A 72,089-nucleotide genomic window follows, 5' to 3' on the forward strand; every position below is an offset into this window, starting at 1 on the left:
CAATAATGGTCCAAGTACTTCTGAACCTCAAATAAATATATTTGAATCGAGTTGGTACAACCAATTGAACAAAAGATAAATATCATTCAACCATAGCCAATATAATTTCAAGAGAACAAAATAATAACAAGACCAAAATTCTTAATGGCCGAGATCAACATTCACAGTTTAAATTAACCGTTTATACGATATGGACTCATTTTAAGGGGAAAAAAAGAAAGAACTAGATATGTTCTAAAAACAAATAAATAAATAAGCGTAACGTATATTCAATATAAAGACCCGCATTAAGGTTACTTACCTCAAATTTTGATTCCGACCGTATATACACAGAACTAGAACAAACTTAGTCGTGCGCGCCCCAAAACCACGGCCGGAACATGACACAAACTGGAACTGAAACTGGGAGTGTACCGGGTTAGCTGGAGCCGGGTTGGTCTGGGTGGATCTGACCGAACCAAACCAGGTGGACTGGGCCGGACTGAACTGAACCGGACATTTTTCTTCTTCCGCGAACAATCTGCATCGTTTAGAGAAAAGTCTTCAGGGATGAAACGGACGCTCTTTCTCCTCTCCCGTAACAGAGATTAGATTCTCTCTGTACCCTACCGATTACAAATATATCAAATCATGGCATCAGCATCCGCATATATATTATTATTATAGAATATAACTATTTTTTTTTATCATGGGATTTGCTTAGATCTTTTTGTGTTTGTTAAATTTTTTTTCTTTCTTTTTTTAGATATATTGGATTAAGCCAAAATCAAAAAACAGGGAAGAAACAAAATATATTATATATATGTAATTGTCACTTGACCAAAACAATCAATACGATGCTATGTTATGTTTATGATTGGTATAGAACAGATTCAATTCTTATCGATTTGATTCTAGGAAAAATTTAAAAAAATAAATTTAGGAGAAAACACAACTTATCTGATTTGACGATGACGACTCCAACGTATTTGATAGCAACCCAAAAGAAAAAAAATCAAAATTCATTGCCACAGGGTAGAACTCTTGTCTGATAACGTGTTTTAAGGATATTTAGGAGAAGAGGAAGAGTATGAGAAACGGTAAGAGGAATCTTATTGATAGCAAGAATAACCATATTACATAGCATAGTATGTTTTATATACAAGTAGGAAGAGAACCCTAGATACTTAGGCAAGATAAAGAGCGGCCAGGATTCATTTTTGGGAAAACTAAATCTACGGCTGTAAGATGATCAGTTTAATTAACTTTCAATAATAAATGTTCTATTAGTATTTCATAATAAATGTTTGTTTAATAATCAAATAAATACACTTTCATTAATACAATACATAATAAATTTAGTATATTAAATCAGTAGACATCAATGGTGGTTGTGATGGTGGGCAGGGGTGGTGGATCAACGGTGGGGATAATGGTGGTGGGTGTTGGTGAGAATGGTGGAGTGATGACGTTAATGATGATGGTGGTGGAAGAATTAGTGGTAGTGGGATGAGAAAGGTGTCCTAAGGTAGATAAATTACTTAGTTATCATTAGTTTTCTTATTAATTTGATATTAGTTTTTAAATTTGTTTTTATTTTATTTTATTTTATTTTATTTTTATTTTATTTATTTTATTTAAAATAATGCTTTTTCATTAATACAATACATAAAAAATTTATCTTATATTAAATCAGTAGACATTGACAGTGGTTGTGATGGTGGGCGGGGGCGGTAGATCTGCATTGGGGATAATGGTGGTGGGTGTTTGTGAGAATGGTGGAGTGATGACGTTAATGGTGGTGGTGGTGGAAGAAGTAGTGGTAGCGGGATGAAAAAGGTGTCCTAAGGTAAATAAATTACTTAGTTACCCTTGGTTTATTTTTTTTATTTGATATTCGTTTTTCTTTTATTTTTTTTTAATTTTATTAAATTAAAATAAATATTATAGGTCAAATTTTTGTCGGGGCGGGACATGAAGGAAGATGAATGGTTGAGGACTATAGAGAAACCAAACTCATTTTGAAAGTTAGATACCAAACCAAGATAAAGAGCGGTTATAATTGAAGAAATTATTTTGCATAAAAAGATGTCTCAGAGGGCTTTATTAGAAAACAGAAGAGAAAACGTTACAATGAGTTGATTGGTAGCCGAGCGACAAGCTGGGTACCAACCCCTTTTTGGCATCTACAAAATTATTTACATCTAAACTGTAAATAATGTTTTATTTTGCATTGTAAAATTATTTTTTCTACGTATTAATCTAAATTTTGCATTTGAACAAGTTACGCAAGATAAAGACCGGATGAGATTTGTTCAGGGAAAAGATATATCAATAATTGTGGTTGTTTACATAACTATTGTATCATTAACTTCACATAATAAATATTTTACTAATCTCTCATTATAAATGTCTTAATAAATATATTTTCAGTAAATAATTAATAAATTTGTTAATAAACATTACGGATAACCAGGGTGGTCTTTGTGAGTGGTGGTGCATGGAGCCAGTCACGATAGTGCTGGTGGTGGAAAAGATAGTGGTAATGGGTGGTTTGGTGATGGTAGTGCAGATGCTCAGTGTGTTAGTGACAATGTTTATTCTATGTCGTTAGGACACAAGTAACCTTATTATGGAAGTTGTGGTTGATTTTTTTAATATAAAAATAAGATGTTTATGAATACAAAAGAAACAATTGTATAGGATGCCACAATTTTTTGCGGAAAACAACCTAGGAAAAACTCAACGATGATAGGGATAGTAAAGGTATTCAGTTGGTCTCATTACATGTTTCACCCGGTTGTTTTTTTGAGACAAATATTTAGGTCAACCTAGCAATTCTCATAAAGAAACATAACAATTAAAAAACATGAAAAATAATTGTCACTTTATATAGAGTCATCAAAAAATGATAAAGATTAAGGTTGACATAATTCTTTTTATTTACTACGGAGGTCGTGATGTTACAGCACGGGTAAAATTCTAGTGATAATATAAAAAGTAGTCGGTTGACAAAATTAAAAATAATAAAATCTAACATGAACGGAATTTATTGTATTTCTAAAATGAGCTTTGTAAAAGGAGGATCTAGTAAGCATAAAGAAATACCATGAAAGAAAGTTTACTACTTCACTTGATCCCCTGCTCCATGCACACATATAGTTATAAGCATAAAGGAATAGCAAGAAAGAAAGTTTAACTACTTTAGTTGATTCCAAGCTTCTTATTTGCATTGACACCGAACAGTATACGTTACATTTTGTTTTACTTAAGTTTGGTCAAACATTTTCACTTGGAATTAACTAATGTCTTTAGAATCAATAGGAAAAAATCAAAGAGAAAATGATGCGAAACAAAGAAGAGTACTTCAAATTTCGTAATTTACATTTAAGATAGGTGCACCAGCCACCAAGAGAATGATTTCATCTATTCCTCGGTACACATTTAAATTTCCCTTGCTTTAATGAGTTAAACAGGTTAGACATAACAAAGACGTAATAATAGCAAAACGGAAGGTAGGGACACATCATGCCACAAATGGGATACCAGCAATTGTCCGTATTTAATATTAGCATGAATCTTATGACCCCAAATCTTACTATAATAAAAAAAAGACCCCCTTTGGGTGGTTTGGGTGTAGCATGGCGGAATATCTATATTATCCCTCATGATTATAACATACAGAGGTAATAATCCTAAATTAGGAAAGTCATATCCGTAAAATAGACAACCAACGAATCCGCGATCCAACCCCACTGAACCCATTTTTGCAAACTTACATTTTTTTTTTCTTTGATCTCCTTCGATTTTAAATTTCCATCTTCTCCTCATCTTCGATCATACTTCTCTTTGACAGTAGTCGAAAGCCATACTCAAATTCTAAAAGAAGTGATACACAGTGTGATTTATGATCAAATCTTCTTTTCAAAGTATCTTTAATTTCAACAAGGAGAATCGATAGAGTTAGCATCTCAGCATCAAAGGGAAAATTGTAATCCAATTAATTAACATATTTTCCGTTGTGATATTGGTTTGATTTTGATTTGAAGGAGAAATCAAATCAAATCGAATTTGTGTAGGAATTATATTAAAGGCTACAGGTATTTTGATTCTTTGTAATTACGAAGTTTTCTGATTCTTTTAATCGTTTCAATTATTTCATTCAGTGTAAAATTCGGGTATGATTTTCAAATGTGTAAAGGACCTAAAGGTTTTGGTAATTTTGTTGTGTTTTGGATATATATGAGTTGAAGAGCTGATTGCAGGTATCACTTCCATTTCAGTTGAAACTTAGAAAATCAGATCCCTAATTTCAGTTTGGGGTTTCAATATTTTTCCATACTTCTGTCTGTTTGTTGAAATTCCTAATAGAAATTAACGTTAGTTATGCTTTAGTTCTTAAAGAAGTCACGAGTTCGTATAAAATCTAATGTCAAATTGTCAGTCGTGCTTTATGGTAGTTGGTAATGCAATATACGCAGGCTCAAGAAGTACAGCTTGCAAATTTTAGAAACACAACTCTAGATGGAGGCCTAGGTTAATCATATACCTATTTTGCATTTGAAGTTAACTGTCCAATATTTCTTTGTGTTTTTATCAGGTCTAACTAGGATCCATTGTTGTTGAATGGCCATACAAATGTGTTTAGGGTCCCCGCCTAAAATGATCAGTCTTAGTACATATTATTTGCTATTTACTACTGGATTTAAATATGATAGGTATTTAAGGGTATTTTATTTCCATGACAATTTGGAAAGTTTGTTGATTAGTTTCAGAATGGAGAAACAAATGAAAAAGTGTATTTCTTTGCCTTTTTATTTTGTGTTTATTGAATCTGCGGATATGAATTACTGAGCGTTTTTGTGGAGATAGTATTTTGCTAATATCCACATTTGAGTGCTTATTGGAAGCAGATAATGATGACACAGAGGGATTCTCCTACTTCTGCCTCATGTGTGATTTTGATTTTTGGTTGTTTGTTTTATTGAGTAGTTCGATTTTATCCACTAAGATTGCCTCGGTGATCCGTGTATGAATTGGTTTTCTTTCTTTTGAATGGGTAAGTTTATCGACAGTTATGTAGACGGTTTAAGGTTTTAATTTATGGGTGCAGATTGAATATAGACATCATCAACCTACTGTCAAGAAATGTAGTATACTGTCATGCAATCACCTTTACATTTATTCGCAAGTCTTGCTCTGTTCTTCTGATCCTTCCTTTATCATCTAGTAACTGCGTGGTATTGTCTTGATACTTTGCCAAATCACAACAATGCTGACCTTTAGGAGCCATTAGAAAAAGTACGTGTGAATAATGTTGTGAGGAGAAACTCTTAGGGGTCTTGATGCTGAACGAATGCTAAATGATGTAGTCTGTTTACTATTTTGATTGTCCGACATAAATATCTTGGAGTAATAGTAATTGATTTGATGCTAGGCAAACAATAATCCAAAATGTATGTGGCAGTCTTTATGTCGTATTATGTACCTTTTTTTTGAAATTCAGTTTTTTCTTTCGGTAGTTCTGAACGGCAGGCGCATCGCGCACGCGATTTTACTAGTTGGAAATTATGGATATCAAATACCAAATCAGTCACACAATTAAAATGTCGAATAATCAGAACAAATCAATAACTAAAATAATATGATATAGGAAGACATTGATTAGCAGAGTATATGATTACGGTTTATCGGAAAAAAAATAAGTTGTTATAATTTATTTTTCCATCATGTATGTACCTGAAGAATAAGATAGCAAAGATCCGAACATGAAAAATAAGATAGTAAAGAAGAAACTCAACTGCGTAACCTTGGTTGATTAATTGAGTTTTGATGGCGGCAGTGGTGAAGTCGTCGTTGAAGGACCCTAGTTTGGTTTCTTTTACGAAGAGATCGGTATGATGGAGTACAGAACGGAAAATAAATCAGGATGGAAAAGAAAGCAGAACGAAAAAGAAAGAATAAGAGGGTTTTGTTATCCTGTGCATCCATGCACAAGATAAGAGCTAATCATTGGCATTGAAAATGATAAAAAAACAATAAAAAAATATGAGAGATAATGTTTCTTGCATTGGAGAATGTAAAGTTTGCACTTGTATAGAGAAAAATTCAAAAAACCCATGAACATTTACCTTCTCCAATGCAAGAAAACATTCTCTCTCATATTTTTTAATTGTTTTTTATCATTTACAATTCCAATGATTGGATCTTATGTTGTGCATGAATGCACAAAATAACAAAATCCTATAAAATGTAATAGATTTTTGTTAAAGGGAGAACAAAATATGATCCGAGGAGAAAGAAAATTATAATCGACTCGCTAACTAGATCGATCCAATTAATATGGTTTACTCCGATCAAATTACCCTTAATTATATATGCTTTCCCTGCACACTCTCTACCTAAACACGTTCGTTAAACTAACCTAGAGAAAGTTGAGAAACCTTCGAGCTAGAAGGTTGCTGCAAAAGGCATGAAGAAAAAAATGTTAAAGAACGAAAATAAAACGAAAAAGAAATGCTAAAGAATGAAACTAAAACGAAAACGAAATAAGAAATGATGGGTTGTTCTTAGACAAAATGGTAAAAAAATCGTTCTCTGATTTGTGATCTGAATTATGTTCTGCTTTCTCCATAATCTAAAGAATTAAAAAGAAACAACGATATGGGAATCATATTAAAATGCCGAGGGCTTTCTATAAGTGATATTTTGCAGAGACATATTATTCAATAGAACAATAGCGTAACATATATAATACTCCATCTGTACCTATTATATAGGTAGAATTTTCATTTTTCCATGTACCAATATATAGGTGGAGTCCAATTTCCTAAGTAAATATTTTCAGACATATCCTTATTTATGGTACATAGATAATAGTGTTATGAATAAGACAAAAGGTAAAACATGAAAAAACATGAAAATTTATGAGTTCAAGGCACTTTTGTTAATGTACGAGAACTGACCCCCTCTACCTATATACGTGGTAGGAGGATTTGTTGATTCTTGGGCGACAGCAATTTCATAACTGTAGCAAACATGGATCAATTAACATATTCTTTTAGTCCGAGATTGATATTTCATCCGAATCCACGAACTATGAACAGAACGGATATATAAGAAAAGACAAAAAAAAAATAACAGAGAGAATACGAAATAATGCTCTATATATGGTACATAATTGTACTGGAGACACAAAATTTTAAAAATGAATGATCGGAAATTATTCAAATTCTAGTGGATCTTGTCGGAAATTATTAAAGTTTTAACATGGTAGGACCCAAAAAGGACGATTGCTAAATGTTTTACATGTTATGTGCAGGTTCGATGGAGATGGGTACGTGGCTACGTATATTTTATTTTTTATTTATTTTATTTTTTTGTGCAATTTCACTTTTAAGTTTTCAGTGGTGCTATTCAGCTCTCTATTCTTCACCTCCCTACTATGTTTCTTCTAATCTAAATCCCACATTTAGAAAATGGTAAACCCCATCAGTAACTGAATGTGATTTAAATTCTTGATATGTGGTGTAGATTGGAGGGAGCAGAGTAGAGAGGTGGAGATTAGGAAGGTGAATAGCATTTCCATTAAGTTTTAACCAAGAGTTCTGCATTCAGTACTAGCAGCACAAATACAAATACATCTTGCTATTCGACTTTGGTCAACAAAGTACTATTTTTGTTCAGTCTAGTCTCTACTGTGTACTTCCGTCCCAAACTAAAGCACTTGAGTAAAATTACTGTTCGTCGTGCATCGATGATGATTGAGGGATGTAGTTTGTGTGGAACCCGGCAGCTAATGTGGTCTATGAAATATTATCCACATTTTTCTGATCATCTACGATATTCTGCATTGCTGTCCCAAAACATTGTTTCAAATGTCCAAAGTACGGCAAAACGCATGCACTGCAAGCGGTAGATTCTTGTTGATATGAGTTATGCCATGCTACAGAATGCTTCATGGTTTGCGTATTAAAGATGGAAAAGCATCATATGTTTCGCGTTACGTAAGGACATCTCGTCTTAAACAGGAAGAATATTTTGGTGGAGCTAAATTTGTCAAGGTAATAAGGTATATATATCTGTAATAATCTATATATGCAAGTCATGTCTCTGCTCTGGTCTTTAATATACCAATCAACTCTCATAGTTTGTAATGCCACCTTGCAGATTGGAGATCTTGAGGGACTATTTGGATTGTCCATGGCTAGCATTCATTTTCTTCCATAGATATTTAAAGTATTGGATTTTTCCTATGGATGGTGTAGGTACACATTTCATCTTCCGCCACGTGCTCACAAAGACACACGTGGAGGACATGCGGTCAAGGGCATCAAGATATAATATCACGCGTGGACAGCCAAGAGCCATTTTATCCTATCCCTAGAAAGATCTAAGATCTACGGCTGGGGATAGTCAGACTGACGCAGACAAGACAGGGGCAGAGGACAGTTGTCTACCGCGGACAGACATCTCAACTACCCGCATTAAATACCCTCAAACATCGTACGTGTCAGTCAGCCTGTATTGGAAGCGCAGATAATACTGCGTATCCAGACAGAACACGCAGATGCAGCCGAGAACACGAAGACTTCTGCGTGAGTGACACAAAACACAAGAGGATAAGGTTATAACGGGCTTCAGAAGTGGACCCCACGTAACCTCCCTATAAATACCCCTCTCTCCCAAGTGAAGAGAGAGGCCGAAAAACATTGAGAGGAGAATAGGAGAGAGACAAAGAGATAGAGAAAGTGTAAGTGAAGTTCTTCCTGCTACGCAGGCTTATATTGGTCTCAAAGTCATTCGACTATTTCTGTAACCTTCATACATATAATGAAAAACCCAAACCCGTAGACAGAGATCTGAGTGATGAATCATATAAGTTAATCGTTTCATCTATATTCATGCATTTATACTTTATATATTCAATTCAATACTTATGGTATATCATGTTCGTACATTTTATATTTCATCCACTATTTATCTTATTGTATGAGCCAAGAACAATGATTGTAGTTGATGAGACGAGGAAGAGTATTAGAACTCTGAGTCAAGGATTCGACATAACCTATCCATTCCCTTCAGGCGCAGCTTATTTACTGTATTGTCATGAGTCTGCGCGCATTATTTGTGAGTACTCAGATGACACTAGATCTTTGTGTTCACAATCTGGCGCTAGAAACAGGTATCTTCATCCCGGTAAAAGATTTATCTTCTCATGTGACTTGTTTCAGGATTCGTTTTCTGAAAATAACGATGTATGGAACACTACGGTTTTTTCCGTTCATGATTTCAAAAACCAAAATTTTTAACAGATCCACATTTATCTAAGTAGATCTAATTCTTCATGCATTTTCTAAGTTTTCACGTCTTTGAAAATCAAAATTATGAACAGATCCGCGTTTATCTAAGTAAATCTGATTCTTCATGCATTTTCTAAGTTTTTAGGTCTTTGAAAATCAAAACTTCGAACAGATGGACGCCTTAAGTATTTTCAAGATTTTACACCTTTGAGGACTCAAAACGCTAATAGATATCACGTGGGGCCCATTGTCTTCGTGATTTTTTTCTCTCTCTTTCAGAAAAATATTAAAAGATGGAGAGAAGCAAAGATGTCGGGAAGGCTAAAGCTCCTTCAAAAGAGATGCCAAGGACAACCCCAGTGGTAAATAGGAGTAAGCAGAGAGGTGAAAAGCTAAAGGCAGCGGATAAGGCGCAGGATAATGCAGAAAGCATGCCCCCATCAATTCCTACATCATCGCAAGAAACGCAGTAAATGCCGCGGCAGCCAAAGCAGGAGCTTCAAGAGCTGGCGGATCCAAAGTTGCAGCTCCCAGAGTAACCAATGCTCAACTACAGGAACATCAGGAAGTCGTGGCAGAGTCAGGAATACAACAACCCCTCTATGGGATGCCCTTAACCAACGAACAGAACATACCCTTTCCAGCCAAGCAACCGCTTCTAATAGCAGGCCAACCCTCACAACAACCGTCGAGGTCCCAAGGTGCACAGTTAGACCCACCAGAACCAGTAATACAGATCGTGGATGAGGAACAAACCATAGCCGCTGATGAGAAATTGCGGGCAGGAACACCAAATCAAGGGTCAAATCATTCCGCTCAGATGATGGCCGAGCTGACAGAATTAAGGAAGAACCAGAAGGCATACGCAGATGTTGTGGCGATATTAGCACAAGAGAACCAAACACTAAAGGAAAGAAACATTCATAGCGCAGAGGTAGAAAACCAACGCGACGAAGCCAACTCCAAGTCTGTAGCACCTAATCAAGATAGAAGAATGGTGATCGCAAACAACCCACTTCTATTAAATCAAAGAGGAGCAAGGAGCAACCAAAGATCAGACCCTGATTACAATCTCGAGAACTCGGACTACTACGACGGTACCACCTTCGCGCATCCTGAGAGAGATCAAAGGGATGGACAACTTCGATTGGCCATGGTCCAAGGGAAAGCAACCTCCTAGATCAGAAAAATCCAAGGAATACTGTGAATACCACTGTTTCAACGGTCACCAAACAGAAAAGTGCAAAAATCTCAAGATAATGATTCAAAAACTAATCGACGCAGGAGACCTGAAGCAATATATACAGAAGATTGATAATGAAGATAGAACAAAGAGAGGCAAGAAGGTTCAATTACCAGAAGGAAACCGCACCCTCAACACGATTTCATGTTCATAGATTCAAGGACCATCCTTAACCGCCCAGATTGGGAAGAGATTGAGAAAACAATTCGAAGATTATTGTGAGCTTTATAAGATCTATGGGAAAGAGGTAAAAGAGCACGAACAATGGATGGACGCGCCCATGACTTTCGATGCAGACGATGTGGAAGAAGACATGGAAGACCATAATGATCCTCTAGTCCTCACACTCCCAATAGCAGGGTGCAATGTCAAGAAAATTCTCATCGATGGAGGAAGCTCAGTCAACGTCCTGTTCTATGAAACGTTCAAACGTATGGAACTCAACGACGAGCAACTGTTGTCATCTTACTACACCATCTACGGATTCAACGGAACAGCTACAAAGCCCCTAGGGGACATTGTCTTACAAGTAGACGCAGGTCCCATGAAAGTGGACACTCGATTCAGCATCGTAGATGCACCTTCACCTTACAACGCCATCATCGGAAGAAGATGGGTTCACAAGCTCAAGGGAGTAGCGGAAACCTACCATCAATATCTCAGATTCCCAACACCCCAGGGAGTCATGGAAATTAAAGGAGACCAAGTAACTGCGCGGGAATGTCAGACCTTACAGAATCAGATCAATAATGAGCGGGAAGAAAAGCACCAGTCCCGAAGAGCCAAAAATAAGGAGATAACCATAGATACATATCTGGAAGAAATCTCCGGAAAAATCCTTCTGAACGTAAGCACCACTGGCAGCGCAGAAGCAAGCACCTCTGCGACAAAAGAAGACGGAGAGCCCACCAAATAGCAATCAAAGAAAGTTCCTCTCTTGGGGGAACCAAAACCCACGTTTACACCTGTCGAAGCAGCTAAAGAAGTCAACATAGGTACTGAGGGAAACCCGAAGATTATCAGAATAGGCACCTTGATGGAGGAGAAAGAGAAGCCGCGCTAATCAAACTTCTAAAGGAATACGCGGACATCTTTGCTTGGAAATTGGGGGACATGCCGGGAATTGACCCAAATTAGTTCATCACGAACTTCGAATAAAACCAGGTACCCCCCCTTTTAGGCAGAAGGTGCGCAAAGTAGCTCCAGAATACCATCGAGCAGTTGAAGTGGAACTCCGCAAACTACTGGACGCAGGATTCATCAAAGAAGTTAAGTACCCAACATGGATCTCTAACATGGTCATCGTACCGAAGAAAAATGGCGGAGTAAGGATATGCATCGACTTCACCAACCTCAATAAGGCTTGCCCTAAAGATAGCTATCCACTGCCAAGCATTGACCAACTTGTCGAGGCAGTTGAAGGATACGAAGAAATGTCATTCATGGATGGATACTCTGGATACAATCAATTATTCCTAGCAGAAGAAGATCAGCAACATACAACATTCTATACACCACACGACCTCTATTGCTATGTAAGAATGCCCTTTGGACTGCGAAACGCAGGGGCAACCTACCAAAGAATGGTGGATGCAATTTTCAAACCATGGATTGGAAGTACGCTGGAAGTATATGTGGATGATATGCTCGTCAAAAGCAAGCTGCGCAAAGATCATCACCAAGACCTAAAAGATATTTTCCAAGCAATGAGAGTGCACAACATGAAGGTAAACCCAGAGAAGTGCACTTTTGGTGTCACTTCCGGAAAGTTCCTCGGATATTTGGTGACGAAGAGGGGCATTGAAGTCGATCCCGCTAAAATTGAAGCCATCGTAAGAATGCCATCCCCAAAGAATTTAAAAGAGGTTCAGAAACTCAATGGTTCGCTGGCTGCGCTGGGGAGGTTCATATCCAGGTCCTCGGATAGATGTAAGCACTTTTTTAACATTCTCAAAAAAGGAAGCAAATTCGAATGGACGGCAGAGTGCGAGGAAGCTTTTCGAAATATCAAAGAATACCTGGCTGAGATCCCTATATACAAAAACCAGACCCTGATGAAGTGTTGGCACTATACATAGCAGCAACAGAAGATGCAGTCAGCGCAGTATTGGTTAAAACCAACACGAAGATAGAGCAGCCCATCTATTACATCAGCAAGACTCTGAACGCAGCAGAAAGGAACTACACGAAGATCGAGCAGCTCATCTTGGCATTAGTATGGGCAACCCTGAAACTCAGAACTTACTTTTTGACTCACTACGTCCGTCCCATGCAAAGCTCCGCTAGAAGCAGTCCTTAAAAACGCAGGAAAGTAGGCAGAATTGCAAAATGGAATACTCACCTAGATCAATTCAATATCATCCATGAGCTACACACACTCTCAGAAGTCACAAGTATTAGCAGATTTCCTAGCAGACTTACCATTGGATAACTGCGAAGAAGTCATCATCGAAGGACGAAAGGCAGCAGGACTACCAGAAATGGACGAAGGTAAAGACCCTATAGACATCTTGGAACCAAAAAATCCTAGGCAATGGGAAGTCTTCGTAGATGGGTCGAAAAATAAAGAAGGGGCGGGGATAGGCATCGTAATCACCACCCCAACAGGAGACAGGATCATACATGCTTTCAGGTTAGAATTCAAGGGGCATACCAACAACATAGTTGAATATGAAGCAGTGGTGCATGCCCTTCAGTTGATAATAGAAATGGGCATAACTGACGTGCGTCTGACAAGCGATTCACAGCTGGTCATCCGACAAATAGGGTTGCAATATAATGTTTATGACAGAACATTGTCAGCATACATGGAATTGGTGCAAACACTGGCATCACAAATCCAAACATCAAATTCCGACACCTGGCAAGGAAGGAACTCAGGCACGCGGACGCCCTGGCCTACATATCATCGATGCTCAGAAACGAGGACGTCAAAGCAATCAAAGTAACCAGGATTTACGAGCCTTCAATTGATATTCAAGAACTCTGCGCTGCACAGCAAGGAACCACGCAGAAGAAGATATTGCAGATGATGACGTGGGAGAATTCATCGCGGATGATTTCCAAGAAGACGACATCATGGCTAAGGCAGATCAAGATGAAGACTTCAGCAAAGAAGAAGATTGGAGATCTGAGATTCATCTTTTCCTAAAAGAAAGAATACTACCCTCGGATCTAAAGCAAGCCAGAAAAATACAGTCAAAGGCAGGAAGATATGATCTGAGAAAAGAAATTTTGTACAAAAAATTTTCTCGGACCATTATTACGTTGCCTATCCAGATCCGAAGGACATTTGATTTTGAAAGACATACACCGCGGCGACGCAGGCAATCACAGCGGAATGAGATCCCTAGCAGATAAGAAAACTCAAGGATATTACTGGCCAACAATGATACGAGACGCTGCAAGAATGTCACGAAGATGCGAAGAATGCCAGCGTTTCGCCAAAAAAATCCACGCACCCGCAACAATGTTGAACCCAGTAGACAGCCCTTGGCCATTCTCAAAATGGGGCATAGACATCGTGGGTCCCCTAATCGAAGGATCAGGGAAGAGAAGATTTTTGATAGTGGCCACGGACTATTTCAGCAAATGGGTAGAGGCTAAAGCCCTGGCAAGGATCCGAGACGCAGATGTCTTCACATTCATTTTCAAAACATCATTTGCAGGTTTGGCATACCAGCTGAGATTGTATCTGACAATGGCAAGCAATTCCAGGGAAAAAACATCGACTTACTCTTCGATACTTTCAAAATTCGAAAGAACAAGTCAACACCAATTTACCCTCAAAAATGGTCAGGCAGAAGCCACAAACAAAACCCTCGCACTCATCCTCAAAAAGCAGTTGGACGAATACAAGAAGCGTTGGTGTGAGCAACTACACAACGTTTTGTGGGCTTATAGGACAACTCGAAGATCAGCCACGGGAGAATCCCCATTCTTACTCACCTATGGAGCCGAAGCTATTATCCCAACAGAAATAATCATGCCAACTACGAAGACTGAAGCATGGGAGAAGAACCTCACAGCGGACATGATGTTGGAAAGGTTGGATGATCTAGAAGAGAGGAGGGAGGCAGCACTACAAAAAATGGAAAACTATCAAAGGAAACTAGCAAGGGAGTATAATAGAGGGTTAAGCTTAGAAATTTCGTAGAAGGGCAGTATGTGCTGAGGACCATTCCCCAATACCAACGAGAAAAGAAGTGGGGAAATTAGCACCAACATGGGGGGACCCTTCGTCATACATGATGTTGCAGGAAATGGGTCTTATTATCTGCGCAACCTAAAAGGGGAGATCCTCAAACACCCATGGAATGCAAAATATCTCAAGCCATACTACCCGTAGAGGGAACGCAGACCTGCATCTGCGTGAAGAGCGCCAGAAGAAGAAAACGACGCTTGCGATCGACATGTTTCTATCTCTGAGAGAGGAATAGCAAACCTCAACCTATCAATCAAGCAAACTTTTGGCAAAAAATAGTCACAATACATGGAGCAACATAGTAACAAGACGACTGCGTGTAAACATAACCCTCACGAGAACCCTACACCTGTAAATACAGCCTCCGCGTCAATACTTCATCCTCCTGTTTTTCTATTTACTACCTCAGAGGTTCCATCAATGGAATTCTTCTAAATGTAACTCAACAAACTGAATAGACACTTTAACCCTCTTTCACCCGTGGACGTAGACACTCTGCTGTCGAACCACGTAAACACTGTGTTAATTGTTGTTCTATTTTACTTGGGGAAAGTAGTCACCTACAATCTCTCGGGACTCCCCTATCAGCGTCTATAAGTGTAGGACCATGGGGAAGGCATCCAGCAGAAAGAGATACCCAACCAATCTTATGGCAGCGGGTTGACGGAATGAACGTACATTCCAAACAACTCATATCCTAGAACGCTGCCCCGACCCCCACCGTCTGGGAATCCTCTGGCCCAGGATTAGCCAGCGGGGTGACAGGTCTCAAGACGTTCACGAAGATACACATATCTTCGGGTTCGCACTCAAACACTTCGCTATCCTGATTACATTCAGTTATATTCCAAATTAACCATAACAATATTAAAAAAAATCGGACAACACAGATAAAAATTAAAACAATGATCAATTCATTAAAAGTTGATTACAGGCTTGGCAATGATACGCGGAAACAAGAAAATACAAAAGGAATCTCACGAAGCCTCATAATCAACAAAGATCAACTCTCTAAAAATCTACTTGGATGGTTCAACCCCACCAGCAGGTTTAGCAATCTTCCCCTTCTGCGTTGAAGGTACGCTCCCACCCGAGGAAGGCCCTGAAGAACCAGATGTAGGGGCGGGGGTTTCTCACGGCGCGATAGCTCTTGATAAGGCCATGCTCGGTCTTAAGATCATACTCGATGCTATCCAGAATTTGTTAGTCTCTTCCACTAGTTGACACGAGCCTTGTACGCAATAACAGTATTCATCATCTCAGCCTTTGACAACAACGAGGAAAGGCGACTCACTTCCTTCGAAGCGGCTTGGGCAGCCTCGTCCCTTGCTGTAGCTAAACCTTTGATATAATTAATCTGGCTTTCCTGATGCACTAATTGATTGAGCCTCCGCAAGCTCTTCATTTGCAGTGCGAAGCTGTCCCTGGAGCTCTGCAAGGAAAAGAAAAATGCAGATGGTTAGGTCCAGGAAATTACAGAATCACACTCGATAATATAAGCATATACCTTCGACTCTCGCCGAAGCTATTTCATATTCGTTAACAACCATCACGGGCTTCATCAAGAAAATCATACTCATCTGACAACTTCTTATAATCCGCTTGAAGGGTTGAAAGGGCGTACTGACTCGCATCTAATTCTACCTGTTTCATTGAATCCAAGTGACGAAGATGGTTGACCTCATTGTTTAAACCCTCCAGACCCTTGTTGAGCCGATACATATTTACTTCAAGATTTCTCTCAGACTCAGCTTGGCGTACCACATCAGCCCTAGACGCAGCTAAAGCTTTGCTAAGAGCACCAGCCTCAGCCCTAGCGTCATCTCTCTCCCTAGCAAGACGCTGAATGTAATCTTTAACATCAGAAGACTGAGAAGAACGAGCTTGACGCAATTCTTCTTCCAAGAGATTGATTTTAGCTTCCAATGATGAGACCTGTTCTCGGGATTCACGAAGATTATCACGCGTCCACAACAACGTTCCATTAAACAAACGACGATCATTGTTATATTTGTTCTGCATATCAATCATTTGGACTCGTCTGACCCGCCACTCCTCTGCCAGAGCATTATGTTCATCGGCACGAGCATTCCACTTATCAGCCTCGCTCTTTATCTTCTCTACCAACTCTGCGATGCGAGATTTCTGACGTTGCCGCTCTTTCCGAAGCCATACTAACTCAGGAACTCCACCCACTGAAGATAGGGTGGGGGGGGAGACTCAGACAGAACACTAATTACAGTAAAGGACAACAACAAGGAAGAGAACAGATAATCAAACCTGTAACAGCCGAAGAATTCTTCTTGGCCTCTCCAACTCACTACGAGCCATAGCAAGATCCAAGCGAAGCTTCTCCTCCTCCTTGCCTTGTTGCTCCTTAGCCTTGAGGAGACTCTTCAACTCACATATCTCCCTATCCCTATCAGCAATGACAGTCTCAGCCGCAGTAAGCTCCTCTTCCCGAAGACGAAGCTTAGCCTCCAACTTAAGGGATTTGGCCTTAAAAAACTGGTACAACATGTGATTGCAATGCTCACTCCTCATCATCTGCGAATCAGAAATTAGAACACCCTGACTCTAAAAATTGCTAAAATTGATACAAGGCAAATGATAAGAGAACTCACCTCTAACATCCGCTGTTGGGGAAATCCATACTGATACCCATCAGCCAACCCATCATATCAGCAACAGTCGAGGGAGCGTCGACTACTAGAGCAGCCTCCAAGGCCCGAAGATTCTTATCCCACGCTTCTGCAACCTGGTCCTCGGGAGACAATTGCATCATCTTACGGGTATAGGCATCAGATTTCTTCTCACCCTCCACCACAGGAGTGGATTGGGTACGAACATCAAGTTCTTCTTTTTAAACCAAGCTAAGATGGCATCATCACCCTCAAGGATCAGTGACTGAGGAAAATCATCTCCAGAAGACCCAACCGAGGCCTTACCCATGTCCGTGAATTTAGCACCCGAAGAGTTCGAGGCTACTCCCCATCCAAATCTGGAAGGTCTCTAGCACCGCTCCCCTCTGGAACATCACTAGCATCCACGACTCCCTTGCCCTTTCCATCCGCCTTGCTAGAGTTACCAAGCACATCCCAATCATCGTTTGGGGAAAGCAGGTTGAACTCAGAAGCCAGGCCCAGGGCAGCGTTTATGTCAAAACTATCCTCCGCAGAATAAATCCGACCAAAGGAAAACTCCTGAGACATAGCAGGAATTTCACCACCAACACCCTCATCAACCCAAGGCCAGTGTTATCATCACCAGCACTGCAACCCGCAGGATTAGCTTCGGCACCAGTATCATGACAACCTGCGGGATTAATTTCCACCACCAATACCGCCGCCAGCGGTAGTATTCCCTTCAACAAATTCTCATCATCATGACCTGGAGGGATGTATCAGTACGCTCTTCCATATCAACATATCTTCATCCTCTCCAAGCTCAGTCACCGGACTGTTAACTTCTAAAACCTCCGCCTTCTCGATTGTTGCGGTGGTGGACTGCTTGGGATTTATTCCTCCTCTTCTCGTCGCCTAAAAGACAAGGCACAAGAATAAAAATCCCTGAATTTGAAAAGAATTAAAACTGCCTCAACTAAAGGACAAGGCATATGGAAATATACCTTGACAACCGCAACATTCTTCGCTGAAGATCAGCATCGGAACTCTCTTCGTCATCTCCATCAACAACATCGAGGGCATATTGGAAATTCATGCCCTCAAATTCAAATGCCAAGGACGGAAATTCCCATAACGAGCAGGAGGAGCCGCACGTATCTAGTTATCTGCGGTAGGACGCCATCCTTGCGGACCTGGAACCCACCCCCAAGCCCAGGGACCAACAACCTCAATAACAGTTGCGTGCCATTCATAGTCATGATCACGCTTGATCCGCTCACGAGTAGGAACCACCAGTTTGTTAGTAGAATTCTCTGTACCCGGGACGTACTTCACCTTAGAACCACTTACTTCACTCAGAAGGCGGATCTCACTACGAGGAGCGGCAATATTCCGAAGACTCACACTCCAAGGTTTACGATTCCTACTATTAACATAGTCACCGAAAGACTTGTTAAAATTCTCAGGCGTATACCACTCCCTTTCCTCAGGATTGGGAACATAAAGAGTCATCATTGTCTCTCATTTGCTCCGAAGATAACACTCCCTCAGTGCACGAAGATAATTCACATGAAGTTGGGAAATAGAGCAACATTGTGTGTTCTTCGAAGAACCCTCTCGACCAGCCAGCACATCATAATAAAAAGAATCCCCAGACTTGTACAAAGGCAACATAAGACCCGCTTCAAAGGCCCCCACCGTGGTCAGCAGATGAAATTCATCAAACTTATATGTCGATATCATCTCATAAGTAATATCATCATCAGCAGCGTAAAAACGAACATCGAATAGCTGAAGACCATGCTTTTCCTTGAAAACCTCCATATCAATATGTTTGAAGGTCACTTTCTTCTCCCCAACAGAGACGCTACGTATTTCCTGAGAAATATCTTCCTCCTCCACGGGATCAGGCACAAAACCCTTCGAAGGGTTTCTCTCGGAAGCTTTCCTCTTAGGATGAACCTTAGATACATCAGTCTTCGAAACCACTTCTTTCGAAGACCTCCCTTTGGGTTGAGACACTAGAGGGGAGGTAGAGGATGTTGATGAGACGCAGAAGGAGGCGTGATGTATTTTCAAATGTTGTTGTAGATAGTGGTTTTAAAACAGGGTTCTTTTCAGACTTGTGAAGATAGATTTTTTTTTAAACTTAGAAATGTAACAAAATTAAACAAAGTGATGTGAATTTTTTTTATGGAGAAAAATAGAGGTGAAGATTCCACCATTCAACAATATTTATGTAATGTTATTTAATTTTTAATTATGCAAATTAACAATTGATTTGATTTTTAATAATTGCCAAAAGCATATTTCCAAAATATCAAATGTTAGTCGCAAGCATAATGCATCAAGAGTATAAAACTAAGCATGCATTATCAAGAGAAAATACAATTGATTAATAAAAACCATTTAAATCATTTTTTTTCAATGCAATTAATCATATAAAAATATTGCAAAAATTAAATAAATAACAATTACCACATAAATATTGTGTGAATGGCTTCCTCCGTCACCCCTGGGATTGGGTTTAGCTCATCATGGTGTAATACATCTCAAAATATTTTATTAATGCTCAAAAGTTTATTACAAATTATGAAATAATAGGAAAATCGATTTAAGACCGTCCGTTGCGACACGCAGGAAGCGTCACGGAAGAACGGCACAACTGAAGTGCTGTAAGCGCTATTCCTAAGTCGCGAGAAAGGAATTGGAAATTGTCGCAATTAAGCGACACTTTTCAACGACTCTCCTGGATTGTACAACGTTCTTCGTGTTCTTGTCTTATCAGCAGCAGAACTTCTTCGCCTGTCGACCTCTTCTTTTGATTCTCTCGGCTCTAACTCTCTCCCAATGACTTCCTCTGCTCGACACTAGGGACCTATTTATACACAACTGGTCACTCCAATCCTTGTAATAACTCCAAGAATATCCGGCCATAAAAAGAATATTTTCCGAAATATTTTTTCTTTATTTCTCTGATTTGTTACGGATTGTTTCCTGGTTTATCTCTTTTACGCATCATCTCTTAGCTGTAGGAGAAGTTTCCAGCCAATAGAGTTAACCCATGCACGTCTCTTCCATCCAACAATTCCAAAAATAGAATATCTTCCCTATTTGAGAATATCTTCCCTGTTTTGATTCCCACCGATTATCTAACCAAATTTGACCGAATCCAACACCCATACCAGCTCTGTCTAGGCCCTAGGAACAAACCAATTTAATTTGGGCTGTTGAATCTCACTGGAACACCTTCAAATCCTCAACCCTAGTCACGGCAGTTCAAGAACAATTTTTCCCGCCAAAACTGTTCTTGATGTTTTCATCACCTGGTGATTATCCAGCCAATTTTGATCAAAACCAACACCCATACCATCTCTGTTAGGTCAATTAGAAGAAGCCCATTAAATTCCAGCGATTGAATCTCACTAGAACACCTTCAAATCTTCAACCCTAATTTTGTTACCATTTTTCCCTGCAAAATTTGAAATTCAAAAAGGTTGAAGATGATATGACCCTATCCTGAACTGGGGTGCGAATAGCAGATGCCTTGGGGTGACCTGGGGGTGCCCCTTAGGAATTAGGTTACCCCTTATCCAAAAGTGAGAGTCCGAATAACACTTGTCCTCCGGGTGCCAAAAATCAACTTTTCGAGCCGAATTTTCCAAAAATATTTATTTCCAAAAAATACCTACAAATACATAAAATAACAAAATTAGTACAAAATCGAGTGCCAACAATATATAGTATTGAGATCAACACAAAAATGTGTCTATCAAATACCCCCAAACTTATTATTTGCTAGTCCTCGAGCAAAATTTATTCTTGAAAAGTGACCGAGTTAATCTCAGGTGGGTTTATCAGAGGTGTACCCAGAAAAACCAATACTCCAGACCCTAGCTATCTACTCAAAACCTTGGAAACACTAAAGAACCTCCTTGGTTGGCATACAATTATTGACTCCAAGAGGAAGAACCCTGATGCGAAATTTCAATTGCTGTACACGAGTTTGCACTCAAGCATACTAAAATTCATATAAGTGACAGAGCTCTACTAAGATAGTTTCACGATGGACATCATACTCGGAGTCAGACTAATCACATGAAAAGATTAAGAAGATGGAAAAAGAAAAATGTAGATGGTTGAAAAGCGAACGGTGTTTCCCATATCTGTCTGAAGGCCTCTGCCAAGGTGAACCTAACCTAAATGACTGAGATACCGGTCTGACTAATATTAACACACTAGCATATACAAGGGAACCAGTGGTCAATAATCCGAACTCTAGGTCAACAAACTGGAAAATACAAGGGAACCAGCAGTTGACTACACATAACAATAACCATTTATTTTTTTTTTATTTTTTTTTTAACTTAACGGCATGAATAGACCTTTTTGATCCAAGTGAATGCTTCTTGTCAGCATATTACATGATAGTTCCCACGGGTCCTGCATTCCACGCTTGCTTAGGCGACGGAAACAGGGAGAACACACGCATATTGCTATCCAAGTGTTAATACTTATTCCGATTGGTCTAACTGGTCCGGTCATTTTTTTTTCTTCATTTTGTTATAGTTTTGAAAGTGGTAGTAAAAGTTCGTTGCTCGTACTTGTAAAGATTTAAAAATAAAAATATATACAAAAAATATTAACAATTTGGGCAAGAGGTACTGGGACTAATGATTCGGCCAATCTTCATAACATAAGGCTCAATGATTTATTCTCAACAATAATCGCTCAAAACTTATATGGACTCTTATTTTGCCAAAGTCGATTCTCAAAACATTGGTTGTAAATGTTAAGCATGGAGCATCAAATCACCTAAGCTAAGCATGACCCATCTAATCAAATAACACCCAATTTAATCAAATCATATTTCAATTAATTTTTAATGCAAAAGTCTTAAAAAGAATTAATAAAATTACCCATGCATGAAGCTCGGCCTCCTCCGTCGTCTCAGTGTTGGGGTTTAACTCATCATAGTAAAAATGCTCTTAGAATAATTTATTATGGCTCAAAAATGGTTTACAAATGATGAGAATATGAGAAATACAATAAAACCAAAGAACTACGACCCTCAGTGACAAAATAAGACTGCTGCTGTCCTGTCGCAAATGCTGTGGAAATAAGACTGCCTGATGTACGACCCACAGGTGTGAGTCTTTAACACTGTTGAACAACGACTGCTGTGGCTGGTCCGTTCTTCGTGTTCTTGGTGTTCTTCATCATCAGCAGCAGCAACAACAGAGTTTCATCAACTCTTGATTTTTGCTTCTCTGGACCTCCTCTCGACCCCAAACTCTCGACACTAGGGACCTATTTATACACAACAGGTCACTCCAATCCTTGTAATAACTCCAAGAATATCCGGCCATAAAAAGAATATTTTCCGAAATATTTTTTCTTTATTTCTATGATTAGTTACGGATTGTTTCCTGGTTTATCTCTTTCACGCATCATCTCTTAGCTGTAGGAGAAGTTTCCAGCCGATAGAGTTAACCCATGCACGTCTCTTCCATCCAACAATTCCAAAAATAGAATATCTTCCCTATTTGAGAATATCTTCCCTGTTTTGATTCCCACCGATTATATAACCAAATTTGACCGAATCCAACACCAATACCAGCTCTGTCTAGGCCCTAGGAACAAACCCATTTAATTTGGGACGTTGAATCTCACTGGAACACCTTCAAATCCTCAACCCTAGTCACGACAGTTCAAGAACAATATTTCCCGCCAAAACTGTTCTTGATGTTTTCATCACCTGGTGATTATCCAGCCAATTTTGATCAAAACCAACACCCATACCATCTCTGTTAGGTCAATTAGAAGAAGCCCATTAAATTCCAGCGATTGAATCTCACTGGAACACCTTCAAATCTTCAACCCTAATTTTGTTACCATTTTCCCCTCCAAAATTTGAAATTCAAAAAGGTTGAAGATGATATGCCCCTATCCTGAACTGGGGTGCGAATAGCAGATGCCTTGGGGTGACCTGGGGGTGCCCCTTAGGAATTAGGTTACCCCTTATCCAAAAGTGAGAGTCCGAATAACACTTGTCCTCCGGGTGCCAAAATCAACTTTTCGAGCCGAATTTTCAAAAATATTTATTTCCAAAAAATACCTACAAATACATAAAATAACAAAATTAGTACAAAATCGAGTGCCAACAATACATAGTATTGAGATCAAATTAGACAAAAAAATGTGTCTATCAAATACCCCCAAACTTATTATTTGCTAGTCCTCGAGCAAAATTTATTCTTGAAAAGTGACCGAGTTAATCTCGGGTGGGTTTATCAGAGGTGTACCCACAAAAACCAATACTCCAGACCCTAGCTATCTACGCAAAACCTTGGAAAGCACTAAAGAACCTCCTTGGTTGGCATACAATTATTGACTCCAAGAGGAAGAACCCTGATGCGAAATTCCAATTGTTGTACACGAGTTTGCACTCAAGCATACTAAAATTCATATAAGTGACAGAGCTCTACTAAGATAGTTTCACGATGGACATCATACTCGGAGTCAGACTAATCACATGAAAATATTAAGAAGATGGAAAAAGAAAAATGTAGATGGTTGAAAAGCGAACGGTGTTTCCCATATCTGTCTGAAGGCCTCTGCCAAGGTGAACCTAACCTAAATGACTGAGATACCGGTCTGACTAATATTAACACACTAGCATATACAAGGGAACCAGTGGTCAATAATCCGAACTCTAGGTCAACAAACTGGAAAATACAAGGGAACCAGCAGTTGACTACACATAACAATAACCATTTATTTATTTATTTATTTTTTTTTAACTTAACGGCATGAATAGACCTTTTTGATCCAAGCGAATGCTTCTTGTCAGCATATTACATGATAGTTCCCACGGGTCCTGCATTCCACGCTTGCTTAGGCGACGGAAACAGGGAGAACACACGCATATGGTTATCCAAGTGTCAATACTTATTCCGATTGGTCTAACTGGTCCGGTCATTTTTTTTTTTAGTAACTCAGTCACTCTAATTCACCTTAGCAATGGTAACAACTTGAATCGTGTGCCCCACCAAGTCACTTGAAATAAAAGAAAACTGAAAATAGAAAGTGAAAAGGACTCGACGAGATATGGCGAAACTATCATGTTATTTCTAACACCTGAGCTCTGTGATTTTATGAATAGACTCTATAGATGTTTTCATCTAGTCAGATTGGTTCCTCAACTCCTAAAACAAAAATGTTTCCATCCACTTAGATTGGTTAGTGTTATCTTTAATAGGCGTAAATTTCTAGGCTCTGGAGTTTATTTATTGCAATTTAAAACTAACAAAAAGTTTCTTCCCCACCCCCAAACTTAAATCTAACATTGTCCTCAATGTTCTAAAGATAAAATTAAAAGCATGAACAAGGAGAAACTGTTACCACTTGAAGAAAAAGAGTTAAGGAAAGATATTACCATGTTGCATGAGATTGGGTTACCTCCCAAGAAGTGCTAAGTTTAAAGTCTTCAGCCAGACATCAAATACCTCAAAAAGGATCTTCACCTTCCAAAGTCATATACCAATAGCCGAAAGAGTTGTGGGTCCATAATACCAAATAGAGCTAACACCAATATGAGACAACTGCACTGGTTCTGAAAAATGAACAGAAGGAGCACATCCTCATCTAAGGTTTCTTGCAAGACAACCGGATCTATCCAGAGCCTCCAGTTGGGCTTCATAAGAGTGTCTTGAAAAATAGATTCATCCGAAAAACGGGTTTCTAATATATGGATTTCCTCCTGAAAAGTATCAGGCGGATCAGGTTGTGGATTCTGAATAGACTCAAGCAATACCTCAGATGCACTAGGCTTGAGTCCCAAGTTAGGGACTTGGGGGATAATTGACAATCTTTACCCCCAAATTTAGGGTAATCACTATTCTCCGTAAGACCTTTAACTATGGCTTGAATTTCTTCTAGTTCACTACCCCCAAACTTAGAGCTTTGGATATCTCTACATAAACTAGTCACAATATTCCTAATTTCTAGACCATCCGGTTCCTGAAAAAGGTCAATTGCTTTCTATGAGCTATAATCAGGTGGTTCATCCTCTAAATTCTTTTGAGGTATACTAGCTATATGACTTATATGTTTTATATCCTCTATGGTCATCCCTAGGGTTTCCTTATTGTGTTGAAGCACGGTTACTGGCCTAATTTCATGATCACTATCCAAATCGGAAGTTATAGGCAAAATCTCAGATGGGCCTACAAATGCATAATTGGGGTCCAACTTAGGAGGATCTTTAGGCTCTTCGAAATAAGGGCTTAAGGTAGATTCGGTAGCTAGTAATGGTTCAAACCTAGATTTCCATCTATCGGTATCTAACATAGGAATAGAATCCAACAGAGCATTTACTTGTTCAATGTTGCTATCATCGTCGAAATCCATGCTAAAACGGGCTAGACAACTCTCTAATGGATCTTCCGATTCGGTGTTTGGTACAGACTTCGGAACTAAGGTTCCTATCATGTTGACCTCTTCAATGCACGTGTCATCTAGCTCAGAATGTAGCTTATTGACATTAAAAATATTCAACTCAATAGTCATATTACCAAAAGATAGATTCATAATACCATTTCGACAGTTTATGATCGCATTAGATGTGGCTAAAAACGGGCGACCTAAAATCACTGGTATTTGGTTCTCTGGGTCAGGGACAGGTTGGGTATCTAGGATAATAAAATCCACTGGATAAATAAACTTGTCAACCTCTATGAGAACATCCTCGATCACACCACGAGGAATTTTACGGACCTATCAGCTAACTGAAGTGTCATCTGGGTAGGTTTCATCTCACCAAGTCCTAGCTTAAGGTACACATGGTATGGCAGTAAGTTCACACTGGCTCCTAAGTCAAGCAATGCTTTCTCAACACGGTACTTACCTATTGTACAAGCAATGGTAGGGGACCCTGGGTCTTTATACTTAGGAGTAGTGGTATTCTGAATAATAGAACTCACGTGACTAGCTATGAAGGCTTTCTTCTGGACACTGAGCTTACGCTTTCGCGTACACAAGTCCTTAAGGAACTTGGCATAAGAGGGAATCTGCCTAATTGCATCTAATAATGGAAGGTTGATATTAACCTGCTTAAAAACCTCCAATATATCATTAAAGTTGGACTCCCTCTTAGTCGGAACTAGCAGTTGTGGGAATGGGGCTCTGGGAACAAAATCAGACTCAACATGACCCTCATTGGTCTCTTTAGAGACTCTATCAGTCTATTCATTCTCTGGTTCAGATGGGTGAACTACAGCATGTTCACTATCAGGCATGGCAACCTTGTTGTCTACTTTCTTTCCACTCCTAAGGGTTGTGACAGCATTCACATGATTGTACGATTTCTCCCCTTTGGGATTAGGTTCAGTATGACTAGGGAACTTTCCATCTTCTGTCTCACTTATAAACTTAGCTATTTTTCCTACTTGAAGTTTTAATTCGGCAAGACTTTGGGAAGTATTCTTCAATTCTTGCCTAGTTTCTTGTTGAAAGCTCATGTGGTTCTTTGATAACATTATGAGATTTTCCTCTAAGGCAGAGATGTTTTTCTCGGAAGTGTTCTGAAACTGAGTTTGACCCGAAGAGTTCTTAAAACCAAATCCTGGGGGAGGATGATAATTACTAGACTGGCCTTGATTCTGACCCTTAGACCAAGAAAAATTAGGATGGTTTCTCCAACCAGGATTGTAGGTCTCTGAGTATGGGTCAATCTTCTGACGGTTCTCAAACCTAGCATTGTTATAGACAGCATGAGCTTGCCCTTCACTAACCTGACCTTCCCAAAATGAATTATCGGGATCTATTCCACAACTAGAGACTTGAGAGGCTCTATTAGGTTCAACAAGGGACCTATTTTTAGACTTACCCATTTCCAAAGCCTCTAACCTTCTTGACAAAGCAGCAAACTTAACATCAGACGCAAAACTCGTATCTACCACATTGGTGCTACTTCTATTAACCAAGAGTCTTTTAGGGGGTTCAACACAAGATTCCCACTGTTGGGATTTTTCAGCGATAACTTCTAAGAAGGTAAAAGCATCATCAGCACTTTTACTAGTGAACTCACCAGCGCACATAGACTCAACCATGGCTTTGGTCGAATAGTCTAAACCATCATAAATAATATGTACGAGTTTCATCTTATCAAATCCATGGTGAGGACACTGAGATAGGATATCACTGAATCTCTCTAAGAATCTATAAAGAGACTCTCCCTCTTTTTGCACACTAGCACTAATTGTCTGCCTAACAACTGCAGTTTTATGCTTAGGGTAGAATTTCATATAGGAAGCGGCAATAAGTTCCTGCCATGTTTCAATGGATTCAGATGGTAGGTTGTTCATCTAGGTCTTGGCTTTATCTCTCAAGGAAAAGGGAAACATCTTAAGTTTCAAGACTTCATCAGTAAGGTCTTTTATTCTAATTGTCCCACAAATTTCCTCAAAGTCCCTAATATGGAAATAAGGGTTCTCATCATCTTTTCCTAAGAATATAGGTATCATTTATAGAATACTAGGTTTTATCTCGAAATTAGCCGTAGTGGCTGGCAATTTAATGCACGAAGCTCGGTTGGTCCTAGTTGGGAACATATAATCTTTCAAAGTTGCCATCGCTGGCACAACAGAAGTACTAGGGGTTATGAGATTTTCACGAAGAGACAGATTCTCAAAACTGAAGTTTCCAAAAACAGGGCTCTCAAAAGAACAATCTTCGAGCTCCCTGCTTAAATCAAAATAACTACTAGGTTTTTCGCTAATCAATCGACCTAAAGTATCTCTTTTCCAAGCCCTATTAACAAAATTGGGCATACACTAAAAAAAATCAAAAAGAAATAAAAATCCTAACAGGAAGGTTCTAGCAATCACACAGCAGGCTGACTCGACTTTACCACAGCAAACCTAAAGATTTCTAGCAAACAACAAGCATGATGGCTCACTTAGATTGTTTCTATACCAGCTTCTATCTCTCGAAGGGGAATTCGTTACAATTTAAGCAAACCCCTCTGGAATCAATCCGAGTCAAAGTAAGTTGAATCGAGGCGAGGGAAGCTTAGTGGAGCTTTGATACCCAAGGCCTCACCGCAGTACAAGGCGGCGCAGTCACGCATTCAACTCACAGAAACCGTCATGAACTTCGAAGTATGCTAAAATAATAACCAATATCCTTCGAAATTTTTTCCTAACAAGCTCGATACCCTATAGGTCTCTTTCTAATCAGATTTTAAAGCTTGGGTTCGCGTTAGGTTTTGTTCTCCTAAAGCGGGCAAGAAGGGAGCGGTGATGAAATCCGAACCCTTATCTTGTTTAGGCCAGGCCTTTCCCTTTACTATGAAAATAAAGACAGTCCGGTTCGTCCTCAAACAATTAGCACCTTAAGGAGTACAGTAACTCGCTTGCAGGGGATTCGCGAGTGTTTCGGTTGTACTTACCTCCCGTACCAGACGGGGGATGAACCGTTGTCGTCGACTCGGGCCACGACTCCTATGCCGTGTGCGAACCCGAGGGGCCGAGGTGATATTGTAATCACCGTCCTTCCCTGCACACAGTTTGTATTTAAGGGTACCCTTCCGTAGGGTTTAAAAAAATAAATAATAAAGTCCAAGAGTCCAGTCCAAAGTCCAAATAAAGTAAAGTGCAAAAGAAAAAGAAAAATAACCTAAAAAAATATATATATAAAAATCTCTCTTTTTTTTTCTCTCTTTTCTATATATAAAACAAAAAAAAATTCCTCTTTCGCTCCTTTCCCTTTAAGATTTTCCTTCCAAGGTCCTTAGTACTCCACTTCGAACCTGCAAATCAAAGACAAAAAGAAACGTAAAAAGGAAAAAAAATAATAAACCTAAAAAAAAAAAAAATTCTACCTAAGCACAGGTCCGCGTCGGCGGCGCCAAAAACTTGATGTATTTTCAAATGTTGTTGTAGATAGTGGTTTTAAAACAGGGTTCTTTTCAAACTTGTGAAGATAGATTTTTTTTTTAAACTTAGAAATGTAACAAAATTAAACAAAGTGATGTGAATTTTTTTTATGGAGAAAAATAGAGGTGAAGATTCCACCATTCAACAATATTTATGTAATGTTATTTAATTTTTAATTATGCAAATTAAACAATTGATTTGATTCTTAATATTTGCCAAAAGCAGATTTCCAAAATATCAAATGTTAGTCGCAAGCATGATGCATCAAGAGTATAAAACTAAGCATGCATTATCAAGAGAAAATACAATTGATTAATAAAAACCATTTAAATCATTTTTTTTCAATGCAATTAATCATATAAAAATATTGCAAAAATTAAATAAATAAAAATTACCACATAAATATTGTGTGAATGGCTTCCTCCGTCACCCCTGGGATTGGGTTTAGCTCATCATGGTGTAATACATCTCAAAAGATTTTATTAATTCTCAAAAGTTGATTACAAATTATGAAATAATAGGAAAATCGATTTAAGACCGTCCGTTGCGACACGCAGGAAGCGTCACGGAAGAACGGCACAACTGAAGTGCTGTAAGCGCTATTCCTAAGTCGCGAGAAAGGAATTGGAAATTGTCGCAATTAAGAGACACTTTTCAACGACTCTCCTGGACTGTACAACGTTCTTCGTGTTCTTGGCTGAGCAGCAGCAGAACTTCTTCGCCTGTCGACCTCTTCTTTTGATTCTCTCGGCTCTAACTCTCTCCCAATGACTTCCTCTGCTCGACACTAGGGACCTATTTATACACAACAGGTCACTCCAATCCTTGTAATAACTCCAAGAATATCCGGCCATAAAAAGAATATTTTCCGAAATATTTTTTCTTTATTTCTCTGATTTGTTACGGATTGTTTCCTGGTTTATCTCTTTCACGCATCATCTCTTAGATGTAGGAGAAGTTTCCAGCCAATAGAGTTAACCCATGCACGTCTCTTCCATCCAACAATTCCAAAAATAGAATATCTTCCCTATTTGAGAATATCTTCCCTGTTTTGATTCCCACCGATTATCTAACCAAATTTGACCGAATCCAACACCCATACCAGCTCTGTCTAGGCCCTAGGAACAAACCCATTTAATTTGGGCCGTTGAATCTCACTGGAACACCTTTAAATCCTCAACCCTAGTCACGGTAGTTCAAGAGCAATTTTTCCCGCCAAAACTGTTCTTGATGTTTTCATCACCTGGTGATTATCCAGCCAATTTTGATCAAAACCAACACCTATACCATCTCTGTTAGGTCAATTTAAATTCCAGCGATTGAATCTCACTGGAACACCTTCAAATCTTCAACCCTAATTTTGTTACCATTTTTCCCTCCAAAATTTGAAATTCAAAAAGGTTGAAGATGATATGCCCCTATCCTGAACTGGGGTGCGAATAGCAGATGCCTTGGGGTGACCTGGGGGTGCCCCTTAGGAATTAGGTTACGCCTTATCCAAAAGTGAGAGTCCGAATAACACTTGTCCTCCGGGTGCTAAAATCAACTTTTCGAGCCGAATTTTCCAAAAATATTTATTTCCAAAAAATACCTACAAATACATAAAATAACAAAATTAGTACAAAATCGAGTGCCAACAATATATAGTATTGAGATCAAATTAGACACAAAAATGTGTCTATCAAGGCGCCACTGACCGAAGAGGTAGGACATCCCGCGTTCTCTTAGGATCATCACGCGGATTAACTAAGGGACGAGAAACAGCATACCGGGAGCCAGGAGCCTCTTTTGGCCGGTCCCCCTTCTGCGTATTCCCTCTATGCGACTCACCCCTCTTAGAAGATAAGTGTCTCTGACCAGAAGAAGACGAAACCCTATGAATGCGGGCATCACCTTGGGAAGATTTAGACGAACCTCCACCAGGCGGAGAAACATCAGGATCCCTATGCGGAGGAGATCTACTCGGACTAGGCGGTGGAGTTTGATAAGAAACCCGCGGACGGTCAGCCATGTCTGCGTGGTACACAAACAAGTTTCAGATTTATGCGAAGACAAAACAGAAATCAAAAAACCCAATTTCATCCAGTTCTTCATAATCATGAACCAGATGGAAAATAAGAACAAACCCTAAATAAAATGGGAAATAACAAATAGGGGCAAACATATACGAAGGAAGAAATCATTACTGTTTGTAATAACGAACAGGGGAAATCATACACACACTTATATATATGTTCTTCATCACAAACACATATAGCAACAGTTCATCAAAAGATAATCAAGACACAGTAAAACCACCTACCTATAAACAAAAAATTAAGCAGAAAGCCTCGAAGAACAATAGCAGCAGCAGAAAACCTCGACGAACAACAATAGCAGCAGCAGAAAACCTCGACGAACAACAGTAGCAGCAGCAGCAGTTAATAACAAGGATACAAAAGCAGAGAACAAAGAATGAAAATTCCGAGGAAAGAGAAGGAATGAAATTTATGATTAGAGAATTTTCACATTCCTTCTCATATATATATGCAAAGAGAAATAAAAACCGCCCCACTACCCAAAAAAAAGTTATTGCAAATAGTGGGGAATGTGCCTAAAATCTAGGAAAATAATAAAGAGAAGATGAAGAGAGTAATACGTTCTTCCACTACCCAAGAAGAAGTTATTACAAATAGTGGGGAACGTGCCCTAAAATCTAGGAAAATAGTAAAGAGAATATGAAGAGAGTAACATGTTTTTTCTTCCCACTTCGACTAACCGCCCAGTAGGAGGAAAAGGGGCAAATTGTATGTACACATTTCATCTTCCGCCACGTGCCCACAAAGACACACGTGGAGGACATGCGGCTAAGGGCATCAAGATATGATATCACGCGTGGACAGCCAAGAGTCACTTTATCCTATCCCTAGAAAGATCTAAGATTTACGGCTGGGGATAGTCATACTGACGCAGACAAGACAGAGGCAGAGGATAGCTGTCTACCGCTGACAGACATCTCAACTACCCGCATTAAATACCCTCAAACAGCATACGTGTTAGTCATCCTGTATTGGAAGCACAGATAATACTGCGTATCCAGACAGAACACGCAGATGCAGCCGAGAACACGATGACTTATGCGTGAGTGGAACAAAACACAAGAGGATAAGGTTATAACGGGCTTCAGAAGTGGACCCCACGTAACCTCCCTATAAATACCCCTCTCTCCCAAGTGAAGAGAGAGGCCGAAAAGCATTGAGAGGAGAATAGGAGAGAGACGGAGAGATAGAGAAAGTGTAAGTGAAGTTCCTCCTGCTACGCAGGCTTATATTGGTCTCAAAGTCATTCGACTATTTCTGTAACCTTCATACATATAATGAAAAACCCAAACCCGTAGACAGAGATCCGAGTGATGAATCATATAAGTTAATCGTTTCATCTATATTCATGCATTTATACTTTATATATTCAATTCGATACTTATGGTATATCATGTTCGTACATTTTATATTTCATCCACTATTTATCTTATTGTATGAGCCAAGAACAATGATTGTAGTTGATGAGACGAGGAAGAGTATTAGAACTCTGAGTCAAGGATTCGACATAACCTATCCATTTCCCTCAGACGCAGCTTATTTACTTCTTTGTCATGAGTCTGCGCGCATTATTTGTGAATACTCAGATGACACCAGATCTTTGTGTTCACAGATGGGGAACTAGCATGCACTACCCTCGGATGGGAAAATTGGAAATATGTCCCCAGAATAAACATTTATTTGAGAATACGTCCAGAAAAGGTGGATGGTGGGGCATTTTTGAAAATTGTAAAAGTGAGATATATTCCCGAATGAAAATATGTTTTGGGGGAATATTCCCAATTTTTCCAAACAAGAAAAGAAAGATTTTTCTCAATTATGCATAAGTTGTCGAAAACATAATATATTAAAGTTTTTTTGTATTTATACATGGACTATCCCAACTGGTAATACTAGTCTCACATACCACGATGGAAAGCTTTTGGTTCTCGGAGAAATGGATGAACCTTGTAAGTAACTGTTTGTGCTGCAAGTTTCAAAATCAGGTGCAAAATTACAAGTTTTGGCCAAAAAAAAAACACACAAAGGGAACAATCATTAAAGACGCACCCATATTCAAGGGCCATGGTTCTTCCTGAGACTCGCAGCATGATTATGAATAATAGCAATAGTATAACAATTTCAAACTCATTAAAGAAAATTAACGGAAAAAAAAGAACGTCAAATATTTCATTCTTCATATCTTTTACAATTTTTCAGATGTTATTAAAGTTCTAGAAGATGGACATGTGCAGACATTTGGAGTGTTAGATTATGACAAACAATTGGAACATCCTGTTACAGCACACCCAAAGATCGATTCATTTACTGGTAAAGCTTAATTGTGCAACTAGCCATTAATACACATGAAATAATATCTCCTAGCTTTCGTTTGATATAAATGTTAATGTTGATTGAAGGTGAGATGTTTACCTTTGGGTGCCACTTCACACCACCTTACTGTTCGTATCGGGTTATTTCTAAAGATGGCTTCATGTTTGATCCCGTGCCAATAATATTATCAGAGCCTATCTTGATGCATGACTTTGCCATTACGAAAATTTTCGTAATTTTCATGAATTTGTCTCTGAAACTTTGACTGAAGGTATACTGCTAGTTCTTTTTAGGGATATTTTGATTTTGGGTCACATAAAAATGACCAGTGTTGAGTTTGGGTCACGAAAATATTTTAATTAGAGTTTGGGTCACAGGACTGTCTTACGAAAATCTGTTAATTATGAAAATGATTAACTAGGTTTTAATTTATTTACTAAATTTGTCATTCATATTTTTTGTCACCGATGACTGCCGCCGCTCTTTTTTGTTTCTCAACTTCTTTAACTTACCACAACACGACCATCTCCCTGGTCAGGTTAGGAAATAGGAATCATGAAATTAGGATTGTCAAATTAGGGAACGATGATGAACTCTTATGAAACTAAGAATGAATTAGTATTTTATATATTGGAATGAATCGAATAAAGGGACATATAATAAAATATATGTGAAGATGTTTGGATTTGGATGGATTAAGTGGGAAAAGCCACCTGATTCTCGTTAATCTTGATAATACGATGAAACTTCTGAACGAGGAGAAGTTGGCATCATTTTATTGAGCGGTAGAAAACCTTGGGATACTGTTAATTTATCTCCGTGAAACAAGGAGGAAAATGAAATGTTTCCTGTTCAAGATACTACCTGAACTCGTCTCCCAATAGGGACAATACCAAATAGCTTTGAAAGCTTGAAGACAGTAGATAGTGTCTATCATCGAAGTAGTGGATGTAAGATGAATCTAGGGCTGAATTTATCACTTGACTTGATTAGTCGATTATATCTCCTCTGATCCTAGTTTTCTTCTGTTCTATCCATTTCTTCTTCAATTTGTCATATGGTCATATTCATCATTTGATTAACCGAGGGTATTTAATTACAGAAGTTAATATCAAAAAAAAAATAGAAAAAACTTAACAGTCAAGACGGTCAATGGCAGTCTTGTGATTCAAACTCTAATAAAAATATTTTGGTGACCTAAACGCAATTCTGATCACTTTTATGTGATCCAAAATCAAGATATCTCTTCTTTTTAAATTATTGACAGTGTGGTTTTCGAGAGTAAACCCCTCATCTTGCACGGTATAAATATTTACAAGTAATTAAACTTGTTGTTTCTTAAAACATAAGCTAACATATTGCAAAACATTTTGTCAAATATTATGACTATTTTTATAATTTGTTTGCTTCACTTATATTTCAGAATTTTGTGACTGGAGAATCCGTTCTCGCATTTGATGCAACAAAAAAAGCTCCCTTTGGTATTCTTCCCCGATATTCAACAGATGAGCATAATATCAGATGGTTCGAATTTCCTAGTTGTTTTATATTTCACAACGGTGAGCCATATTGTTTCTCTCAGCACTCTCATGATAAGAACGGGAATAAAAACATACGTAGCGTCTAGAAAACCGACTAGAGTCAATGTAGCCAGCATATGACAAGTACTAATATCCGTACTCGCCAATTGTGCCTATTGCAAGTCCTAATTAAGATCTGTATTTCGCGACTAAGAAACTGAGTTCTTGTGCCAATATCTTTCCCTTTCATCGATTAAGCAATTATATTTTATTCGTGGTTTAGCTAACCACTCAAGTGAAAAGTGAATTCTGATATATAATTCATCCAACGATCAGCAAATGCTTGGGAAGACGATGACAAAGTAGTTTTGATCACTTGTCGCCTTCAAAATACAGATTCAACGAGCATCGCCTACTGGATCGAGAATCCTTTGGATTTTGAAAGTGAACTGTAAGACGTTTAGTTTTAACTACACATTACCTTGTTTTTTCTAACATCTTTTTTGTTTCCTACCAGGTATGAGATGAGATTCAATATGAGAAATGATTTAGCTGCACCAAAAAAACTTCCCATATCTTCTGTAGATTTCCTCCGGATTAATGACAATTACATTGGCAGGTAACTTTCATCTTCTTTTTTATCTTGTGATGTTTTCTTATAATGGTTCTTGTTTGGCTAATGCATCATCTATAATTCAGAAAACAAAGGTTTGTGTATGCAACTATGGTTCGAAAACTGGAAGGAATTATTAATCTTGATTTACATGCTAACCCATTGTTGGGAAACAAAAATTTTGAGGTAGGAGGAAATATTAAAGGTATCTTTAACTTGGAACCTGGAAAGTTTTGGGGAGACACTATTTTTGTTTCTCGTGACCCGGGAATGACATCTCAAGAAGATGATGGGTACTTAATATTCTTCGTATACGATGAGAACACTGGGTAATTATTATCTCATATTTTCTAAATTCTCACCCTTATTGACATTTTTCCTTGGCAATAATAGCTAAATGTTGCATATAAGTATTTGATCCCAACTAGAGATTGGATAAGAGAAAGAGAAAGACAACTGAGAAAGTTCTTCAGGCTTTCAGCCTTGTCCCATATTCCATTCTTCTAAACTTCATGTCACATAACAAGTAGCATACATAATCTTTTTCTTTATATTACGAGGTTTTGTTTTTCCATGACCTTGAATAGAAAACCATTGCGATGCCAACAATATCTGTTCTTCCCATAAGGTTCACAACACTTCATATAGACATGGTCCCAAATTTGCTTCTTAAGTATTTCATTTGACTTCAAATTTTCCGTCTAATTACTAGGACCAAATCGATGTTGAATTTTATTTTTCTATCATTCGTTCTCTATGTCCTAACAAATATTGATATGTCAATTGATGCAGAAAATCTGTAGTGAATGTAATTGATGCCAAAACAATGTCTTCTGATTCGATTGCAGTTGTTGAGTTACCCCGTAGAGTTTCCTTTGGATTCCGTTATTTCTTTCTAACAAAGGTCAGTTTTTAGTTCAGGTTGAAATCTGTTAAGTTTGCATACCGGGTTTTCTAGGCCAAGATAGTCGGGTTCAATATTGAGCTATGTGTAGAGTTGAAATATCTTAGGTTCTCACTGAAGTGCCTGATTATTTAAACTGATATACAGTCCTTTAAAGTTACCACATTTAATAATGGGGAAATATTTTTGTAGCCCAAATAAATATTTTCTAATCAAAAACACATAATTTGAATTAATTATATATAACCCATAATTATTTGGAAAAGTTGTTGATTACAAAAATAATATTTTATCTAGACTGATAGACGCATTTATGTGTCTATTTTGTCCTCAATGTTTTGTATTGTTAGTGCTCGATTATGTATTAATTATGGTGTTTTATGTGTTTGTAGGTACTTTTAAGAAATAAACTTTGTTGGAAAATTTGGCTCGAAAAGTTGATTTTGGCACCCGGAGGACGCGTGTTATTCGGACTCCTCAGTTGGATAAGGGGCACTCATCTGCTAAGGGGCACCCACCTTATATTCACAATCCAGGGACACTCCTAAGTCAGCTGATAAAGGCACCCCTACTATGGATAGGGGGCGCCTCTTCTTCTTCACAATTCAAAGGAGGCTTTTTGGCGGGAAATTGTGGCAGTTCTCTGCGTAACTGCATGGACCAGAATTGGAGAGTTATGGTCGGATATTTTGTCGAGGTTTGGTTGGAAATATTGTGTCGTATCACAACAGGATTGGTAACGACATTGAATGAGATCAATTAGGAAGATCACACGTGTTGGACCGAAACAGGGAAGAGAAATATTCTCGGTATTCTTTTGAGATTAATTTGGGAATTGCATGATGAAAGAGTATGTTCGACAGCTTCGGCAACATCTATGGAACGTGTTTGGATGGATTTGGTCCACCGGAGATGCGTGAAGAAAATATAGAAGGAAATAAGTAATAATGGTAGAAAATGATCCCGAGCAAAAGAGAATATATTCGAGTTATTACGAAGGATTTTGGGGGTCTGTCGAGTATAAATTTGGTGCTTGGGATGAAGAGAAGGTTATCGAGAGTTTGGGGAAAGAACAGAGTGCTGCAGAGAAGAAATAAGAGCTCGCAGGAAAGGTTTCTGTTGCTGCAGAAACTCAAGAACACGAAGAACATAAGCCTGCAAAAAACAGTCATTAAATCTGCTGCAAAACAGAACTGTCTATAGTGAATCTCATTGTCACAGTTGCTCTGCAACACTTATAAAAGTTACAGTTTTCTGTTTTTATTCTTCTTCTCTATTTTCACCCCTTGTAAGCACTTTTGAGCAATGAAAAATTCTTTTGAGCGTGTGAAAAATATGAGGAGCTAAACCCCATCACTGGGGTGACGGAGGAAGCCAATTCTCAACACTATGGAAATTTTATTAAATTCTTTTTATGATTTTGCATTAATATAATCTGAATTATGATTTTAAATTAATTAGTTGTGGTTTAGTTTGATGGGTTATGCTTATCTTAGTTGTTTTGATAACCCATGCTTACCATTTACAATTATATTTTATAAAATCTACCTTGGAAAAGATTTAGAGTCAATAGTTATTATTTTTGGAGCTATAATTGTCAAAGAATTAATAATTGAACCATAAGAACATGAGTTTGGTGGAATCCTGAGTCCTAATAACTCTTAATCTTGTTACCTTCTTTTGCATATTTTTGCTAGTTTTAATATTTTTCTTTTATTAAGTCTAAAATCAGTATCTTCCCAAGTCCGAGAAACAAATTCCCTACTTATCACAGTAAAAACTACATCAGTTTTTGGCGCCGCCACGCGGACTTGCTTTTAGGTTAGGTTTTAGATTTTTATTTTTATTTTCTTTGATTTTACTTTGGGTATAGTCTTGTCTTTTTTGTGTAGGTTATATTTTGCATTTATTATGGATTTTCCTACCAAAAAAGTAAGTAGCATACTCAAGATTTTATTTTTGTCAATAAGTTAATATTTTTTTTTAGTTTTATTTTATTCGTACATAATTATTTTATTTCTTTCTTTGTAAATATTTTATTTCATTATTTTTTAATTAAAAAAAACACGTGCACACACCAATTGCGTTATTCGTCTGACACTGATTCTAGGAAAACACGTGGTTTAGTAAGGTGAACTCTCTGGGCGTTATCATCTGAAACACCACAAGCCTTAGCCACGTACCATTGAACAGTCTTTGACTGTAGGTATATATTGCTAAAGGTAACCCAAGCTTACCTAAATTCGTGAACCCCGGCATTTACATGTGCACAAACTTTTGGTTACCACTAGTGTTTCTACTTGTGTATGTGTCGTTGGAAACGGGTAGGAGATAGACTTGAGGATAACGACCTTTTCAATTTGAGTCCGACCCGCTACACAGATTTAGGTGGAACTTCGATTTTTTATAAAATGGTTAATGAAAATGATGGTGAGGTCCCGCCAACCAAAACCCTTAGGGATCTTTTGAACCCGTCTAGGGTAGTGCGTGACACAGGTGTAGTTATACCAGCTTCTACGGTACAATTTGATATTAGACCTGAGACTATTGGCATGCTTCGTACCTTTAGGGGGTTAGAGAATGAGAACCCGTATACCCATATAAGAGACTTTGAAATGATTTGTGACACAATGAACTATCTGAATGTCTCCAAAGATGTGCTTAGGTTACGTTTGTTTCACTTCTCTCTCGATGAGAAAGCCAAAGAGTGGTATCATTCTATCCCTTCTAAAATAATTACCACCTGGGATGGTCTTGTAGAAGTATTTGTTGAGAAATTCTACCCACACCCCAAGACTGCTGCTATTCGTCAGTCTATCCAAACCTTTAAGCAGAAATTAGGTGAAAAACTTCATGATTATGTAGAAAGGTTTAGTGAATTGTTATACCAGTGTCCACATCACGGCTTTGAAAAATCCCACTTGGCCCAAATTTTATATGAGGGCCTTGATAGTGAAACTCGTATGCAGGTAGAAACAATTAGTGGTGTAGAATTTAACCATCAAGACCAAGATGAATGTTTTGACGAGTTCATCGAGTTAGCTGAGAAAACTAGGAAATGGGCTTCAATGAGAGAACCAGAAATACCTAGAAATCATATCCATAGGGTCGATAGAGTTGATTATGGGTCTGATATTCTTAGGCGTCTAGAGGCCTTAGAAATGAATCAAGGGTCACACCATGCTAGATACAAAGAGCAAGCCTATGGTCTTTATAAAAACTCTAGGTTTGAAAACCGTCAGAGATTTGATCCATATTCAGATACCTATAACCCAGGTTAGAGGAACCAACCTAATTTTTCTTGGTATAAGGGCCAGAGTCAAGGTCAGCCTAGTAGTTCTCAGACTCTCCCAGGTTTTGGGTATGCTAAGAACCATTTAGGGCCACATCAGTATCAGACCATGTCGGATAAAAAGATCATGAGCTTAGAAGAGTCTCTCAGCATCTTATCTCATAACAGTGCAGTGTTTAAGCAAACGGTTGAGAAAGGTTTACAGGAAAAATCTTAGGCTATTTCAGAGCTAAAGAATCAGGTTAGTATAATTGCAGAGTTTTTGAGCGAAAGGGAAAATGGAAAGCTCCCCAATCAACCACTATTCAACCCCATAGGAATTCATGAAGTATCCTCTAGAGAGAAAGAGTTCAATCATGTGAACTCTATAACAACCCTTAGAAGTGGTAAAACGGTAGACAATAAGGTAGATATGCCTGATAGTGGACATACTGTAGTTCCACCTTCTACTCATGAAGAAGAGCCAATAGCAGAAGAGACTGATAGAGTCTCTAAAAAGTACAATGCCGTTCCTGATAAAACTACCTTTGTGCCTAGATCCCCATATCCACAGTTGTTAACTCCAACCAAGAGAGAATCAACTTTCAATGAAATAATGAAAATATTTAAACAAGTGAACATTAACATTCCATTACTATATGCAATCAGACAAATGCCTGCTTATGCCAAGTTCCTTAAAGATATTTTTACAAGAAAGCGTAAGCTTAATGTCCATAAGAAAGGCTTTTTAGCTGGTCAGGTAAGTTCAATCCTTCTGAACCAAACATTCCCTAAGTATAAAGACCCCGGATGCCCCACCATATCTTGTACGATTGGTAATCACATGGTTGATAAGGCATTACTTGACTTAGGAGATAGTGTTAACTTACTTCCTTACCATATGTACACTCAGCTAGGTCTTGGAGAGTTGAAGCCGACTAAAATGACACTGCAATTAGCTGATAGGTCTGTCAAAGTCTCTCGTGGTGTCATAGAGGATGTTCTGATTGAGGTTGATAAGTTTATTTATCCAGTGGATTTCGTTGTTTTAGGTACCAAACCTGTTCAGGACTCTAGTGCTCAAATACCGGTGATTTTAGGTCGCCCATTTTAGCCACTTCCAATGTTGTCATCAACTATAGAACCAGACTTATGAACATATCTTTTGGTAATATGACTACTGAGCTAAATGTGTTTAATGTTATTAAGTCTTCTGAGATAAATGACCTAGAAGAGGTGAACATGATTATCACTTTAGTTTGTGATCCTTTAGCCTACAATGTGTTTGGCAATCCATTATTTGAGGAACCCTTCAGTGAGTTAGAGAAAGTCGATGATCCTTTACGAGAGACTTTCTTTGATAATCCATTATATGAATTTGATGATGGTGTTCATTTGGATGACCGTCCCACAAATGAAGCTAGTCATTGCACTGACCTTATGGACCCTAGAATCCATCCAATAGGTTTTGGTCCATTTGAGGATATTGTTTACCCTAAGTTTGGGGGTAATGACGATTCATGCAATCGTGTATCCCTAATTGAATTTCCTAACTTGGGACTCGAACTTTGTGCCTCTGAGGTATTACTTGAGTTTCTTCAAACTCTACAACCCGATCCTCCTGATACTATCTATAAGGAAATCCATGTTTTAGAGACCCGTCGTTCAGCTGAGCCCGTTTTTATAGACATTCATATGGAGACCAAATGGGCACCCCAGACAAATCCATTTGTCTTAAACAAAACCTTAGAAACCCTAGATAAGGTTATGCTTAATTTGTTTATTTATCTAATCCAGTGCATGTCTCTTATGTTTGTGTCAGCTCTATTTGTTGTTGTTGACTCACAGTGGTTACGACTATTGGTATATGACTTTGGAAGGTGACAATCCTTTTTGAGGTATTTGATGTCTAGCTAAAGACTTTAAATTTAGCATTTTCTGGGAGGCACCCACGCTCATGCGATACGGTAATATCCTTACTTATTTCTTTTCCCTCAAGTGGTAACAGTTTCTCCTTGTTCATGTTTTTAATTTTATCTTTAGAACATTGAGGACAATGTTAGATTTAAGTTTTGGGGTAAGGGAGAAACTTCTAGCGTCACATAGTATCCGGTTAGCTAAGTTTACATATTGTTTCTCACCGAAAAGATGGAAATTGGAATTGCTAGGGATAACATTCTACTGAGACATTAGAGAAAAACACATTGAGATCTTTGACATTCAGGAGATACCATGTACCTTTTAGAGGGTAATCGCGATGGACCTAACCATCCATGATGGAAAGGAAATTAGGCCAGAAGGAAATGCCAGAAAGACAAAGCAACCTCACAATGTAGTCTTAGTTACTGGATTACGACTCTCTCTCAATAGTAACCTATCATCATCAACAAGTGGAGAAACATCAAAATATATGAAGAAAGTTGATGACGTTTAAGGTTTATAAGCAACAATAGAAAATAAAGCAAAATTTTAAAATCAAAATTGAAGACTTAGTTACAAGAGCAAACAAAATCAAACGATATAAGTTATTGACATTCATGATACCAAGACATTACAAGTTGCGAAGATCCAAGTACTGAAGTCCTTCTCTCATGGCCATGTAAATTTTTGTCTTGTTATTATTGTTTATTAAAAACAAAAAAATTTACAAAAAAAAAAAAAAAAAAATTGAAAAAATCATCCTTACGTTTTAATCAGCTTTTTGTTCAATAAGGCCATAGGGAAGTAGAAATCTATAAGGAAGTTTCAAGCAAGAAATTAAGGAGAAGAGTTAATTTATCATCAACAGTTGAAGCCGAAGAAGACGTTGCTTCTACTGAGCACTATGAGAGAGTCGATGAGAGATGCATATTGGTTTCTTTGTTAGTCCGCCTTCCATATGGCACAAGATCTTTCTAGCACAGGTTCAACTCATCACACGTAATTTGTCCAGCTGTGTAGCAGATGTCCCTCTCATCTTTATCTCTCTCCTAATCTTATCAAGCTGTAAAGCGGATGCATCTTACAATGTTTATCTAGCTGTGTAGCGGATATCTCTTTATCTAGCAGTATTGCGGATGTGTCTCCCCTATTCTTTATTCAGCTTTAGAGCTGACACCCTTAATTTCTCTGGCATTCTAGTTACTTGGAGATAGGTTGAGAATATGTATGTCCTCATAGCTCTTCGGATATTTGTGACCAATTAGAAGTCAAGGTTTTGCGGGTACACCTCTGGTAAACCCTCCCGAGATTATAACTCGGTCACTAGGGCCACCTAGTGAGTTAGGATTTTATTTTCTAGATTAGATTTGCTCGAGGACTAGAAAATAATAAATTTTGGGGTATTTGATAGACGCATTTATGTGTCTATTTTGTCCTCAACGTTCTGTATCGTTAGTGCTCGATTATGTATTAATTATGGTGTTTTATGTGTTTGTTGGTATTTTTAAGAAATAAACTTTGTTGGAAAATTTGGCTCAAAAAGTTGATTTCGGCACCCAGAGGACGCGTGTTATTCGGACTCCTCAGTTTGGGTAAAGGGCACCTCATTTGCTAAGGGGCACCAACCTGCTATTCACACTCCAGGGACACCCCCTAAGGCAGCTGATAAAGGCACCCCTACTATGGATAGGGGGCGCCTCTTCTTCTTCACAATTCAAAGGAGGCTTTTTGGAGGGAAATTGTGGCAGTTCTCTGCGTAACTGCATGGACCAGAACTGAAGAGTTATGGTTGGATATTTTGTCGAGGATTGGTTGTAAATATTGTGCCATATCACAACAGGATTGGTAACGGCATTGAATGCGATCAATTAGGAAAATCACACGTGTTGGACCGAAACAGGGAAGACAACTATTTCCGGTATTCTATTGAGATTAATTTGGGAATTGCATGAGGAAAGAGTATGTTCGACAGCTTCTGCAACATCTATGGAACGTGTTTGGATGGATTTGGTCCACTGGATATGCGTGAAGAAAATATAGAAGGAAATAATCACGTAATAATGGTATAAAATGATCCCGAGCAAAAGAAAATATATTCGAGTTATTACGAAGGATTTTGGGGGTCTATCGAGTATAAATTAGGTGCTTGGGATGAAGATAGGGTTATCGAGAGTTTGGGGAAACAACAGAGTGCTGCAGAGAAGAAATAAGAGCTCGCAGGAAAGGTTTCTGCTGCTGCAGAAACTCAAGAACACGATGAACATAAGCCTGCAAAAGACAGTCGCTAAATCTGCTGCAAAACAGAACTGTCTACAGTGAATCTCATTGTAATAGTTGCTCTGCAACACTTATAAAAGTTACAATTTTCTGTTTTTATTCTTCTTCTCTTTTTCACCTCTTGTAAGCACTTTTGAGCAATGAAAAATTCTTTTGAGCGTGTGAAAAATATGAGGATTTAAACCCCATCACTGGGATGGCGGAGGAAGCCAATTCTCAACACTATGGTAATTTTATTAAATTCTTTTTATGACTTTTGCATTAATATAATTTGAATTATGATTTTAAATTAATTAGTTGTGATTTAGTTTGATGGGTTATGCTTAGCTTAGGTGTTTTGATAACCCGTGCTTACCATTTACAATTAATGTTTTATAAAATCTACCTTGGCAAAGATTTAAAGTCAATAGTTATTATTTTTGGAGCTATAATTATCAAAGAACTAATAATTGAACCATAACAACATGAGTTTGGTGGAATCCTGAGTCCTAGTAACTCTTAATCTTGTTACCTTCTTTTGCATATTTTTCTTAGTTTTAATATTTTTCTTTTAGTAAGTCTAAAATCAATATCTTCCCAAGTCCGAGAAACGAATTCCCTACTTATCACTGTAAAAACCACATCATAAATAAAGAAATTCATTTATTTATTTGTTTATAAAGTTAATAACTTAATAACAAATAAGAAGCCCTAAAAACCCGTATAAAATAAATCTGCTGGCTTATTTATTTATCATAACCGGTTTGCTCCGAAAATCTCAGTTTTCACAATTTGGTGATAAATCCAACATTTAGTGATAATTGCAATTTTCACTTGCGTTTTTTTTGCGATAATACTAATTTTTAGTGATAATTCAAATTTTTAGTGATAATTTCACCGAAATTACAATTTTCCCTAGAAATAAAGGTAAAAAATGAATTTATTCTAGAAATATTTTGAGTGAAAATATAACTTTTCAATGTTGAAATAGGTGAACAAAAAATTTCAATTGCATAACAAGTGTGAAAAGGGTGATATCGCAATTTGTCACTTAGAAACTAAAGGTAAAATATAATTTTTCAACAAAAATATAAGTGAAAAGTGGATGCACGTTACAAAATCATATAAATAAAAGATGCATAAATTTTCTTCTTAATGATTTCTTTAGTTTCCATACATATCTCGTTTTCTTCCGTATATATCTCGGGCTTAGCATGGTAATCTTGTCTAGCTTGTTTAAACATCAACTTTTGTTGTCTGGATTAGAATGACAACTGTTACTTATCATATTTGTCTGACATTTCTTAAATGCACCATACACGGAAGCCACACGCCGTATTTCACTGTCACCGAATTGTTATTATACAATGGAATAGAGAAGTTGGTGTAAGATGGTGGCAAGAAAATAAAGGACGAGATCAAAAAGCAATAAATATAATACAACCTCCTCTCTAAAAAGGTGTTTGAAGGAAGTAGGCAAGGTACGTACTGGAAGGACATGAAGTGGGTTCTCCGATCTGATTTTTGAATTAGGAAGAAATCCTGCTAAATCAAACAAACATCTTGCTAAATCAAACAAACATCTTTTGTGAACACATAAATCATGAAGCCATCCACGTATTCACAAACAATATTCGCATACATCCTAATTCTAGAATTGTACGTCGTATGCGTAACGGGGATGATTATATCGATTCATCGACTCGAAGCCTTCGGGCTTGTCATTGTCTAGTCGAATATTATCATAAATAATGTTCGTATAAAGGAATAAACCAAGAATCAAGTATAAATGTAAAACATATGAAGTTTAACACTGAATGTAAGGTGCTAAAATGTAAAAAACAAGACAGATTTACGTGGTTCGGCACTAAGGCCTACATCCACGGGGTTGGTGTTTCACTATGTATTGAATGGTTACAAAGATAGTCGAATGACTTTAGAATATACATAGGTCTGCGGAAGTAGGGGGATTACTTACTCTTCATGTTTCTCTCTCCTATATTCTCCTATATTTGCTCTCAATTGGTCGATCCCTTCTCTCTTAGTGGAGAGGGTACTTATAGGGTTGGAACGTGGGTCCCATTTCTGAGGCGCCGTTGTAATCTTATCTTCTTGTGCTTTGTGCCTATTACGCAGAGGTCTTCGGAATATGCCGCGGCCTGAGCTTGAATACGAAGGATTATCCTCGCCTCTTCCCGGCGCTGATTGACACGTGTATATCTCTTTGGTATTTAATGCGGGTAGATGGATGTCTGCTCGTGTCAGACAAGTGTGTCTTTGTCTGGTCACATCTGTGTCAGCCAAACTTCCTCTTGGCCGTTGATTTGGGATCTTCCTCGGGATTGGGTGTGATAACACCCAAGGGGTATTATCCGGTGCTCCTCTGAGCCATCATACCTATGTGATCCTATGTCCCTGACCGTCAGATCTGCTGACCGGTGGCATCTTCTGATGAGATGCTTGATATCATGTTTTGATATCTTGTTTTGCATGCCTTCCACGTGTCTCTTTCCGTACACGTGGTGGATGATGAAAGGTGTACATACAATTTGCCCCTCTTCTTCTAACTTGGGCGTATTTTGCAATTGAAGAACAAAGGTAGTCCTACACGTTTCCCACTTTGCATTAACTTTCCCCGTAACTGCTCCTTGGTATGAGGAGAAGTTATTGTCTTCTCTAGCTTCATAAATAGGAAAGAGAATGTGAAAAAAAACTTTTATCCTCTTCTTGTCAGTGTTCATTCTCTTCTTGTTCTTTAGTCATTTATTATCATCATTCTTGCAAGGAAGATAACATCATTCAATTTTCTGTTTCTTTCGCTCTCGATTGTTGTTGCCCCTGTATCTTTTGATATCTCCGATCCTCTTTTCTTCGACTGTGGTTGGTGCTTGTCGTCCTCTTCTATACAGGTACGGGGTTATTCATTAGCTGTTCATCATTGATTTATCTATGCATCTACCCGTTTGTCTCCTGCTGCTGTATTCTTGGTTTTGCGATGAATATCATACATGTCGAAGCATATATGCTTGCCCCTGTTCTTTGTTACAAGGTCTGTGATTTTGTACCTGTGTATTATTCCTGGAGTCGGATGGAGTATTTTTTAGTTCTTAGGGTTTTTAATGTTTATCCGGATGAACCATCAATTATGGGTTTTTTGATATTTAGTGATCTCCTCGTATTCTTCTCTAAATTGTTTTTGTGTTTCTTTGTAGATATGTCTGATCGTCCGCGGGCTCCTTACCAAACCCCACCGTCTAGTCCGCCAAGATCCCCTCCGCGTCGAGATTCTGACAGATCTCCCCTTGGGGAAGGTCCTTACAAGTCCTCGCAATCGGATCCTCGGGGTCATAGGGTTTCATCTTCCTCCGGTGCGAAGGTTGTTCCTACTAAGAAAAGGGATATGCCGAAGGGTCCTTCTGGATCTAGGTATGTTGTTAACCGCGCCCCTTCTCGTCCTCGTGAAGATTCTAGGAGTATGCAGGCTCCTCCTCGTGATGACTCTAGGAGTACGCGGGATCCTCCTCCTCGTACTGAAATAGTGGATGCTCCGCCCCTTCGTTCAATGGCTCCTCCTTCAGTGCCTCCGCAGAAATATTTTTCGCCTCCTCCCGCGGTTTCTTTCAAAGGGAAGTACTCCAAAGGTACTATGTTGAGAGCTGATCCATCTAAAAATCTTCCTTCTAAAAGGAAAGCTTCGGAATTGAGTCCTACTTCTGATTTCGCAGACGACGAAGAAACTGTCCACGTGATACGCAACGTTTCAGTTGGTAAGAAGAAGGTCACTTTCAAGCATATTGATCTTGAGATGTTCAAGGAAAAACATGAACTTCAATCTTTTGAGGTTCGCTTATATGCCCCTGACGATGATATCACTTACGAGCTCCTTGCTAATTATCAGTTTGACGAGTTTCATCTGTTGACTACTGTTGGAGCCTTCGAGGCGGGTCTCATGTTGCCCCTATATAAGTCGGGTGACTCCTTTTATTATGACGTGTTGGCTAGTCGCGAAAGCTCTTCCACGAAAACTCATAATCGTTCCGTGTCACAACTATCTGGGAATTATCTTCGCTCACTGAAGGAATGTTACCTGCGAAGCAGGGGAGAGACTATGATAACCTGCTATGTTCCAAATCCTGCTGAGAGAGAGTGGTACACTCCTCAAAATTTTAACAGTTCTTTTGGGGATTATGTCAACAGCAGAAACCGTAATCCGTGGAGTGTTAGTCTTCGAAATATTGCTGCTCCCCGTGGTGAGATTCGTCTTTTGAGTTAGGTGAGTGATGCCAAGCTGAAGTATGTTCCTGGTACCGAGGGATCTGCTAAACGGAAACTTTTTCCGGCTCGTGAAAGGATTAAGCGTGACCATGATTATGAATGGAATGCTACTGTTATTGAGGTAGTTGGTCCTTGGGCTTATGGATGGATTCCGGGTCCACGCGGTTGGCGTCCTTATGAAAATCGCAAGCCTCGTGAAACTCCTCCTGCTCGTTATGGAGATTTCTATCCTTGGCGTCCGAATTTCGCGGGCATGAATTTTCCTTATGCTCTTGATGTCGTTGATGGAGATGAGGAGGAGGGTTCTGGTGCTACCCATCCAATGAAGAGTGCTGTTGCTGCCAAGGTATAGTTTCTTCTTATATTCTCTATCTATTTGCCCCTTTTTCCTTGCTTGAAATAATTTTCTTTTTTGAAGTGAGGGAAAAAATGAGCCTTTGTGGGATGTATATGGTTTGTAGGTGTCGAAGAAGAAGAAACTTGGACCCAAACAATCTTCTACTGCGGTTACCGGTGAGGCTGAGGGTTATGAGGAGGCTACGAGTCCCGTAAACGAAGGGTATGGTGAGGATGAAGGAATGTCCAATGGAGAAGAGCGTACCGACACTTCTCACCCTGATGACGAAGGTGGTAATGGTGAAGAAGAAGTTGCCGCGGGTGGTGATGGTGAAGAAGAAGTTTCCGCGGGTGGTGATGGTGAGGCTGAGGGTAATATTACCGTTGGTGGTACTGGAGGGGGTGGGTCTGCCCCTGTTTGCGATGATATTGTTGGTGTGGGTACTCTTCCCGTGATTTCCCCTGAATTTTCTTTCGGTGGGATATATTCCGCGGGGGAATCCTTTGATGTGAATGCTTCCATGGGTCTTGCCGAAGACTTCTCATTGCTTTCCCCAAATGATGATTGGGATGTGCTTGGGAATCTTGGCAAAGAAGGTACCACTGATCAGCAAGCTGAGAACGCAGGTGGTCATGCTGAGGGTGGTAATGTCGAGACTTGCGCGGGTGAGGAGATAACCGCCAAGGGGAAGTCTGCGGTTGAGTCTCTTTCAGAGGATTTCCCTTACTCGCTAATGCCTAAAGGTGAATATGCCATTTTGGCTTGGCTTAAGAAGAAGAACCTGATGTTCGTCCCTAACCCTGCCCCAGTAGTCACTGGTGAGAAGAATTCAGACGCTTATACTCGTCGGATGATGCAATTTTCTTCTGAATCCCGCGTTGCTGAGATGTGGGAGAAGAATCTGAGAGCTTCGGAAGATAACCTAGTGGTTGACCCTCCTTCCTATGTTGCTGATATGATGGCCATAGCTGATGGGTACCAATACGGTTTTCCCCAGCAGCGTGTCTTAGAGGTAAATCCTTGTACTCTTGTGTTCTTCGTGATATCTGATCCCTTTGGTATAATAATGTTTGTTGTTTGTGACGTAGATGATGAGGAGAGAACATTGTAACCATGTTCTATACCAATTATTCAAAGCAAAGTCTTTAAAGTTGGAGGAAAAGCTTCGTCATAGAGAAGAGGAACTGTATGCGGCTGAAGTGGAAATAAATGAACTGAGGGGCCGTCTGAAGGAAAAAGAACAGCTGGGTAGCGCTGAGGATATTCTTCGTTAAGAACTTGCTATAGTCCGCGACGAATTGGAGCAGACTCGTAGAAATGTCTCGTCCTTCACAGGTTCGTATTTTACGGTTCTTTCACTCCTCGTGATTCCCTATCTGTATTTTGGTGTTCTGTCTGAGTCTCCCCACCCTATCTTCAGTGGGTGGTGTCCCCGAGCTGATATGGCTTCAGAAAGAAAGGGAACGACAGAAATCTCGTATTGCAGAGTTGGTGGGTAAGTTAAAAAGCGAAGCCGTAAAGTGGAATGCTCGTGCTGATGAACACAACGCCTTAACAGCTGAGTGGCGTGAAAAACGAACACTGATGGTTGATATGCAAAATAAGTACAATCATGACCGTTGTTTGTTTAATGGTACGCTGCTATGGACACGTGACAACCTGCATGATGCTCGAGAACATGCTTCGGACTTAGAGGCTAGAGTGCGCTTTTTGGAAGTAGAGTTACAACATGCTCGTTCTTTCTTAGGCCCCGGGGTTAGGGATAGTATGCTGCCTCAATTTAGATGGGGGAGATGAATGACGAAGTCAACCATCTTCGTCACTTGGATTCAATGAAGCAGGTAGATTTAGACGCGAGTCAATTTGCTCTTACGAACCTTCAAACGGATTATATGAAACTATCCACCGAATATGACTTTCTTGATGAGGATCGGGACGCAGTTGTCAATGAGTATGAAGAGGCTTCGGCTAATGTCGAAGGTATAACCTCATTTTATCGAGTGTGATTCTGTTATTTCTTCGTTTTAACCCCTTGGTATTTCTTGTTTTCATCACTCGAGGGACAGCTTCACGCAGCAAATGATGAGCTTAAAAAAACTCAATCTGCCTTAGTGCAACAGGAAGGACAAACCAACTATTTCAAAGGGTTGGCCGCGTCTCGTGAGGAAGCAGCGGAGATTGCCTCCAAAGAGGCGGAACGCCTATCTGCATTGCTGTCTCAGGCCAACCAGCGGACCGTTGTTATCACTTATAAGGCTCGATGTCAGTTGGTTGAAGAGACCAACAAAGTCCTAGATAAGATTGAACTTGGTCTTAAAGTCGAACATGGTCTTGTCAAGAATTATCCGCGTCGTCCCCTTCCCGCGCCCTTGCCTGGTTCTTCTGGGCCCTCTTCAGGTGGTAGCGTACCTTCGTCTCGCAGAGACAACCCTGTTGATGGAGCTGTATCGTCCAAGTAGATTTCTTTTATTAGTCATAGAAAGTTGATCCTTGTTGATTATATAATTTCGGATCATTTTTTGATGTGTTTCCTGCTTTATCTTATTTGCTGAATCTTGTAATCAACTCTTTATGAAATGGATCATCCTTTTGGCATACCTGCGTTATCAATTCATCTTTTTATTTTAAAGTATTGTGAAGTGTTAAACTAGAAATAACTTGTTTTGTAAAAAGTTGAGAGTGTTTGAGTGCGACACCGAAGGTAAATACCTTCGTGATCGTCTTGAGACCTGTCACCCCGCTGGCGAATCCTGGGCCAGAGGATTCCCAAATGGTGGGGGCCGAGGCAGCGTTCTAGGACATGGAATGCTTATTTGAAAATACTTATATGCACCCATTCCGTCGACCCGCTGCCTTAAAATTGGTTGGGTATCTCTTTCTGCTGGGTGCCTTCCCCCTGGTCTTACACTCATAGACACTAATAGGGGAGCCCTGAGAGATTGTAGATTAACTACTTTCCCCAATATTGTTAATTTATTATGTAATGTACATGCGTTCATCCAGCGGGCCTTTTGACCATTTCGTTTGCTTGAAGATTTCCCAAAAAGTTTGTTTGATTGATAGGTTGAGGCCTGCTACTCCTCGTCCAGAGATAGAAACATGTAAAGCGGTTACGCTGCCTTCTTCTTCTGGTATTCTTCACGCAGATGCAAAGCTGCGCTGCTCCTATGGGTAGTATGGTTTGAGCCATTTAGCATTCCAAGGGTGCCGGAGGACCTCGCCTTTCAGATTGCGAAGATAGTAGGAACCGTTTCCCGCAATGTCGTGTATTATAAAAGGTCCTCCCCATGTAGGTGCTAACTTTCCCCATTTCTTCTCTCGTTGATACTGCGGGATTGTTCTTAGCACATACTGCCCTTATACGAAATTTCGAAGCTTAACCTTTTTGTTGTACTCTCTCGCTAGTCTCCGTTGATAATTTTCCATCTTTTGCAATGCTGCTTCTCTCCTTCCTTCCAGGTCGTCCAGTCTCTCTAACATCATGTCTGTTGTGAGATATTTCTCCCATGCTTCGGTCTTTGTGGTTGGCATGAGGATCTCTGTTGGGCTGACTGCTTCAGCTCCATAAGTGAGGAGAAATGGGGACTCCCAGTGGCAGATCTTCGTGTTGTCCTGTATGCCCATAATACATTGTGTAGCTGTTCACACCATCGCCCATTGTGTTCTTCTAATTTCTTTTTGAGGATAAGGGCGAGGGTCTTGTTAGTAGCTTCCGCTTGTCCGTTGCTTTGAGGGTATATGGGGGTGGACTTGTTTTTCCTTATTTTGAAAGTGTCGAAGAGAATGTATATGTTTTCCCCTGTAATTGTTTGCTATTATCGGACACGATTTCCGCTGGTATGCCGAACCTGCAAATAATGTTTTGGAATATGAAAGTAAACACGTCCACGTCTCTGATCCTGGCTTAGGCTTTGGCTTCCACCCATTTACTGAAGTAGTCCGTGGCTACTATCAAAAATCGTCTTTTCCCTGATCCTTCGATGAACGTCCCAACGATATCTATGCCCCATTTTGCAAATGGCCATGGACTATCCACAGAATTCAACGTTGTTGCTGGTGCGTGTATCTTTTTGGCGAAACGTTGACATTCTTCACATCGTCGGGACATTCTTGCAGCATCTTGTATCATTGTGGGCCAGTAATATCCTTGCATTTTTTCTTTGTCGGCTAGTGATCTCATGCCGCTATGATTCCCTGCGTCACCATAATGGATGTCGTTTAGAATTGATGACCCTCTTTCCTGGATAAGCAACGTAGTAACGGTCCGAGGAAAGATTTCTTGTACAGGATCCCATCCCGAAGATCATATCTTCCTGCTTTGGAGAGTATTTTCCTGGTTTGTTTGTGATCCGCGGGTAAGGTTCCATCCTTGAGAAACGCATGGATCATCATTCTCCAATCATCTTCGTTGTTGAAATCTTCGTCTTGATTTTCTCTTGACAGGATATCTTCTTCGTCAAAATCGTCACAGATGTCTTCTCCCACCTGATCTTCGATATTTTCTTCCACTGTATCTTGATTTGTATCAAAGGAAAATTGTGATGCAATCGAAGGCTCGTATACCCTTGTTATTTTGATAGCTTCGATACTCCTGTCCTTCAGCATGGATGATATATATGCTAGGGCATCCGCGTGCCTGATATCCCTTCTGCATAAGTGCCGGAACTTGATGTTCGGAATTTGTGATGCTAATGTTTGGACCAAGGCCATGTAAGCTGAGAGGGTGTCGTCGTACACATTGTATTCGAGCCCTATTTGCCGTATGAGAGGCTGCGAATCACTTGTCAGTCTTACATCGGTTACCCCCATCTCTATTATTAAGCGGAGGGCATGTACGACTGCCTCGTATTCGACGATGTTGTTTGTATGCTCTTTGAATTCTAACCTGAGTGCCTGTACGATCCTTTCTCCAGTTGGGGTGGTGATGACAATGTCTATTCATGCCCCTTCCTTATTTTTGGAACCATCAACGAAGACTTCCCATTGTCTTTGACTCGCGGTTTCGAGGACATCAACTGAATCCTTGCTTTCCTCGTCGGCTTCTGGTATTCCCCTGATCTCTTCATCGTTGTCCAGGGGGATGTCTGCTAAGAAATCCGCCAAAACTTGGGATTTTTGGGAATGTTGAATTTCATGAATGATGTTGAACTGGTCCAGGTGGGTGTTCCACTTGGCTATTCTACCTACTTTTCCCGCGCTTTTGAGGACTGCTTCCAGTGGTGCTTTGCGTGGGACGCGGATGAAGTGAGTTAGGAAATAGGTTCTCAGCTTTTGAGTAGCCCATACTAATGCCAGGATGAGTTGTTCGATCTTCGTGTAATTACTTTCCGCAGAATTGAGGGTCTTGCTGACATAATAGATAGGCTGTTCTATATCCGTATTGGTTTTGACCAACACTGCGCTAACTGCGTCTTCTGTCGCTACTATGTACAATGCCAAAACCTCATCAGGATCAGGCTTCTGCAGGATTGGAATTGAAGCCAGGTGTTCCTTGATTCTTTGGAAGGCTTCTTCGCATTCTGCGGTCCATTCAAACTTACTCCCTTTTTTGAGAATATTGAAAAAATGTTTGCATTTGTCCGAGGATCGGGCAATAAATCTGCCCAAGGCTGCTAAGGACCCATTGAGCTTTTGCACTTCTTTTAAATTCTTCGGAGATGGAATTTCTACTATGGCCTGAATCTTTGCGGGGTATACCTCAATACCCCTTTTTGTTACCAGATATCCGAGGAATTTCCCTGAGGTGACACCGAAAGTGCATTTTTCGGGATTTACTTTCATGTGATGTTTCCTCATTGCTTCGAAAATATCTCTCAGGTCCTGGTGGTGATCTTTGCTCAGCCTACTTTTGACGAGCATGTCATCAACGTAGACTTCTAGGGTACTACCAATCCATGGCCTGAAGATAGCATCGACCATTCTTTGGTACGTTTCCCCTGCGTTTCGAAGGCCAAAGGGCATTCTAGTGTATCAATAAAGGCCATGCGGGGTGTAGAATGTTGTGTGTAGTTGATCTTCTTCTGCCAGGGCTACTTGGTTGTAACCAGAATATCCTTCCATAAATGACAGCTCTTCGTATCCTTCCACTGCTTCAACCAGTTGATCTATGCTCGGCAGGGGATAGTTGTCCTTTGGACATGCCTTGTTGAGGTTAGTAAAGTCGATGCATATCCGAACCCCTCCATTTTTCTTAGGAACGACGACCATGTTGGAGATCCATGTAGGATATTTGACTTCCTTGATGAACCCTGATTCTAGTAGTTTCCGAAGTTCTTTTTCTACTGCCTTATGATACTCTGGTGCAACTTTTCTTATTTTCTGCCTGAAAGGTGGCGTGCCTGGTTTGATGCACAGCTCGTGTTGGATTATTTTCGGATCAATCCCCGACATGTCTCCTAACTTCCAGGAGAATAATCCGCGTATTCTTTAAGCAATTTGGTCAAGGAATTTTCTCTTTTTTCGTCCATTATGGTCTCTACTTTGATAATCTTCGGGTTTTCTTCCGTTCCTATGTTGATTTCTTTTACGGGCTCCACTGGTGTGAACACCGCCTTCGGGTCCCCGATGACTGGGACGTTCTTTAATTGCTATTTGGTATGTTTCTGTCCTTCGTTGGTTGCTGAAGTACTTGCCTCTGTGTTAAGGACATTATCATCTTTTGTCAAGCCCTTCCTTGTGGTTTCCTTGAGAAACAAGTCTATGGCCTTTTCTTTCGCAGCTTCTTTATTTTTGATCCTTTGGGTTTTTCGGTGCTCTTCCTGTTCGTTGTTGATAAGATCCTGAGTGGTCTGACACTCTTTTGCATAGACCCGATCTCCCTTGATTTCCATCACTCCCTCGGGTGTAGGGAACCTGAGATATTGGTAGTAAGTTGCTGCCACTCCCTTGAGTTTATGTACCCACTTTCGTCCAATAATGATGTTATAGGGGGATGGGGCGTCCACCATGCTGAATCGTGTTTCTACTTTCATGGGCCCGGCGTTCACCTGCAACACGATGTCTCCCAATGGATTTGTGGGCGCTCCATTGAACCCGTAGATGGTGTAATAAGAGGTCATTAGCTGTTCATCATGGAGCTTCATCCATTTGAAGGCGTCGTAAAATAGAACGTTCACTGAGCTTCCCCCGTCGATGAGGATCTTTTTGAGGTTATATCCGGCCACTGGTAGTGTGAGGACCAAGGGATCGTTATGGTCTTTCATATCTTCTTCGATTTCTTCAGTATCGAAGATGATAGGTGCGTCCATCCACTCTTCGTGCTCGTCCACCTCTACGCCATCAATATTATATAATTCGCAGTGGTCTTCGAATTGCTTCCGCAGTCTCTTTCCTATCTGCGCTGTAAGTGAGGGCCCTGCGGCTTCGGAACACGAGATGGTGTTGATTGTACGGTTTCCCTCTGGAAGTTGGACTTGCTTGGTTCGTTTGGATCTGTCCTCGGTGACCTCCTTTCGTATGTATTGCTTGAGTTCGCCAGCATCAATCAATTTTTGGATCATTATTTTGAGGTTTTTGCATTTCTCGGTCTGGTGTCCATTGAAGCAATGATACTCACAGTAATATTTAGACTTCTCGGTTCTTGGGGGTTGTTTTCCCTTAGACCACGGCCACTCCAAATTTTCCCTTCCTTTGATCTCTCGCAAGATCCGAGCGTAGCTAGCATTGAGCTTCGTGTAAACCTGATCTTCGAATTTTCGATCGTCTTTTCGTCGTTCGTCTCTTCGTTCCTTCCTATTTTCGTGAGGTCGTTCCACTGAGCTATTTCTTTTGGCCCCGCTGGTTTGTTCTGCGGAATTGGTACGGTGAGACCTCTGCGTTTGTGCCCTCGGGTTCTCACGCTGGATTTCTTCAAGACGAGCGTACTTCTCAATAATTATTCGAAGATCTCCTTCTGTCTTAGGTACGCTTCCGTGGATTTCAACAAGTAGTGGACTCATTCGGTCTAATCCCCACTTATAACAGTTGATACTTACTACGGGATCCACACTCCCTATGGCTTGGCAGATTTTGTGCCATCTGTTGGTGTATTCCCTCGTGTTCTCCTTGTAACCAATTGTCAGAGAAAAAAGTTTATCCATTCCGGTGTTGACAGCTTTGTTGTACATGTAGGTCCTCAAGAATTTCTCTGCGAGTTGATCGTAGGAGTTGAGGGAATCAGTTGGCAAGTTGTCAAACCAAGACAAAGCCGATCCCTTCAGACTTGATGGGAAATATCTACAGAGGACGGCGTCATTTTTAACTCCATCGGGCTAAGATACGATTATAATACCGGATATGTGCCGCGGGATCACTGGATCCGTCATAGCATTCAAAAGTTGGGACATGGCACTTTAACGGAATGGGGGTATTTTCCAGGCGATGAGTTAGGGGCGTGGAGTTAGCTTCTTTCATCACCTCTTCAATCCTTCCTCCGCCTTGTCTGGATTTTAACTGCCTGATCCCAGCCATCATCTCATCACGCAGCTCCTCCATTGCGCGGTAATATCCCACGTTCTCATGCTCAGTTGAGCGTTTCTTTCTTCGAACTTCGCTGTCATAATAGTCTAAATCTTCGGCGGCATATTCCGGATCGGATGCACTGCTTCCCCTGGCGGCGTTTGCTAGGATGATTCTTCGGTCTCGATTAGGCTCTGGTGCTTTAGAATTTGCTTCGTCTATTTGTTGGCTAGTTTTTGTGCTTTGGGCAATCCTATCTTTCAAGTCTTGGTTCTCCCTGGCCAGAAGAGCTACGACGTTTGCGTAGACCTGCTGGCTCTTTTTCAATTCTTCGAGATCTACCATCAGCCGGTGGGACTGGTTTGATCCCTGATTGGGAGTTCCGACTTGCACCCCTACGGCCGTAGTTCCCCCTTCGTATACTGTGTGTATTAAGGGTGGCCGAGGATCAGCTTCAACTGTTGGTATCTCCAAGTTTGGTCCCCTCGGTTGAGCTTCCACCCGCGGTACTAAAACCACTGGTATGGTTTGATTCTGACCGTTGGTTGACGGCATTCCGAAGATTGGTGGATGTGCGGGCTGATGTGTCATAGATTCTGCCACCCCTTCTTTTTGTTGATGGATTTGGTTTGAGACCAAAGCCTTGTTAGCTTCTGTAGCCTGGAGGGCCGCAACAGTCTTCTTGGATGCAGCTTTGAGAGCCGCGGCTGCAATGGAGTTAGTGTTCGTAGGTGAGGTGATTTCCGCAGCATCATGCCTCTGAGTAGCTGTTTTAGCTTTGTCTCCTTTTTGCTTGCTTCGGGTCATGACCGGGGTAAACCTCGGTGTCTCTTTTGATGAGGCTTTTGTTTTTCCTGCCTCTAGTATCTTTTCCATTTTTAATCTTTTTTCTGCATAGGGGAATAAATAAAGAGAACCAAATATATCCACGAGGATCGGGTTAGTGCCATTCGTATCCGCAATATTATTGGAATAGAAGGAAATGAGCTGCCCAAGGGACTCAATAAAATAGAAATGTAAAGACTTCATCGGTCTAGTTTTTGCAATACAAATCCTCTAATAAACAATCATGGATCTTGTTTTCAGACTACTTTTGAAAAAGAAAACTCTTGAAAAGGCAGATCCGTCGCGAGAACTCATGAATCTGGATTATTAAGTCTTAGTTTTTAAAAGGAAAACGCCTCACGTGCAAATCTGTGATAGATAGCCGTGGGTTTGTCTGCTTTGAAATGGTGTTTGTGAAAATGAAGACCATGAACCCAGAATAAAAAAGGTTTTGAAAGCACGCTGAACCCAAAATAAAAAAGGTTTTGAAAGCACGCTGAACCCAGAATAGGGCACAACCATAATGCGCGTTTAAGGTGAAATCACAGGATAAGATAAATCTTTTACCGGGACAAAGTCCCTGTTTCTAGCGCCAGATTGTGAACACATAAATCACGAAGCCATCAACGTATTCACAAACAATATTCGCATACATCCTAATTCTAGAATTGTACGTCGTATGCGTAACGGGGATGATTATATCGATTCATCGACTCGAAGCCTTCGGGCTTGTCATTGTCTAGTCGAATATTATCATAAATAATGTTCGTATAAAGGAGTAAACCAAGAATTAAGTATAAATGTAAAGCATATGAAGTTTAACACTAAATGTAAGGTGCTGAAATGTAAACAAGACAGATTTACGTGGTTCGGCACTAAGGCTTACATCCACGGGGTTGGTGTTTCACTATGTAATGAATGGTTACAAAGATAGTCGAATGACTTTAGAATATACATAGGTCTGCGGAAGTAGGGGGATTACTTACTCTTCCTGTTTCTCTCTCCTATATTCTCCTATATTTGCTCTCGATTGGTCGATCCCTTCTCTCTTAGTGGAGAGGGGTATTTATAGGGTTGGAACGTGGGTCCCATTTCTGAGGCGCCGTTGTAATCTTATCTTCTTGTGCTTTGTGCCTATTACACAGAGGTCTTCGGCATATGCCGCGGCCTGAGCTTGAATACGAAGGATTATCCTCGCCTCTTCCCCGCGCTGATTGACACGTGTATATCTCTTTGGTATTTAATGCGGGTAGATGGATGTCTGCTCGTGTCAGACAAGTGTCTCTTTGTCTGGTCACATCTGTGTCAGCCAAACTTCCTCTTGGCCGTTGATCTGGGATCTTCCTCGGGATTGGGTGTGATAACACCCAAGGGGTATTATCTGGTGCTCCTCTGAGCCATCATACCTCTGTGATCCTCTGTCCCTGACCGTCAGATCTGCTGACCGGTGGCATCTTCTGATGAGATGCTTGCTATCATGTTTTGATATCTTGTTTTTCATGCCTTCCACGTGTATCTTTCCGTACACGTGGTGGATGATGAAAGGTGTACATACATCTTTAATATCAAAAGTTCTAAACCTTTATTTCAAATAACCAATAAGGATATGATGTAAAACTTCAAATAACACATCAAACAAAAATCAACTTCAATGATCTTTTTCTTCAAACGTAATATCCATTTTAAAAATACAAGATGAAATTAAACTAAATTGACTGAAGTAACATAAAATGAATCAAGAAAATTTAGATTATAAACAGAAATGCATAATGCACGAGAATTTTTTAAAAAAAAAAAAATCAAACCAAGAAGCAAGATCTTTTTTTCAAAGATTAGTTTGTTAACAACATCAATATCATGAACTGCTTCAAAAAAATAATATATAAAAAAAATAATCATGAACGGATGAACATACCGCTAGTAGTTGTCTATGGATTCTCCATGGGGACTAACATCAAGAACCCTGTTACCGTTTAATACAAATTTATAAAGAATATAGGATTGATAAAAATTTATAAAGAATATAGGAAACAAGCGCGATTGCTCGTGTTTCCGGGAAAAAAGAGAGAGAAATAACCATAATGACCCGTTCTAATGTGAATAATAAATTTCTAATTAATGAATAATAAATAAGGTAGAAAGGGATATTTTTGGCATCAGATAAACGTTAAAACAAAAAAATCAACCCTAAGTTGATATAATATTCTGTTCTGTACTATTGATATCATATTTTGGGTTTTAGATATATATAATTTTAATGATGGGCTTAATGGTGGGTTTCTGAAAGAGAGAGAACCCGTTATTGGGTTCTTCAGAAATTTCTAATAATTTATTTATAAAACTATTTTTTGAGCCTCATGATTTTTTTATGGGGACCGTTAAATTAGTAGGTGACCTTTTATTAAGGGATAAGGGGTGTCTTAGTGAGAGCAAATGACTAGATTCTCACTTTAACTATTTATATTTTTTTAAATAAAAATTCTAAAATTTTATTTAAAAGTTAAAAATAATTATTTGTTTTCCGATTTATTTTATTAGGTTCGGTTCGGCTAGCAAAAAACCTAGCCGAACTGAACAACCAAGCCTAATCAAAAAATTGAAATAAAAAAAAGAAGATAAAAATTAAATTAAATTAAATTAAATAAAACTTAAACATAACAAATGATAAAACACCAAGGTGACCAAATATAATAGACAAAAACTCCAACCATAAGTTGAGATCTATAAAAACTCCATATAGAAAAAAATTGATACAAAATCCCCAAATATTTTAAAGTAAGTAGATTACATCCATTTCATTTCTAAAAATAACAACACTACCCGTATGTACTTTTTCTTTTCTACTTCTCTTTGTTAAATTCAATCTTCATTTGACCAACAACACATCTGCTTCCTTATCTTCGTTATCTACCAACACCAACAACATCTCCTCCTCCTCCTTCCTCACACCACCGTACCCACTATCATTTTCTGATCCTCCACCAACCCCAGATCCACGTCCTCTTATTCCTCTTTCCCCACCACCAGCACGACATACACCTTCTCCAACTCCAATACAAACAAATCTCATTTCTAAGCCACCTCCACCATCTCAGCCTCCAATTTTACGACCTCCATCTCTTATAAGGAAATAGTTAGGTAATATGTTTAGATCCTCCACCAACAACGCCTTCTCCTCCTCCTTTTATCCTCTACAAACATCACCAACACCTCCAAATCATCAACGTCGAAAATCATCATGAAAAAATAATGATACGTCATCATTGTCTTTGTGTTGGTGAAATGTCAGAAAAATAATGAAACCAAATTTGGTTTCATCAATTTTTACAAAAACTAAACAACGTTGAAAGCAATTTTTGTGTTGGTGAAATGTCAGAAAAATGATGAAACCAAATTTGGTTTCATCAAATTTTACAAAAACTACAACATTAAAACCAATTTTTATGTTGGTGAAAACATCAAATTTTGTTGAAACCAAATTTGGTTGCATCTGATTTTTGCCTACTTTTTATCATGAAACCAAAGTTTAATGGTGAAACAATATGTTTATGTTGAAACCAAATTTGATTTCATCTAAATTTTTCCTAGTTCATTCAATTTGGTGCATTTGGTTTCTCCGTTGAAGTTGTGTTGGTGAAATACAAATTTTATTTTGAAACTAAATTTGGTTTCATCATTGTTTTGCCTAATTAAATGGGGTATTTCAGACAGATTAAATCAAATAGGATTTTTGTGGATAATTTGTGTTGTTGGAGTTTTTGTATGTATGAGGTTATAACTCACGGCCTGATATAAAAAATAAAAAATACATAAGGATATTTTAGCCATTCTGCTAAATATATGGATAATGAGTTTTCATTTTTACTTCATAATCACTTAGTAAAAATTTGAAGAAAGCCTCATTGTCTCGTACTATCTTTTCTTTTATCTTCAGTTTATATTTTGATTTTTTAATTACCTTGTGTTAATTGGGTTTGGGATTTTATATGCATGTACATGAGCAACTCCAGGCACAAACAAAGTTTTAAACAATGAAATGCTCGCTGATGCCACTATAATTTTCCTCGCGTTTTTAGGGGCCACTCGAAAGGATTTATGGGCCAACAATAAAACAAAAAAGGTCACCCAAAGGGAAAATGTAGTCAGCCCTTATCTCGCGTAATTCGTAATGGAGAAATTACCCTTATATATTCGGAGGATATGATAACATTGTTATCCTACGATTGCAATCGGAAGCCAAAATATTTCCCAGACTTCCGATTGTAGTCGGTGCAGTATTAGAATGATTTGTGTTCATTAATCGGGAGTGTACACAACCATCCATAACCACTTGGTTCGTGTTTTGGATGCAGCGTTAATCGGGAGTTAAATATATTACAAAACCTACCGATTATAAGTTTCCCCAAATTCAAATTTTTAAAGCTACCATAATCAGTAGATATGCTAAATACAATACCTATCGATTATTGGTTTCTCCACATTCAACTTTCGTCAAATTAGTCGTTGGAGTTTTTGGGAAAAACAAAAAGAGCCGTTGGACCCTAAACCTATATGAAGAAACTCATATCTATCACCCCAATTGCACCAAACTCTTTCCTCTCTTCAGTTTTAATTTTCATACAAAAAACATGGATATTGTTTGCCGAAGAAGAAGATTGTGCTATTTATAGAGCGTGGGTTGTGGTAACTGCTCATGATCGTGTTCACAAGCTCCACAAATCGGAATCCGAAGAGCAGATTGGAACCGTATCTTAATGGTATTTGAGTCCTTAGATGGTAATCGAATTCGAAGATCATCCAATGACATTAAGATGAGAAAGAATGCGCTCGATAGGAGATTGACAAACTGAAGATGAGGAACGGTTTGTTAGGAACGTTTTTCCTTGGTGGACGCATGAAAAACGTAGTAAGTATCTCTGTAACTCCAACTCACATTAACAAAAGTTAGTACTAACTTGTTACTCATTCGTAATTTCAGAGAAATCTTGCGGATCGCCGGTATGTGGACCTCTACGGGAAACGATTTGAACATGAAGGATGCTACAAAATCAAGAGGGACAATTTTATGGCACTGGAAGTTATGATCTGTTTTAATACTTTTATGGTCAATTAGGAGTATGGATTTAGGTGCTTTTGACGAATTGTAAGGTTAAGGCCGTTGAACTTTATGTAATGGATGTAATCGGAGTATTTTAATATAAAACTAGCCTATTATACGAAATCGGTAGATTATTTTGTTAAACACCTACCGATTGTAATATTCGGTTGTGTTATGAGTCAACTTTCTTTCCGATTATGGTGTTGTTTGGTTCCAGGAAACAGTTTTTTTTTGTACTTGTAATATTCAGAGGTAATTTTTTTGTAAAGTTCCGAATGTACGATGGCCCAAAAATCAGAATTTGGAAAAAACTTATACTTTTCAATTTGTCTTTGAAATAATCGGAAGTTAAATTAGTTACCAAAACTTCTGAATATGGATGTCTAACCTTCAATATTGGCCCTTGGAACCACCTGGAGCCATGGCGTGGTTTGGTTTTGAACTTGTAATATTCGGAGGATAATTTTTTTGTAAAGTTCCGAATGTACGATGGCCCAAAATCAGAATTTGGAAAAACTTATACTTTTCAATTTTGTCTTTGAAATAATCGGAAGTTAAATTAGTTACCAAACTTTCGAATATGGGCTGTCTAACCTTCAATATTGGCCCTTGGAACCACCTGGAGCCATGGCGTGGTTGTTTTGAACTTGTAATATTCGAAGGATAATTTTTTTTGTAAAGTTCCGAATGTACGATGGCCCAAAAATCAGAATTTGGAAAAATTTATACTTTTCAAATTTTGTCTTTGAAATAATCGGAAGTTAAATTAGTTACCAAAACTTCCGAATATGGGTTGTCTAACCTTCAATATTGGCCCTTGGAACCACCTGGAGCCATGGCGTGGTTTGTTTTAAACTTGAATATCGGAGGATAGGTTTTTTGTAAAGTTCTGAATGTACGATGGCCCAAAAATCAGAATTTGGAAAAACTTATACTTTTCAAATTTTGTTTGAAATAATCGGAAGTTAATTAGTTACCAAAACTTCCGAATATACCACACAAATCATTGTCATTTGAACTTGTCTAACTTAGTTACCCAAACAAATTTCCGAATGTACAACAAAAATCATTGTCATTTATCTGCTCTTCTTTACTTTACGGCCGTGACTACCTCCCAGTCCTGACGACCACGGGTTTGAGCACCTTCAGTTGGAGCATTCAGTTGGAGCAGCTCAGCGCTCGATGAAGCTCGAGTTCTTTTACCCGTCTTTGATACTGCCACCTTGGGCTGATGCCTCTCGTGACTTTCTCCCCAACTGGGAAGCATAATCTTCGTTATCCATATTATCAACTAGAATACTCTCTAACCTATTTTATCTTCTCAGCTGACATGGGATCTCCGCTCTTCAGGCATGCAATTAACATTTTGGAAACACGCTTGAACATATTCACCTGTTTTTATACGTAATGACATAACATCAAACGGTAATTACCTAAGATTTATAGGAATAAGATAAAATGAACAAAAATATAAGAACACGCACCAGTCTATCATAACCAGCTGGTTTGTCTTTGATGATACAATTATAACTTGAACCCGCCGCAGTAGTGTTGGATTTGATTTCACGGATTACCAAAGAATGTGATACGTTTTTATACCAACTAATATAGTCTGGAGAATTTTCATCACCTCGGGTGGTTCGTCTACCAGTGTCGATAATGAAGTCATTCCTCTTATCCCAGTTATCAAGAACAGTAGGTGGGCCTGTGTGAACAATCGTGAGATTATCACCACTAGAAGAGCACAACTCCAACTCCAATTTGTAGTAATCCCCCATTTTCTCCACAGGTTGATGTTGTATATACCCGTGTTGTCACATCACCCTAGAGGGGTTATACATCACATATCCTTTGGGGTGGCACAATGGTCCAAAATAAAGGGACAAGTCCGACCGAACATTTATATGCCCACTGGCTCGATCTTCCTTGTATGGATCAAAGCATACGTCCGAGGCCTTCAATTGGTCCAAAATCTCCCTCATGCGAATCAACTGTTGCTCTTTTGTCCTAGAACGGTTGTCTTCAAATATATACTTTGTTCCTCTAGGAGTACCTTTGCACCACCCCGGGTTCTCTCCGGCCAACTTCAGGATAGGGAAGTGGTCATAGATCCATGCCTATATACATAAGAAACCAAGTTTTAGTAAATAGATTGTGTATATTCGGTAGTAATTTCCAAACTTTATTTCCGATTATATATAATCGGAAATAAAACTGAATACCTATCCGCCGAATACCAAACATTCGGAAATATAGATGGATCATTTCCTACCGAATATGCGTCATTTGGAGTTCAGTAACCTATAGTTTTTCTGGCCTGTATATTCGGTAGTAATTTCCAAACTTTATTTCCGATTATATATAATCGGAACTAAAACTGAATACCTATCCACCGAATACCAAACATTCGGAAATAGAGATGGATCATTTCCTAACGAATATGCGTCATTTGGAGTTCAGTAACCTATAGTTTTTCTGGACTGTATATTCGGTTCTAATATCAAAAGAATATTTCCGATTGTATATAATCGGAAAACAAAGTAAGTACCTAACCACCGAATACCAAACATTCGGAAATAGAGATGGATAATTTCCTACCGAATATGCGTCATTTGGAGTTCAGTAACCTATAGATTTTCTGGCCTGTATATTCGGTTCTAATATCAAAAGAATATTTCCGATTGTATATAATCGGAAAACAAAGTAAGTACCTAACCACCGAATAACCAACATTCGGGAAAATAGATGGATAATTTCCTACCGAATATGCGTCATGTGAAGTTATGGATATGCATCATATGTATTGTCTACTGAATAACTATAGAGTGAGTTATAGAGTTAAAGAAAAAACCTGCAATAGAGCCACATTCACGGCAACTTGGCAGGTTCCTAACCTCGAAGCCTTTCTCAACTCTTCCATCAAGAATGCTAGGCATGCCGTGCCCCAAGAATAGTCACCGACTTCATGGAGAGGATCCAAAAGTTGTATAAGGTTGGCGTCGATCCGGTATCCAGAAGTATTGGGGAATATGACACATCCCAATACACAAAGGAGATATGCGGTGGCAGCGTGGTTCACTTTCTCATCAGTTAACGTTCCATTATTTTCCTTCTCCAAGGTGCCTCGAAACATATTCATCAAAGCTGTAATGTTGATCTGTCTTGTTCTGTAACTTGCATGCCTCCTAAACTCTGCTGTTGTTGTCTCTTCATCCCAACCTAAGCACTTTTTAGTTAGAGCATAAAGTTGTGCCCAACTTAACTGCTTTGTGTAGTTAAACTTCACAGTTGTGCCTTGGTCGGGAAGGTTAAGAATCTGCACAACATCATCCGGAGTAATCGTCATCTCCCCAAACGGCATATGGAAAGTATCGGTCTCAGGATACATTCTCTCCACGAACGCTGATATGGCCACACGATCATGTTCCAACAATGAATTCTCGGCGGCATTAGCTAACACCGAGTTGGCAACAATTGACTTGAACCTTTCACATTCACCGGATAAAGGCCACGCAAGCATTTTTGTTGGTGCGGCGGTAGGTTTGAGTAGACGGACCGCATCTTGATGATCCTATTAAAGTACATAAAAAATACTTAATACAAATATTACGATATAACACATAGACAATACATTAATAAAAAATAGTAATTTTATTACCTCGGTTTCGTATATTTCTATGGCCCATGAGTCTTTGTATCGAAATAGCAATTTTCCTCCATCGCCGGTAGCCCAAGGATTGTGCCTGCTAGAATACCCTTCTTCTTCAAGTGCTGAGGGACAAGATGTGATGCTTTCTTAGCAATATCCTTATTTACACCATCTTTTCCTTTTTTGGATTTTTGGGTACCACTTGGTTGTCCTTCTTCTTCTACTCTTGGCACTGGATCAACTGGTTCAATTTCATGGTGGGGTGTAACTTGTGGAGCAGTTGGTTCTGCACTTTGTTGAGCGGCTTGTTCAACACTTGGTTGCACCCCTTGTTCACTGCCTTGTTGTTCTACACTTTGTTCAGCACTTGGTTGCACTCCTTGTTGACTGCTTTGTTCTTGTAAGCTTTGTTGAGCACTTGAATTATCTTTGGCGCTCCTTTCCCTCCTAGCACTAGCTGTCACTTTCTTCCTCCTTTCTCGACTTTGTCTAAACAACAAAGAAAGGAACAATATTTACAAACTATACAATCGGAAGACAAAGTATGGAAATATAACCCGAATGAACACATTCGGAAGTAAAAAGACACATATTGTTCCCGAATACAAAACAATCGAAATATAACTAAACATGTTTACAACCGAATATGCATCAATTGGAGTTCAGAAGCTGTAAATTTTTCATCCTACACAATCGGAAGACAAAATGCACATCTATAACCCGAATGTACAAATTCGGAAGTAGGAAGACACATATTTTTTCCAAATGAAAAACAATCGTAATATAACTAAACATGTTTACAATCGAATATTCATCAACTGGAGTTCAGAAACTCTAAAATTTTATCCTACACAATCGGAGGTATAAAACATTATATTGTCTTCCGAATAAATACTGGCCCCAAAATGGGATTTTTCCTATATCAGAAATTTTGAGATTTTTTCAATATATACATTCGGTAGTGAGTGTTCTTCCGAATACTCTGTGTCTACTTAAATATATTCGGTAGCCAGAAAATTCATTAAACTACCGATTATTAGCAGTTTGTATCCAGGAAGATATGGCCACCAATATTCGGCAGATAATCATCAAATCTTTCTCCCGAATACTGTCGATGTTCTTGAGAAATGAAGAACACGACTACATTCGGAAGTAAATGAGCATGAATATCGTCCGAATCTGGATAAATAACCGAAAACCCTAGAAATTTTTTTTTCTCGATTCGACGAATTAAAGCGAAATAAACACCAAAAATGATAGATTCTTACCTAATTGGGGCCATTTGAAGTTGACGAAGTGTTTGACTATCGGAATCGCCACCACCGACTACATTGTCGGGTACTTGTTCTTCGCGTTCTTCTTCATTTGCAGCAAGAATTTCTTTATTTCTTGCTAAAATCCCAATCTTTGGATCGATACCCCGAGCAACATTTTTGGTTCTAGGTCTGTGGGTTTCATTTCCCTTATCCATTGTTTTATAAACGAATCGACGATGTTTTGATTTTACGATTCGCGGCGATGTTTCGTTTGAACGAGGAAAGTTTTTTTTGTTCCACAATCGGAAGATATGAAACTGGAAGAAGAAGAGTTGAAATGAGTAGAATTTTTTTTTGATTTGGTTTTTATACGGTTTTACCAGAAGGGCATTTATGTAACTTCAATATCATATAGCGTACCCCTTAACTAGAGTCTTTGGATGTGTATAAATTGATGGCCCCTAAATCCTTTTGAGTGGCCCCTAAAAACGCGGGGATAATTTTGGGTAAGGATATCAGATCAGGAAATGTTCAAGATGTGAAAAATATTGATTCAATACATGTGATTGGCTATTTTACCCTGTAGAAAAGTTAACTACATATCGCAGGGTGATGTTGTTGTCAGAGAAGGCCAACACCCTATCCATGTTAACATTTTCATAAATAAAATATTCGTAGTAATTGCATTAACTTGGTAAGAATTTCGTTTCTCATTTTATAACTTTTAAAATCAAATACAATTCAAAAGGCGAAATTTCTTTATTATTTCTTGTTTTTAAAGTTAGTTAGTAGTTTAGTGTATTTTAATTATCCTATTTTTTTAAAGAGTTAGGTATGTATTTTTCTGTTTTTTATACTTTGCTGTGTGATAATCTCAGTGCAAGCAGTTTAGCATGTAACCCTGTTTTTCATGATAGAATTAAGCATATTGAGATTGATTATCACTGTATTAGGAATCTTGTCCAGCCGAAGTTTCTTGTCATCTAGTTTATTCATTTTCTTCTTGAACTTGCTGATATCTTCACCGAAGGTTTGTCTTTAGATTTGTTTGTTACTCTAGTATGCAAGCTTATGTATTTTACCCATACTAAGCTTGAAGGGGAGTACAAGAGTAACTGATGTAAAAAGTATTTATTTTCACTATTTCTGTTATAGAGGTGCTTATATCTGTGTATTGAGTGCCTTCAGTATAGTTAATACAACAGATGTGTGTAACAGCTGTGTATGAATGCTTTAAATACCTTGTCCTAATCATTATGTAACTAACTTTTATAGAATAATACAATTAATTTCTCTCTCTTGTCTCTGATTATCTTTCACCAAACTGGCAGAACAACTGTGGACTACTTTCTTTAATACGAGTATCTTTCTGGAACTTCAGCTTTCATACAAGAATCTGAATGAAAAGGCATAAAAAAATACAATAGAATGATGGCAGTAGTTTATATCTTGCGAATGTTGACATAGAAGAGAAGCTTGAAAAATAGTCGAAATTGAAAGTATTTTTCCGCACAGAACTAAGCTTTTTCTCCTATCTAGATAAAATTTAATATCAAGGATGTACATGTTGTATTCAGATCGCAGAAGATTCAAATAAGATAGCTTGATATAGTTGAAGCATTACAATTCCATTTTCATGAATTTCTGGGCCGGGGGTAATCATTTTCTTACTGTGATACTTGATGACAAAAAATAATCCAAATTACTTTAGAATACAAGTGAGCTATTTTGGTGATAATTTTAGTTTTAAATGTGTTTAATATATAAACAACCTGGCGAGATTGCGGTATACCCAGATTAATTGGGGTATACCCAATTTTAAAGGGACTCATTTGAAGGGATAGGGGAGTGTTAAATTGGGCAACGTTACAAAAATACCCTTATGCATTAGTATTACCCTAATCAGATTTCATTTTTTTCATTTCATCTTCTTCTGTTCTTCTTCTTCTCCTCCACCATACCATACCGGCTTCTCCATCACACCACCATCGAAAACTCGTCGATTCGAAAATTTCGATTAATCTTCAAACATGGAGCCGCCGCCGAGGGCTAGTCGTATGAAAAGAACAAATAGAAAACCCAATCAATATAACCCTGGAATTGCAAATCTAGTTCAACAAAAACTGAATAAAAAAACCGTTGAATAAGAAGAAATCAACGCCGCTGAAACCGAAAAAATGGCGAGATTGAGAAAGTAAGGGCCTACTTAAACTCGCTCCAGTACTCCAATTTTATGTTTGCATGTCAAATTAGGTCAGAAATACCAAAATTGCGAATCTGCAGTTATTCAACCTGTAGGGTCTCTGATTCACGACCCTGCCGACTTTTCATAGCTAGGGTTAGTCGCAAGCTCTTAGGTTGAATATCATGCCGGCTGTTTAATATTTGTAACTGCTTTTTACAGGGTTGACAAGGTATTCAACCTTAATACCTTACCGACGATACTTTTTTTTACACTCGTCGGGTTATAAGTTTTTACCCTGCCGGGTGTGTGTTTTGATAAATGTTGGTGTCTCCTGATGCCTAAATTCATAAGGTCGGCATGGTATTTGAATACCACCCTGCCAACTGCATTTTAGCCGGTATTGTATGGGTTATAGACCATGCCGACTATATGTTGCAGAAAATTCTTGTATCTACTGTGTTTAGAATTGTTATAAGCCGACATGTTAGTTGAATAAGACCCTGCTGACTATTATTTAGTCGGCATGGATTATAGTTATCGACCCTGGCGACTATTATTTAGCCGACATATATTATAGTTGTCGACCTTGCCGACTGTTGATATTTTTTTTTAATTGTTCTTGTTTAGGTTGCAAAAGGGAAAAAAGAAAAATGTTACTCCTCCTTCAAGACCTCCTCGTGTTGGTGACAAACTCTTGACTGCAACACATCGAGGGGCATTAATTAAGCTGGAAATGCTCAAGATCCATGAACGGAATGATTCCCAACAACCACCGGAACCCAGTTATTCAGATGAAACTCCATATGAAGACCAATCAAATCCATCTGGTAGAAGAAGTAATGATCATGATGGTGTTGAAAGAACTCTGGCTGCTGTAGGAGATGATGAGCATGATGATGATTATCAAGACATGCCACCTGTTGGAGGAGGTAATGGTGATGGTGATAACATTAATGGAGATAAAAATAATTATAGACAAGATTAAATTGTTGAAGAGGAAGAGGAAGAAGAAGAAGGTGGAGAAAAAACAAGTAATGATCAACAAACTGAAGCTGCAACTGGAACTGCAACCGAAACCGAAAGACCGAAGCGGCTTATCACTAAACCAGTTGATTCCCACATGCTTCCCCCCTCACTTGAAGGTTACATTGAAACCAGGTCAGCCTCCACTAGGGACCCCAAAAGATGGTGGACATGTTCTTTTTGGGTATAAAGATTCATGGTCACGTGAATTCCATGGTGCTATCGTAAGTAATCTCAATAAAACTTTATTTTTATTTAAGTGTATCTATCTTGAATTTTCTTCAAGTGTTTGTATTTTTTTTAATTTTGTGTTTTTGGTACTTAGGATCACAAGCGTTCCATCCGTCTTATGAGGCACCAAGCTTCAAGCATTATGATGAAGAGCTTGCCACTTGAAAAGGAATGTACCGAGGTGCAAGCGATTGTCAAGAACTCCTGGCTGTCGCCTGTGGTGGATAGTTCGATTGTTGAGTATGACAGGGTTACCATATCTGCATTCTGTGAGAGGTTCTATGGATAGAATGATACTTTGTTATTCATATTCGGTGAGATGGAGGTAACTCCCGATGATGCCCATCAAATTCTAGGCCTCGAGGTTGAGGGAAAAGAAATCAGTGATGGCTATGAAGAAGGAATTTCTTGGGAGAAAATCTTCAAATTGAGCAAGATCTTATTCGGTTTGGATGAGAAGCAGTCCGAGTATTTGTTTGTGAAGAAGGATGGTTATATAAGCAGGAATTTAAATATGAAGATGTTGAGGGACACATACTCTAGGACCCATAAAATCTTTAATGACGAAGGAAGTGTGTCCATGGTGCAAATCAATGCTACTGCTTCAG

At 39.0% G+C, this 72,089-nt stretch overlaps 1 pseudogene; it reads left to right on the forward strand.

Moving 5' to 3' along the window:
* The first annotated feature begins 7,137 nt into the window (after positions 1-7,137).
* Positions 7,138-47,108, forward strand: LOC113306464 (annotated as a pseudogene).
* The last annotated feature ends 24,981 nt before the right edge of the window (positions 47,109-72,089 follow it).

Source organism: Papaver somniferum, chromosome 8 (assembly GCF_003573695.1).
Source record: "Papaver somniferum cultivar HN1 chromosome 8, ASM357369v1, whole genome shotgun sequence".
Taxonomy (NCBI): domain Eukaryota; kingdom Viridiplantae; phylum Streptophyta; class Magnoliopsida; order Ranunculales; family Papaveraceae; genus Papaver; species Papaver somniferum.